This window comes from Rana temporaria, chromosome 5 (assembly GCF_905171775.1).
Source record: "Rana temporaria chromosome 5, aRanTem1.1, whole genome shotgun sequence".
In the NCBI taxonomy this organism is placed as follows: domain Eukaryota; kingdom Metazoa; phylum Chordata; class Amphibia; order Anura; family Ranidae; genus Rana; species Rana temporaria.
The window spans coordinates 8590296-8662384 of record NC_053493.1 but is presented as its reverse complement, the minus strand read 5'-3'; the positions used below and the strand labels follow the sequence as shown (position 1 = coordinate 8662384).

Genomic DNA, 72089 nt, shown 5'->3' with positions numbered 1-72089 from the left:
CAGAAGTGGGGGGGGGGGGGGCGCTGGAGAGCCTCAGAAATACAGTAGAACCTCTGATTACGAGTATAATCCCCATAGAAGTCAATGAAAACAAAGATAATTTGTTCTGCATTGACTTCAATGGCATGCAATACCGCATGTAGCCAGAGGTGGGGGGGCGCTGGAGAGCCTCAGAAATACAGTGGAACCTCGGATTACGAGCATAATCCGTTCCAGGAGAAAGCACAGCAAAGCACTCGCATATCAAAGCGAATTTCCCCATAGAAGTCAATGGAAAGTAAAATAATTTGTTCCGCATTGACTTCAATGGCATGCAATACCGCATGTAGCCAGAGGTGGGGGCGCTGGAGAGCCTCAGAAATACAGTGGAACCTCTGATTACAAGCATAATTCTCCTAGAAGTCAATAGAAACAAAGATAATTTGTTCCGCATTGACTTCAATGGCATGCAATACCGTATGTAGCCAGAGAATGGGGGGGGGCACTGGAGAGCCTCAGAAATAGAGTGGAACCTCAGATTACGAGCATAATCCCCATAGAAGTCAATGGAAACGAAGATAATTTCTTCTGCATTGACTTCAATGGCATGCAATACCGCATGTAGCCAGAGGTGGGGGGGGGGGGCGCTGGAGAGCCTCAGAAATAGAGTGGAACCCCTGATTACGAGCATAATCCCCAATAGAAGTCAATGGCCTAGATTCAGGTAGGACTGCGCACTCTTACGGAGGCGCAGCGTACCGTTTTAACGCTACGCCTCCGTAAATTACCTGCGCTACGCTTCATTCACGAAGCAGTAGCTCCGTAATTTGCGCGGGCGCTCCGTACAAAAATGGCCGGCGTAAGGGCGCGTAATTTAAATGATCCCGTGGATCATTTAAATTAGGCGCGTTCCCGCGGCCGAACGTAGTGCGCATGCTCCGTCGGGAAACTTTCCCGACGTGCATTGCGGTAAATGACGTCGTAAGGACGTCATTTGCTTCAACGTGAACGTAAATGGCGTCCAGCGCCATTCACGATTCACTTACGCAAACGACGTAATTTTTAAAAATCGCGACGCGGGAACGACGGGTATACTTAGCATTGGCTGCCCCTGCTAATAGCAGGAGCAGCCTTACGCAGAAACCGACCAACGCAAACAACGTAAAATGCGAACGCAGGGCGCGCGTACGGTTGTGAATCGGCGTGAGTATGCAATTTGCATACTCTACGCTGACCACTACGGGAACGCCACCTAGCGGCCATCGTAAGAATGCAGCCTACGATACGACTGGCACAAGAGCCTTATACCAGTCGTATCTTAGGCTGCCGTCGGCGTATCGAGCTTTCTGAATACATTAAGTCGATACGCCGGCGCTACTTAGCAATTACGCTGCGTATCTATGGATACGCAGACGCAATTGCTTACTGAATCCACCCCAATGTAAACAAAGACAATTTGTTCCGCATTGACTTCAATGGTATGCAATACCGCATGTAGCCAGAGGTGGGGGGGCGCTGGAGAGCCTCAGAAATACAGTGGAACCTCGGATTACGAGTATAATCCGTTCCAGGAGAACGCTCGTAATCCAAAGCGCTCTCATATCAAAGCAAATTTCCCCATAGAAGTCAATGGAAACTTAAATAATTTGTTCCGCATTGACTTCAATGGCATGCAATACCGCATTTGGCCAGAGGTGTGGGGGGGGGGTGCCAGAGAGCATTGGTAAAGCTCGGGGACAGCTCTGCTGACCTCCGAAACCCTCAGAAAGGCTCAAAAACACCCAGGAACTGAGTATTTCCGAGTATTTTTGAGTGATTTCCGAGGATTTCCGAACGGCTTTGAACCGTTCCGAGTGTCACCGGCGCCCCCGCACTTATGGCCAAATGCGGTACTGCACACCCCATTTGCATTTGCAGAGGTTTTTTTTTTTTAAAGTTGCTCGTCTTTCAAAATGCTCGTTAACCGCGTCACTCGTAAACCGAGGTTCCACTTTAGTGTGATTTTGGCTTCTTCCTCTGTCCTCCCCTCTTGTTTCGTGCTAGTTGGTTTAGTCCTAGCTAATCAGAGAGACAGGGCTCAGGAAAGTCATGGGGCCCCATACCCTCTACCTTTGGGGGGGCCCCCTTTGACCCACCCTTGACCCCCACTCCTGGCCCCTACATGGCCTTCTGGCTTTGAACATGTAAAAGCATGGGCCATGACAGGTACTCTTTATCGAGAGATCTCCGTGACCGCGGGACCCGCAGACCCGATCGCCACTGGAGTCCCGCGATCGGTCCCGGAGCTGAAGAACGGGGAGAGGTGAGTGTAAACACAGCTTCCCAGTTCTTCACTGTGGCGCCGTCATTGATCGCGTGTTCCCCTAATATTGGGAAACACGATCAATGATGTCACACGTCCAGCCCCGCCCCCCGACAGTTAGAAACAGATGATGTCACACTTAACCCCTTCAGCGCCTCCCTGTGGTTAACTCCTAAACTGCAATTGTCATTTTCACAGAAAACAATGCATTTTTAATGCATTTTTTACTGCGAAAATTACAATGGTCCCAAAAATGTGTCAAAATTGTCCGAAGTGTCCGCCATAATGTCGCAGTCACGAAAAAAATCGCTGATCGCCGCCATTAGTAGTAAAAATATAAATAATTAATAAAAATGCAATAAAACTACCCCCTATTTTGTAGATGCTATAAATTTTGCGCAAACCAACCGATAAACGCTTATTGCAATTTTTTTTTACCAAAAATAGGTAGAAGAATACGTATCGGCCTAAACTGAGGAAAAAAACGTTTTTATAAATTTTTGGAGGATATTTATTATAGCAAAAAGTAAAAAATATTGAATTTATTCAAAATTGTCGCTCTATTTTTGTTTACGGCGCAAAAAATAAAAACCGCAGAGGTGATCAAATACCACTAAAAAAGAAAGCTCTATTTGTGGGGAAAAAGGACGCCAATTTTGTTTGGGAGCCACGTCGCACGACCACGCAATTGTCAGTTAAAGCGACGCAGTGCCGAATCGCAAAAACTGGCCGGGTCCTTTACCTGCCTAAAGGTCCGGGGCTTAAGTGGTTAAATGTAACCATATTGCTACACTTAGAGGCTCCTCTCTTCTCTTTTATACTCAGTGGTGACATGACGCTACTCTTATATCAAGACATCGCTTGTATATCAAGGAAAAATGTATTAAAACATTTTGCTTGTCTTACAAAACGCTCTCAAACCAAGTTACTCTCAAACCAAGGTTTTACTGTAATAGGAATAAAAGTGTAAAAAAAAAAAAAAAAAAAACGTAAAAAAAAAGTGTAAAAAAAAAAAGTTAAATAAAAAACATAATAATAAAAAAAAAGAATTTAAAACGCCCCTGTCCCCGGTAGCTCACGCTCAGATGCGAACACACACGTAAGTCCCACCCACATATGTACACACCGTTCAAACCACACATGTGAGGTATCGCCGCGTGCGTAAGAGCAACAATTCCAGCACAAGACCTCCTCTGTAACTCTAAACTGGTAATCTCTAAAAAAATTAAAGCGTCGCCTATGGAGATTTTTAAGTACCAAAGTTTGGCGCCATTCCGTGAGTGTGCGCAATTTTAAAGCGTGACGTGTTAGGTATCTATTTACTCGGCGTAATGTCATCTTTTACATTATACAAAAAAATTGGGCTAACTTTACTGTTTTTTGTTCATTTTTTTAATTCATGAAACTTTTTTTTTTCCCCCCAAAAAAGGCATTTGAAAAATTATTGCGCAAATACCGTACAAGATAAAAAGTTGCAATGACCGCCATTTTATTCCCTAAAAAAAATTGGGCTAACTTTACTGTTTTGTTAATTTTTAATTCATTAAACTGTTTTCCAAAAAATAAATAAAAAAAGGCATTTGAAAAATTAAAACGTCACCTATGGGGATTTTTTTTAAGTACCACAGTTTGGCGACATTCCACGAGCGTGCACAATTTTAAAGCGTGACATGTTGGGTATCTATTTACTCGGCGTAACGTCATCCTTCACATTATGCAAAAAAAATTGGGTTAACTTTACTGTTTTTTGTTAATTTTTTAATTCATGGAACAGTTTTTTGTTTTTTTTCAAAAAAAGGCATTTGAAAAATGATTGCGCAAATACTGTACAAGATAAAAAGTTGCAATGACCGCCATTTTATTTCCTAGGGTGTCTGCTAAAAAAAAACATATATAATGTTTGAGGGTTCTGAGTAATTTTCTAGCAAAAAAAAAAAAAAGAAGTGCCGAAATAGGCGCGGTATGGAAGAGGTTAAAGCCGCACTGGTATAAAGCGACATTCGATTTGCAGAGATTTCCACACAATGGATACTTTGTATTTCTATTCCTTTCCCAGCTCAGTAAACGTATCGTTATGTTTCACTTGTATTTGTATCGTTTAGGTTTTCATTTGTAAATCTTTTTGTTGCAAAACATTGTTCTTTTTTTTTTTTTTTTATAATATTACATATTCTAATGCCGCGTACACACGATTCGGAAATTCCGACAAGAAAAGTCTGATGGGAGCTTTTGGTCGGAAACTCCCAACGTTTGTAAGCTCCGTCGGACTTCGTCACTGGTCCCCGCTCTCTCCTGGGAACAGTGTTTCCCAGAAGACAGCGGGTGGAGTGACGTCACAGGCTGGATTCCCCGCGGGGATCCGAACCCGGAAGTGGTGCAAATAACTGTCTCAGACAGGTATCTGCACCCCCTCTCCTCCCTGAAAGGTGCCAAATGTGTCACCGGAGGGGGGGGGGGGCAGGGCCGATCCTAGGGTCACAGACGACTGGGTGTCGAAATATTGCTGGCACCCCTACATGGGCATGGTCATCTTACTAACTCCTCCCCTTTACAAACGTGTCCCCCATCAGAGCCACCCCACAGCAGGTGTCCCCCATCAGAGCCACCCCCCAAGCAGGTGTCCCCCATCAGAGCCACCCCCCAGCAGGTGTCCCCCATCAGAGCCACCCCCCAGCAGGTGTCCCCCATCAGAGCCACCCCCCAGCAGGTGTCCCCCATCAGAGCCACCCCCCAGCAGGTGTCCCCCATCAGAGCCCCCCCCCACAGCAGGTGTCGACCATCAGAGCCCCCCCTACAGCAGGTGTCCACCATCAGAGCCACCCCCCAGCAGGTGTCCCCCATCAGAGCCACCCCACAGCAGGTGTCCCCCATCAGAGCCCCCCCACAGCAGGTGTCCCCCATCAGAGCCACCCCCCAGCCGGTGTCCCCCATCAGAGCCACCCCACAGCAGGTGTCCCCCATCAGAGCCACCCCACAGCAGGTGTCCCCCATCAGAGCCACCCCCCAGCAGGTTTCGACCATCAGAGCCCCCCCACAGCAGGTTTCGAACCATCAGAGCCCCCTCACAGCAGGTGCCCTCATAGATCAGTACCTGTACAATAGATCCCTGTAGCTCGGGCACGCTGGGAGTAGAAGCACATTACAGGGGGTAAGGCATACATGGCATCTTTGGTTGCTTGGAGGTTGGCACTCGGAGAGCATTTCTGGGAGTGCACGGGATGATTGGCAGCAGCTCCGGCCAACCCAGAAGACTCTCATCACACCGCCTATGGGAGAAGAGCCGACACACGCAGAGGGGGCGGGGCAGACAGGAGACTACTCCACGCACACCGGACAGAATTAATTAGTGGAGCCTAGTACCGGAACGTGTTCCGGTACTAGGCTCTGCTGCGGTACCCAACCCAGATTCCGGGGACAGCGGGAGGTATGCGCTCTTGTCAGTTGCCATTGGAGAGAGCAAGCGGGATGGGGAACCGCAGCACCCGCTACATGCGCTCCGCCTCTGGACACAGACACGGGGGAGGGGAGCACTTTGAAGCTTCGGCGCCTGGGTGCAGAGCACCCCACGCACCCTGCCTAGGATCGGCCCTGGGGGGAGGGATCCACAAAGCAGAGGTTCACTTTTTGTGTGAACCTCCGCTTTAAGTACGAGGACGGGAGCGCACGGTCTGGTAAGACTAGCGTTCGTAACGGAGATGGCACATTCGTCACGCTGTAACGGACTGAAAAGCGCGAGGCTAAAAAGCGCAAAACGTCTCTCACCAAACTTCTACTAACACGACTGGTAGTGAACTTCCCTTGGCGTTTCGGAATTTCCGACAACATTTATGTGACCGTTTGTACGCAAGACAAGTTTGAGCCGACATTCCGTCGGAAAAAAAATCCACGGTTTAGTTGTCGGAAAGTCCGATCGTCTGTACGCGGCATAAGTGTATTGTTGTCCCATCAGAGAGATCCCATAACGATAATATTTTCTGGACTTACCTGAACCCACGCAGAGTGCGATGACGAGGAGGAGACCTGTGGTGGACGTCATTGTGAGTCGGAGATGAGTGTGTCCTCCAGGTTGTCCCCGTCCTCTTATATATACTAAGGTCTGTGTGTGTATGGGGTGGTGAAGCAGTTTCCATGAAAACTAACAACGGTCACTCCTCGTTCTCTGACATCCAGACCTGTAATTTGGAGTCATTGTTCTGTCCAGCATGGAAGGACAGACAGTTAGTTGTCGTAGAAACTGTCACCTCTGAGAACAATGGCGGCGACTCCTCCACAATCTGGAAATCAGGATGACATCAGACCAGCTGATAAGTGAAATTGTACGTCGGGTGACACGAATAAAGCCGGCCATACACAAAGGGCTACATTCAGAAAGCCCGCCGTAAGTTTGTGCGGGCGTAGCGTATCTCAGATACGCTACGCCGCCGTAACTTAGTGAGGCTGGGGCTGGATTCACAAAGAACCTGCGCCCTAAGTTACGGCGGCGTAGCGTACATCTGCCGGCGTAAGCGCGCCGAATTCAAATTCTGAAGAGGTGGGCGTGTTTTATGTAAATAAAACATGACCCCACGTAAATGACGTTTCTCGCGAACGGCGCATGCACCGTCCGTGAACGTATCCCAGTGCGCATGCTCCTAATCACGTCGCAAATAGTCAATGCTTTCGACAGGGATGGAATTTACGCAAAGCCCTATTCGCGAACGACTTACGCAAACAACGAAAAATTACGCAAAATTTGACGCTGGCCCGACGTCCATACTTAACATTGGCTATGCCTCATATAGCAGGAGCAACGTTACGCCGGAAAAAGCCTTACGTAAAAAAAATCCGCCGGGCACACGTACGTTTCTGTATTGGCGTATCCAGCTCATTTGCATATTCTACGCTGAAAGCGACGGAAGCGCCACCTAGCGGCCAGCGTAAATATACACCCTAAGATACGACGGCGTAAGAGACTTACGCCAGTCGGATCTTAGCCTAATTTCGGCGTATCTTGCTTTCTGAATACAGAAAGAAGATACGCCGGCGCAGCTTTGAATTTACGCGGCGTATCAATAGATACGCCGGCGTAAATCATTGCTGAATCTAGCCCAAATGTTGTAAAAAAAAAAATAGTTTTTGATAAGTTCATGCAATTTTGGGAACAAATGGGCTGACCGTTCTTGACCAAAGCGCAGAAAAAAATTTAAGGCGAAAGATGGAAATTTTTTTTTTTAGAAGTTTCCAAATAAAAAAAACAATCCTCATTTTTTTTTTTTAACTGAATGAATGAAATTAAAGCTGACCATACACTGGCCCGGATTCACGTAGAATGGCGTATCTTTGTGCGGGCGTAACGTATCCTATTTACGTTACGCCTCCGCAACTTTTACAGGCAAGTGCCGTATTCTCAAACCAAAGTTGCGGCGTAGCGTAAATAGGCCGGCGTAAGCCCGCCTAATTCAAATGTGGTAGATGTGGGCGTGTGTTATTTAAATTTAATGTGACCCCACGTAAGTGACGCTTTTTTACGAACGGCGCATGCCTCGTCCGTAAAAGTATCCCAGTGCGCATGCTCCAAATTAACCCGCAAGAAGCCAATGCTTTCAACGTGAACGTAAATGACGCACAGCCCTATTCGCGAACGACTTACGCAAACGATGTAACATTTTCAAAATTCGACGCGGGAGCGACGTCCATACTTAACATTGGTACGCCGCATGTACGCCTCATATAGCAGGGGTAACTTTACGCCGGGAAAAGCCTAACGTAAACGGCGTATCTGTACTGCGTCGGCCGGGCGTACGTTCATGAATTTGCGTATCTAGCTGATTTACATATTCTAGGCGTAAATCAGCGTACACGCCCCTAGCGGCCAGCGTAAATATGCAGTTAAGATCCGACGGCGTAAGACTTATGCCGGTCGGAACTAATACAAATCTATGCAAATCTATGGAAACCAGATACGCTTAAATTAGGCTAAGATACGAGCGGCGTAAGTCCCCTACGCCGTCGTATCTTAGGGTGCATATTTACGCTGGCCGCTAGGTGACGCTTCCGTTGAGTTCGGCGTAGAATATGCAAATGACTAGATACGCCAATTCAGAAACGTACGTGCGCCCGTCGCAATTAGTTACGCCGTTTACGTAAGAGATACGCCGGCGTAAAGCTGCTCCCTAGTTGGCGCAGCCCATGCAAGGTATGGACGTCGGAACAGGCCTATCTTTTTACGTCGTTTGCGTAAGTCGTACGCGAATCGGGCTGGACGTAATTTACGTTCACGTCGAAGCGGCGTACTTTGGAGCATAGCACACTGGGATATGTCCACGGACGCCGCATGCGCCGTTCGTTAAAAACGTCAATCACGTCGGCTCACCAGTCATTAACATAAAACACGCCCCCCTGTTCCACATTTGAATTAGGCGCGCTTAGGCCGGCCCCATTTACGCTAACTTAGGAGGCAAGTGCTTTGTGAATACAGCACTTGCCTCTCTGACTTACGCCGGCGTAGCGTATATCCCATACGCTACGCCTGCCTAACGTTGCGCCCGCCTACGTGAATCTGGCTATAAGACTGGGATGCCATTAAAGTTCATGTGCGTGTAAAGGCAGGCGTCCCAATACTTTTGGTAATATAGTGTATCTGTCTAGGATTGATGGGGGAAAACCTTCACCTGCTCTGTGCCTATGGGAGAAACCAATACTGGAGACGGGGGTCAGACTTGTTCTTCTGCCCGGACCTGTTATGTGACAAAGTGGAAATCTGAAAAGAAGGAATGACGTATTAGAAACTGAGAGGAGAAATCTGTTCAGATTTTCCAGGATTTTGGGCCATCGGGTTTCACATTTATTTTTCTGTAACCTTTTAACCACTTCAGCCCCGGACCATTTTGCTGGTCAATGACCGGGCCCCTTTTTGCGATTCGGCACTGTGTCACTTTAACTGACAATTGCGCGGTCGTGCGACGTGGCTCCCAAACAAAATTGGCGTCCTTTTTTTCCCACAACTAGAGCTTTCTTTTGGTGGTATTTGATCACCTCTGCGGTTTTTATTTTTTGCGCTATAAACAAAAATAGAGCGACAATTTTGAAAAAAAAAAATATATATTTTTTACTTTTTGCTATAATAAATATCCCCTCAAAATGTGTAAAAAAAACTATTTTTTTCCTCAGTTTAGGCCGATACGTATTCTTCTACATATTTTTCGTAAAAAAAATCGCAATAAGCGTTTATTGATTGGTTTGTGCAAAAGTTATAGGCCCAGATTCACAAAGCACTTACGCCGAGGTATCTTGAGATACGCCGCGTAAGTGTAACTATGGGCCGTCGTATCTATGCGCCGTGCCCACAATCTGAGATACACCTAAAAATAGGCTTCCTACGACCGACGTAACTTGCCTACGCCGTCGTATCGTGGGCGCATATTTACGCTGGGCGCATTTGCCGCTCCCATTGATTTTCCATGCACATATGCAAATGAGGGAGATCCGCCGATTCACAAACCTAGTTGCGCCCGGCGCATAATATACGCAGTTTGCGTAAGTCGTACGTCCGGCGTAAAGTTATTCCCCATATAGGAGGCGCAACTCATGCAAAGGTATGGACCAGGGAACACAGCCGTCGTATCTTTTGTATCTTTTGTCGTTTACGTTGTACGTGAATAGGGCTCGGCGTAGGTTACGTTCGCGTCGTAGGCAGTGATTCGACGTATCTTAGGCAGTTGTCTCGATGTGATTCTGAGCATGCGCACTGGGATGCGGCCACGGGACGACGCATGTGCCGTTCATTTTAAGTACTTCTATGGTGCTTGGCCCATCATTTGCATGGGGTCACGCCTCATTAGCATGGCTCACGCCCACTTCCACCTACGCCGGCTTACGCCGAGGAAACCCAGCGTATCTTTAACAGCGAGTGGGAGCGAGTGCTTTGTGAATCCAGTGCTTGCCTCTGTGCACTGCGCCGGCGTAGCGTAAAAGAGATACGCTACGGCAGCATAAATATGCGCCAATGTCTGTGAATCCGGGCCATAGCGTCTACAAAATAGGGGGTCTTTTATGCCATTTTTATTAATATTTTTTTTTACTACTAATGGCGGCGATCAGCGATTTTTATCGGTACTGCAATATTATGGCGGACACATCGGACAATTTTGACAAATTTTTGGAACCATTGTCATTTTTATAGCGATCAGTGCTATAAAAATGCACTGATTACTGTAAAAATGTCCCTGGCAGGGAAGGGGTTAACACTAGGGGGCGAGGAAGGGGTTAATCATGTTCCCTGGGTGTGTTCTAACTGAAGTGGGGGTGGGACTGACGAGGGGAAATGACAGATCGCTGTTCATACATTGTATGAACAACGATCTGTCATTTCTCCCCCTGACAGGACCGGGAGCTGTGTTTTTACACACACAGCTCCCGTTTCTCGCTCTGTAACGAGCGATCGCGGGTGTCCGGCGGTGATCGCGCCCGCTGGCACTTGCCCGGCACCAGGGGCGAGTAGGAGGCGCGTGCACTGCTCTGGCGGCGTGCGCCCCCCTAGTGGCTGAAATGCGAAATCACGTAATATTACACGATTTTGCGCAGCTGGGCCGACCTGCCGCCGTAAAACTTTTGGTTATATAGGCCCGGATTCACAGACAGCGGCGCATATTTATGCCTCCGTAGCGTATCTCCTGTACGCTACGCCGACGCAGCGCAGAGAGGCAAGCACTGAATTCACAAAGCACTTCCTCCCAAATCTGCGCTGGGTTTCCAAGGCGTAAGTCGGCGTAAGTGGAAGTGGGCGTGAGCCATGCTAATGAGGCGTGACCCCATGCAAATGATGGGCCGAGCGCCAGACAGATACGTATCGCCAACTGCGCATGCGCCGTCCCGTGGGCGCATCTCAGTGCACATGCTCACAATCACGTCGGAACAACTGCCTAAGATACGTCAGATCACTGCCTACGGCGTGAACGTAACCTACGCCTAGTCATATTCACGTCCTACGTAAACTACGTAAAATACATCGGCTTGTGTTCCCTTTGCATGGATGCTGCTGAGTTACACCTCCTTTATGGGGCATAACTTTACGCCGGACGTACGACTTTACGCGCACTGCGTCGGACGGACGTACGTTCGTGAATCGGCGTATCTCCCTCATTTGCATATGTGAATAGAAAATCCATGGGTGCGCCAAATACGTCCAGCGTAAATATGCGCCCCCTCTACGCCGGCGTAGGCAAGTTACGTCGGTCGGATGAAGCCTATTTTCAGGCGTATCTTAGTTTTGTGGGCACGGCGCACAGATACGACGGCGCATATTTGCACTTACGCGGCGTATCTCGAGATACGTTGGCGCAAGTGCTTTGTGAATCCGGGCCATATAGGTGGATTAAGAGAGAGTTAGGCCGGCGTATCAGTAGATACGCCGACCTAACTCGGAATCTGCGCCATCATAAGTTTAAGTGTATGCTCAAACAGAGATACACTTAAACCTATCTAAGATACGTCAGCCTGCGCCGTCGTATCTTAGGGTGCAATATTTAGGCTGGCCGCTAGGTGGCGCTTCCATTGAGTTCGGCGTAGAATATGTAAATCACTAAATACGCCTATTCACGAACGTACGTGCGCCCGTCGCAGTAAAGATACGCCGTTTCCGTACGAGATACGCCGCCTAAAGATAAAGATGCCCCCTAGGTGGCGTAGCCAATGTTAAGTATGGCCGTCGTTCCCGCGTCGAAATTTGAACATTTTACGTTGTTTGCGTAAGTCGTCCGTGAATAGGGCTGGACGTAATTTACATCCACGTTGAAACCAATACGTCCTTGCGGCGTACTTTGCCGCAATGCACACTGGGATATGTACACGGACGGCGCATGCGCCGTTCGTAAAAAACGTCAATCACGTTGGGTCACAGTTAATATGCATAAAACACGCCCCCCACATCCTCATTTGAATTAGGCGCGCTTACGCCGGTTCACGCTATGCCGCCGTAACTTAGGAGGCAAGTACTTTGTGAATACAGTACTTGCCTCTCAGACTTACGGCGGCGTAGTGTAAATACGCTACGCTACGCCGCCGCAAAGATGCGCGCCCCTACCTGAATCCAGCTAATAGTGTATATATTTATTGTGGATTTGTTGAAATTCGTTACTATTGTGAGTCGGTGATTCGGATCTCCGAATTTTAATTTGTGATGAAACGAATAGCACATGTCTAACGTTCACATCAGTCCCTACCCTTAAGGAGCTTACAATAGGTCTCACAGGCAGGGCCGGACTGGCCTACCAGGATGCCAGGACATTTCCCGGTAGGCTGCCTGCCCTGGGGCCGCTTTGAGTTGAGCTGTGGCTGCAGCACTCTGGGCGGGGCGGCCCATCCATTAAGAGCTCACAGGCTCTGCCCCCTCTATACACGCCACCCCCTATATGGTTGAGGTATAGATTCATGCATAGCATGAATCTATCTATGGCCGCCGCGGCCACCCCTTATTCATGCTTTCCGGTCCCTTTTCAGTATGCCGGGCGCATGAATTACAGCGGTGAGGGTGTTTATTTTTGAAGCACCTGATCAAAACCATAGGCTCTAATAGGCTTCAAAATAGGGTGGACCCGTGGCGCAAAGCATTGCGCTTGGAGCCCACCCAGGTGAGTTGGAAAAGCCAATCAATATTTGCTTTTCTAACACTCGATCGCCTCTAGGGGAAAGAGACCGCCGCTCCAGATGAGTGCACCTCGGTGGTAAGTGTGGGTGCAGGCAATGCACAAAGCATAAATGGAAGCAAAAAGGTATGGACAGCCGCACTCCGGTAAATGTAAAAAACAATAAAAGCCTTTAATCCAGTAAAAAAACACTGCAGAAACAGAAAAACAGCAAACGGTGGGATGATATATCTGACGCGTTTCACATTGTTATACCATGCTTAGTCATAGTAAATGCCAATCAGGAAGCACAGGTATGTTACCCATTTCCCGACTGGGTGAAAGGTCAGGCGATCCTATTGGATGCCTAGGAGGAGGAGGAGGGGGATGCATGGCAGAAGCTGGTGTGATCTCAGAAGAGAAGAGGACACAGGAGACGCTGCCAGATCCCCTGCCCGATGTGCCCACCGATCCCCGATGTGCCGACAGACCCCGATGTGCCCACAGATCCCCGATGTGTCCACCGATCCCCGATGTGCCCACAGATCCCCGATGTGCCCACCGATCCCCGATGTGCCCACCGATCCCCGATGTGCCCACCGATCCCCGATGTGCCCACCGATCCCCGATGTGCCCACCATTCCCCGATGTGCCCACGATCTCCGATGTGCCCACCGATCCCCGATGTGCCCACCGATCTCTGTTGTGCCCACAGATCCCCGATGTGCCCACAGATCTCCGATGTGCCCACAGATCTCCGATGTGCCCACCGATCCCCGATGTGCCCACCGATCCCCGATGTGCCCATAGATCCCTGATGTGCCCACCGATCCCCACCTTTGCCTTTACATCAATATGTGGGTTTCTGGTAAGCGGAATCCTGTACATTCTTATCTGGGAATGTATTCAGCAGATCTTTCAATGAAAGTAAACCATGTGTTCTTCTGTTCTTTGGTTCTCTTTGACCCGAAGATAAGTCAGGTGCGGCCTCATGGAGCCGGTTCTTGTGTCTTGGAGGTGACGGCACCTCTAAAAGGTGGGAAAAGCTCTGCAAAAATTGTTGAAGAATTGTGTTTGTTTAGGCTGGAGACACACAATGACACAATGAAGCCTGGAGATCAATCAACACTCGGGGAGGGAGACTCGGGGAGGGACACTCGGGGAGGGACACTCGGGGAGGGACACTCGGGGAGGGACACTCGGGGAGGGACACTCGGGGAAGCACACCTGGGGAGGGAGACTCGGGGAGGGACACTCGGGGAGGGACACTCGGGGAGGGAGACTCGGGGAAGCACACCTGGGGAGGGAGACTCGGGGAGGGACACTCGGGGAAGCACACCCGGGGAGGGAGACTCGGGGAGGGACACCTGGGGAGGGTGACTCGGGGAGGGACACTCGGGGAAGCACACCTGGGAAGGGAGACTCGGGGAAGCACACTCAGGGAGGGAGACTCGGGGAAGCACACTCGGGGAGGGAGACTCGGGGAAGCACACCTGGGAGGGAGACTCAGGGAGGGACACTCTGGGAGGGAGACTCAGGGAGGGACACTCGGGGAAGCACACCTGGGGAGGGAGACTCGGGGAGGGACACTCTGGGAGTGGCACTCGGGGAGGGACACTCGGGGAAGCACACCTGGGGAGGGAGACTCGGGGAGGGAGACTCGGGGAGGGACACTCGGGGAGGCACACACGGGGAAGCACACCTGGGAGGGACACTCGGGGAGGGACACTCTGGGAGGGAGACTCGGGGAGGGACACTCGGGGAAGCACACCTGGGGAGGGAGACTCAGGGAGGGACACTCGGGGAGGGACACTCGGGGAAGCACACCTGGGGAGGGACACTCGGGGAGGGAAACTCGGGGAGGGAGACTCGGGGAGGGACACCTGGGGAGGGAGACTCGGGGAGGGACACACAGGGAAGCACACCTGGGGAGGGACACTCGGGGAGGGACACTCTGGGTCTCCAAAACAGGTTCCACCAGGGGAGTGACTGCGCTAGCCACAACTATCAATAACTCGGCTATTCTTCCAACACAACTACCTGCCATGTCTGGGTTATCAGATGACCCCCAAGCCATATCCGCCCCCAAACATAAAACATTGTTATCTGGAAGAGTAATGCACAGGTTGCTAAGCCAAGCCTGGTCACTACAAATACAAATCATATAAGGACATAAAAGTCCATGGACAAAGCCAATTCTAGTGTGGAGGACAAACACATGATAATGATCATTCCAACGGGACGTCAAGTGTAACCGCCACATATCTATCTAGTTATCATTTGTTCCATCTGTTAGGGATGAGCTACTGGTTCAAAACACATTTTTTAATGAACTCTTTATATTGGTCAACCAATCTTGTTTGGAGGTTTGGCGAACAATTGAACCAAAATCGGTGCTCAGCCAAGTCGAACCCCTGGAAGGTAGCAGGGGCAAGCAGGGCTGGACTGGACCGGCCCACTTTATTTTGCAAACAGGGGTGGAGGACACAGTTGGACACCGTGGGGGGTGGAGGACACAGTGGGACACAGTGTGGGGTGGAGGACACATGGGAACACGGTGGGGTGTGTACTGTCCGTGTCCTCTGCAGTTTGCACCTAAAGCTACGTAGTGTGTACTGCCTGTGTCCTCTGCAGTTTGCACCTAAAGCTACATGGTGTGTACTGCCCGTGTCCTCTATAGTTTGCACCTAAAGCTACTTGGTGTGTACTCCCTTGTCCTCTGCAGTTTTCACCTAAAGCTACTTGGTGTGTACTGCCCATGTCCTCTGCAGTTTGCACCTAAAGCTACTTGATGTGTACTGCCCGTGTCCTCTGCAGTTTGCACCTAAAGCTATGTAGTGTGTACCGCCTGTGTCCTCTGCAGTTTGCACCTAAAGCTACGTGGTGTGTACTGCCCGTGTCCTCTGCAGATTGCACCTAAAGCTACGAGGTGTGTGTACTGCCTTTGTCCTCTACAGGCCATTAGTATGTCTGGAAGGACAACAAGGAGAGGCAGAGAGTCACGAGGGCAAGCAGGCTGTGGGTCTAGAGGCAACAGTGCTGGTCGTGGACACGGTGCATCCTCATAAGCACGTGGCCGTGGGACACGCTCGTCCTTGTTTTCAGCAGCCGTTGAGCCACAACATGCCGAAGTCTTGGTAGAGTGGATGACCAAGCCCTCCTCATCCTCTCTCACCCAGGCTCAGGGTACTTTGTCTGGCAAAGCAGCTGCCAAGGTGTCCTCTTCCCTCTGCTTAATGGCATCAGTCACTCCTTCCCTAGCCCCACCATGTCCTCCCGAGGAGTCCCCCGAACTGTTTGAACACAGTGTTGGGTAAATGCTGCATGAGGATGCGCAGCGTTTTGAAGGCTCCGATCATGGTACACAGCTAGAGGAAGGCAGTAACGTGAGCCCAGAGAGAGGGGGTGCCCAAGAAGGACAGCAATCTGGCAGTCATGTTCCCCCAGCTGCAGCATACTGCCAGGTTTTCTACAGTGATGAGGAGGGAGGGGATGATGAGGTCACTGACTCTACGTGGGTGCCTGATAGGAGAGAGGAGGAGGAGGAGGAGAAGGCACAGGCACATCTCCAACGAGGCAGGATGCCCTCCAGGGGTCAGCTTATGGGCAGCACACCGACTGCATCACAACGCAGAGCTACACATGTGCAGGGCGCTGCTGTGTCTCAGCGTTATTCCAAAAGTTCTTTGGTGTGGGCTTTTTTTGAGACAAGTGCATCAGATCACACCGCTGCTATTTGCAACATATGTCTCAAGCGTGTCTCGCGTGGCCAAAACATCACCCGCTTGGGCACCACATGCTTGACCAGACATATGTCGACCTGCCATGCAGTTCGTTGGCAAGCGTACCTCAAAGGCCCACACCAAAGAACAAAGCGGACCTCCCCTTGTCCCTCAACAGCTGGGATCTCCAACCCCACTATACCCTCAGTCCTCTCTGAAGCCTGCACTGATAGGACTGAAGGTCTAGAATTAGGTGTGTCACAGCCTAGTACATGCGGGCAATCTACTATCAGTACACCGATGGCAGATTGTACCAGGCAAATTTCCCTGCCCCAGCTGCTGCAGCGCCAAAAGAAGTTCTCTCCCAGCCATCCACATGCTCAGCGGTTGAATGCTAGCTTAGCTAAATTGCTAGCACTTCAACTGCTGCCTTTTCAGTTGGTAAATTCTGCCCCCTTCCGTGAGTTTGTGGAATGTGCGGTACCTCAGTGGAAAGTTCCCAAACGCCACTTTTTCTCACGGAAGGCGATTCCGGCTCTCTACCACCATGTGGAGGCAATGTCCATGCCTCGCTGGACAGGGCGGTTAGTGGTAAGGTGCATATTACCGCTGACTCATGGTCCAGCAGGCATGGACAGGGACGTTACCTATCTTTCACGGCGCATTGGGTGACTCTGCTGGCAGCTGGGAAGGACGCAGGCCAAGGTACAGTAGTGTTGGAGGTTGTTCTGCCACCACGCCTCCAAAATGCTACTACTGGTTGTGACACACCTCTCTCCTCCACCCCCTCCTCTTCTTCTTCCTCTGTGGCCTCTTCCTGTGCTGATGTGTCCTCGGAACCAGCGGTGCTCCATAGGCGTTCAAGGGGCTACGCAGGCAAAGAGATGCCATGCGGTGCTTGAGCTGGTGTGCTTGGGGGACAGGAGCCACAATGGGGCAGAGGTTCTGTCAGCTCTGCAGGGGCAGGCTCAGAGGGGGTTGACGCCATGCCAGCTTAAGCCAGGAATGGTGGTTTGCGACAATGGCACCAACCTCCTCTCCGCCCTGCAACAGGGACAACTGACTTATGTGCCCTGTTTTGCTCATGTCCTTAATTTGGTGGTGCAGCGGTTCTTGGGCAGGTACCCGGGCTTACAGGATGTCCTGAAGCAGGCCAGGACCGATGCGTTCAGACAATTTTTTAGTCCGCAGCCCCAAGGTATGACCGGTTCCAGCAACCATCGCCAGCGTCTGTTTTACATGGTGCGGGAATACCTAGGGGCAAGATCAGACTTGGACCCCTTTCCCACCGAAAATCTTCTGGCTTATTGGGTCTTGAGGATGGATCACTGGCCAGAGCTTCCACAGTACGCAATTGAGCTACTGGCTTGTCCTGCATCCAGCGTTCTTTCAGAATGCACATTCAGTGCTGCTGGAGGCTTTGTAACTGATCACAGTGTGCACCTCTCCACCGACTCAGTCGATCGACTGACCTTCATAAAAATGAATCAGGCTTGGATCACCACCAGCTACCAAGCACCTGATGCTGATGTAACTGAGTAATTTTTTTTTAAATGTCAGATCCCTTCAAGACTGCCTATGCTGATGCTGAGTGACTATCTTGTTATGCTGAGTGACTATCCTTTTTCTCCTCAATGATCATGCTGATACCTTGTAAGAACATTTTTGGTTCTTGGCACTGCCACCAGTGGCTAAGGCCCAATTTTTCTGCCCCTGTTTAACAGGGGGGTGTAATTACAATTTTTGATACAATACTTTGCAGAGGGCTTATTCCTGCGCTCCAACTAGAGTATCTGTGAGGGGTTGCAGTGTTGTGGCACCAGCACCACCACCAACAAAGGCCCAATTTTTCTGCCCCTGTCCAACAGGGGCATATAATTACAATTCTTGATCTAATATTTCACAGCAGGGCCCATTCCTGTTCCCACCAAGAGTAACTGTGAGGGCTTACAGAGTTGTGGCACCAGCGCCACCACCAAAGGCCCAATTTTTCTACCACTGTTCAACAGGGGCGTGTAATTAAAATTCTTGATATAATAGGGCGTTCCAGCGCCCACCAAGACTAACTGGGCTTACATGACTCAGGTAGCCTGGATACCCTAAATTGGACCATTACGACACCAACCCATACCACCCCCTCTTAAGCTAAATTAAAGAACTGAGGCAACACCTGAGATTGGAGAATAATTGGCCATAGCAGCCGTAACTTTTATTAACACATTTTTACATAATAAGAATTTTGTTAACTTTTACATTATTTTAAAATTATAAATATAATACATTTTCCAAACAGCCATATAAAAAATGGCAACCATACACAGACATGTGGTCCAAGGAAGTAACACACCTAACATTTTACACCATTATCCTGCGGGACATAAACAAACCCCAGCCGCCAGCCTTAAAGGCATAGCAACACCCCCTATCCCGCAGTACACCAATTCCCGTGTTCCAGCGGACACCATTCCGGTGGAATACGGAGAGGGTCCATAACCGCTGGACCCCCAACTTCCGTCTTAACTGTTCCTTTCTTTGACCTCCTGGACCACCTGACACCGCCACCACTACTGCTGCCATGACGACCCACATCCGTGACCTGTAAAAGAAGAACACACACGCACAACACACAAAAGGAGGCAAAAAACAGGGGAGGGTGGGTGGGAAAATCTGCCTCCTTCTACTGTCTCCCTCCACGCTGCTAAGCTCCGTAGCTCCGCCCCTCCCTTAAATAAACTCCCAGAGCCCGGGAAACTACTCTAGCACCGCCTACCCCCCTCTCCTCACCGCCTAGTTAACCCCCTGTGTCCCAAGCACGCTGGTCATGCCCGCCCTCTGCCTATTTCACTTCTTTCCATGCTCCGGGCTTCTCTTGACTCAGGTAGCCTGGATACCCTAAATTGGACCATTACGACACCAACCCATACCACCCCCTCTTAAGCTAAATTAAAGAACTGAGGCAACACCTGAGATTGGAGAATAATTGGCCATAGCAGCCGTAACTTTTATTAACACATTTTTACATAATAAGAATTTTGTTAACTTTTACATTATTTTAAAATTATAAATATAATACATTTTTCAAACAGCCATATAAAAAATGGCAACCATACACAGACATGTGGTCCAAGGAAGTAACACACCTAACATTTTACACCATTATCCTGCGGGACATAAACAAACCCCAGCCGCCAGCCTTAAAGGCATAGCAACACCCCCTATCCCGCAGTACACCAATTCCCGTGTTCCAGCGGACACCATTCCGGTGGAATACGGAGAGGGTCCATAACCGCTGGACCCCCAACTTCCGTCTTAACTGTTCCTTTCTTTGACCTCCTGGACCACCTGACACCGCCACAGCCTGAGAGGTTAACCCCTTATCCTCGAGGGCCACCCCACACCCGCAGGGCCCTACGGATTCCATCCTCCAACCCCAAGGTCCATAGATCAATCCCTATATCAGATAGGTGAACTCCGTCCCTCCTGTGAAACAAACCCACATCCCTCTCCAACTCAGAGTGCCGTATGACTATTCCCCCGTTACGTGCCACAAACCTCCCCACCACTTGATTGACTTTTATCCTAGCCTTGTTCAGCCTATGCACTGATCTAGCCGTCCGCCATGCCGTCCTAACCACCATATCTGACCATACTATGATCAACCCTGGGAATGACATTCGCAGGGACATAAAGTCCGCCTTAATTGCCAGTATCAGCTCACCCATCGGCCGGACACCCAAATCGTTTCCCCCCACATGTAAAACCAGCACATCTGGGGGGCGATCGAGCCGGGCATAATGGCCGACTTCAGGAACCACCCTGCTCCATTCCATCCCCCGAAAACCCAGCCAGCGAACACATGCCTCCCGCCTAGAAATGCCCAGTTGCCTGCCATCCGGTCGGGCGTCGGCTCTCCTGGCACCCCAGAACACGTAAGAGTGCCCTACAATCCATACGAGGCACGGGAAGATGTCATCTGCAATAAAAACAATTTTTTGTAGCTATATAACACCAAACCTTCGTCTTAACCTTACCACTCCAGCCATAACACATCCCCTTTTGTCCCGTTGTCCCCACGCATCACCCTTAATCATTCAGCAAATGTGGACGCACATAGGAGCGGAATCTCCTAGATTCCCACCTGCCTATTTTCCTAACGGCCGCCTCATCCAACCCGCACCGTGCAGCCTCTGTGGCCGCCCCGATGCGGAAGGAGTGCAAAGCATACCGTTTTCCGTCATACCCCGCTGCACACAAGCATTTTCTGAACACCTGTACAAACTGAAATTTAGACAAAAACGTCCCATCCCTGTGTGTAAAAAATGCCCCCAGCCCTATCGGGCGAACGCACACAAACTCCCCAACCGCTCTAACCGGACACACCTCTGAAACCGGTAATGCATAAAGCACCACCCGTGTTCCCCTCCCCACCTGGTCCGTCTTTGACCGGCGCAACATGATCACCACCCTGTCCCCCTCCACTCGCACATCTTGAAAACCGAATCCACCCTCCACCGATTTTGACGGGCTAACCAATTCACCCAACCGAAAAGCCCCAAAAAACGCCACCGCAAAAACCGCCCGAAAAAGGATCCCCTCATATCCTGACGAACACACCTCCCCCAGCTTGCCGCAGATCGCTTGAAGCACTGCGAACGACACCGGTCTACGCAAATCCCTCCGCACCTTACCCCGCCGGTATCCCTTCACCGTTTGTTTAACCCAAAAATTCTTTGTAAAATCTTGCAACCCCTGTAATTTAAAAAGGAATGCTAGCCCCGCCAGCTTGCGTTCAATGGCGGAAACAGACCCCCCATCTTCCATGTGCCTAGAAACGAAATACAGCACTAACCAAACGCCTTCCTTACCCCCACCCCCCAAATCAACCCCAACCTGTCGCAGGAACTCGAACCATTCCACCCAGACTCTGGAGTACGCCGTCCACGTCGCCCCACTCACCGACCGTTGGATCCAACGCGCGGCAAGTCCAAAGCAGTGTCCCAAAGCCACGCCGGGCAAGGCACCCCGGTCCGCTCTGCCGTAGGAGCCAACTCCCTGAACCTGCCCCACTGAAAACGAGACAGAGAGTCAGCGAGCGTGTTGTCTACCCCCGGTATGTGCACCGCATATAGAAAGACATTAAACTGCAGACACCGTAGTACCAAATGTCTCAGCAACCGGACCACCGGCAGTGAGGAAGCGGAGATCCGGTTGATGACCTGCACTACCCCCATATTGTCGCAATTTAGCCTCACCTTCAAATTTTTCCACTCTTCCCCCCACAATTCCATTGCCAGAACCACTGGAAACAACTCCAGCAGTACCAAGTTCTTGAGGAAACCCGCCTCCTTCCATGAATCAGGCCAAGGTTCCGCACTCCAACGGCCCCGAAAAAAGGCCCCGTACCCCGTCGACCCAGCCGCGTCCGTGACTAAGTCCAAGTCGAAGTTACTAACAGGCCCCTCCATCCAAACCGACCGCCCATTAAATGTTTCCAGAAACGTGTGCCATACTCTCAGGTCCTCCTTCAGTTCCCTGGTCAATCTTATGAAATGCCTAGGCGATTTCGCCCCTGCGGTGGCTGCCGACAGCCGTTGGCAAAACACCCTCCCCATGGGTATGATCCGACACGCAAAATTGAATTTTCCCAGTAATGATTGCAATTCCCTTAGTGTGACCTTGTTGCGCCCCAGAAAATCCCGAATCACCAGCCTAAGATTCTCCACCTTGTCCGGCGGCAACCGGCACTCCATTGCCTGGGAATCGATCACAATCCCCAGAAAACTGAGCTCCGTAGTAGGGCCTTCCGTCTTGTCCGCCGCCAAGGGGACCCCAAATCTTCCCGCAATGTGCTGCAATGTTGCCAATAGAATCGCACACACTCTGGAGGAAGGGGGTCCCACGCACAAGAAGTCATCCAAATAGTGGACCACAGAGTCCACCCTAGCCACATCCCGGACCACCCATTCCAAGAAGGAACTGAACGTTTCAAAAAACGCACATGAAATGGAGCAACCCATGGGCAGACACCGATCCACATAAAATTCCTCCTGCCACCGGCAGCCCAACAGGCGAAAACTGTCTGGGTGTACCGGCAACAATCGGAAAGCGGCTTCGATGTCCGATTTTGCCATAAGTGCCCCTTTTCCATACCTCCGCACCCAGCTCACCGCCGCATCAAATGACGTGTAAGACACCGTACATGCTTCCGGGTCAATGGCATCGTTCACCGACCCCCCTTTTGGAAAAGAGAGGTGGTGAATGAGGCGGAATTTGTTGGGTTCCTTCTTGGGTACCACCCCCAGCGGAGAAACCACCAAATCCCGTATCGGTTGTTCCTTAAATGGCCCCCCCATCCGCCCCAGCAACACCTCCTTTCTCAATTTTTCCGTAACTACCTCCGGGTGTTCCAAAGCGGATCGCAAATTCCTTGCCAGCGGAGGCGCTGTTGACAATGTACACGGTATGCGAAACCCCTCCGTAAAACCCGAAGTTAGCAATTGCGCGGCCGCGATGTCTGGATACCTACCTAGAAAAGGAAGCATCCTTTCCACTTTCACCGGCGTCACCCCCCTTTCCCGCAGACTCGCCACCCCGCTTGCTACGCTTAAAGCACTTGGACAGAGGGTGGTTACCCCCGCAACCCGAGCACTCGTGTTTGAAACGACAAGATCCTCCAAACTTGCAGGACCCCTCGTTAAACTGCCAGCAAACTCCCCACTTTTTTCCGGCCGACGGTCCCGAGGCTGCGGCCCCCCCGGCCCCCCCCTGAAAAAACTGACCCGGTGCCCGCGGCGCAGACATAAGTCGCATCCACAAGGTGATGTCCTTGTGGTCCCACCTGATGGACGGCCGTACCGCCATACGCTGCCGAAATTGCTCGTCGTAACGCAGCCACCCCGTACCCCCATAAACCCGGTGCGCTTCCCCGATCGCATCCATGTAACAAAACAATGCTGCACAGTGTTCTGGCTTCTTATCGCCAATAACACTGGCCAGTATTGCATAGGCCTGCAGCCAATTTCCAAAGGTGCGAGGGATGAGGCGGTAACGCCTCTTCTCCTCGTCCTCTTTTTTTGAATCATCGGGCTTAACCCTATCTAAATTAAATTTCTCAAGAGGAAGCAAGGAAAAAATCTCCACATACTCACCCTTCACGATTTTCTCCCTCAATTCCGGCTTCAGATGCGAACCTAGGGGACCCTCAAAACACACATATACCTCACATTTTGCTGCATCTGCAATCCTAACTATATCTGCTCTGGTAGCCGCTGTTTTATCTTTTGTGGTGTCCCCCGCCTCACTGCCTGCCGGAACAGCCGCTGCCGCGCTGACGAGGGGGCCGACCACCACCGCCGCAGGAGCAGCCGCTGCCCCCCCATTTTCCCCAGCCCCCCCCCACCCATGGTGCGACCTGCGGCGGCACCGCAGGACCCCCAGCAAAACGCTGTAACAGGTCCCGCAGACCCCCCAGCAGGTCCTGCATCTGGTCCGGGACCCCCGGAGCGGCGGGAACCGCCCCCGCAGCCCCAGGCGCCACCGGTCCCCGTGCAACCGCACCAGCAGCCCCCGGGTTAACCCCCCCCACCCCCAATAAGGTACACAAAGCATTAGTGAAATCAAGAGTAGGTAAGGAGGTAGTCTTACCTGGCTGCCTGGGAACCGCACCACCAGCCGCTGCCGCTACATCCACCGGTGGTTGTCTCACGTCCTCCTCCTCGTCTTCGGACACCTCGCCCTCCGATCGGTCTTCTGCTGCACCGCACGGCACTTGTGGCCCCCCAGGCGAAGCTGATCTGGGAGCCGCAGACCCCAGGGGACCCCTGGATCGCACTTCTGCAGTCTTCTTTTTGGCTTGGCCCCCCCTCCCCCCCGTGTTCTGCGGCCTAGCCGCCTGCTGTTCCTCCACACTGTCCTGGGCTTGCTGCCCCCGACCCCCTGATGCAGCTGCCGTGTGGCTGGACGGCCCGCTGTTCCTGGCCCCACTATTCCCTCGCCGGGCCTCTCCACTGGAACCCACACTAGCGCTGGGTGTTGCTGGCCTCTGCTCCTGTCTCCCTCTTCCCGGTGAGGACCGGGCGCCATCCCGGCTGTAGGCCCCGCCTCCCGAGCTCCTCCGCGTGCGAGGGTACCGTCCGGACTCCCCCCCCGGCCGCCAGCTGCGACCGCTTAGCCGGCGGGGGCGACGGGTCATCTGCTGGGCTCCTGGCTGCTCTCCTCAATCGCCCCGATATCTCGGGCGAGTAGCGCACCGGCGGCCGCGATTGCCGCGCGCGAGACGACGGTTCCTGCGACCCCCCCGCTTGGTCTTCAATGAGCCCCCCTATCTGGCACTCCAGCCACTCCGGACCTCTCTCTGCCGCCCTGGCCCTAAGCCTCGCTAATAAAAGATCCACCTGTGCCATTGCTGCTAATTGAAGGCGCAGAGTAAAAAATCTGCCTCCTTCTACTGTCTCCCTCCACGCTGCTAAGCTCCGTAGCTCCGCCCCTCCCTTAAATAAACTCCCAGAGCCCGGGAAACTACTCTAGCACCGCCTACCCCCCTCTCCTCACCGCCTAGTTAACCCCCTGTGTCCCAAGCACGCTGGTCATGCCCGCCCTCTGCCTATTTCACTTCTTTCCATGCTCCGGGCTTCTCTGTGTTGTGGCAACACCAACACCTAGGTCCCAAATTTCTTCAGAGTATATACGGCAGGCCCCTACTTTTAAACATCCAAATTACAAACGACTCCTACTTGCAAACGGAAGGAGACAACAGGAAGTGAGAGGAAATCTCCCCCTAGGAAGGGAAATTCTCTTCTGTAAGAGGTGTCTCCTGTCCACTGATGCTTTATCACAATCCCACAATTTCACTAAAAAAAACAAATTTTCAAAACCTCATTTGTCATTGGGACAGAAAGTGAGGTGCAATCTTCTGAACAGATGCACACAGACAGCAAAACAAATGTTACAGGGGTGATAACCCTTCTCTATGTTTTCAGAAAAGCTTAAAAATAGATTTTATGGCTGCAGCTACATTTAAAAAAAGTACCAGTTCAAAATTACAAACAGATTCTACTTAACAAAAAACCTACAGTCCCTGGCCCAGATTCAAGTAGAATTGCGCGATATTTGCGGGGGAGCAGGGCAAGATTTTTCCCTGCGCCCCCGCAAATATTTTGCGCTTCCCCCTGATTCACGGAGCAGTAGCTCCGTGAATTGCGAGGGCGCGCCGGCAAATTTGCCCGGCGTAAGCGCGCGCAAGTTAAATGATCCCGCCGGGGGCGGGAATCATTTAAATTAGGCGCGCTCCCGCGCCGAGCGTGCAGCGCATGCTCCGTCGGGAAACTTTCCCGACATGCATTGCGGCAAATGACGTCGCAAGGACGTCATTTGCTTCTAAGTGAACGTGAATGGCGTCCAGCGCCATTCACGTTTCACTTACGCAAACGCCGTGAAATTCAAATTTCACGGCGCAGGAAGGCCGGCTATACTTTAGCATTGGCTGCCCCTACTATTAGAAGGGGCAGCCTTTCGCTAAAAGTAGCCGTACGGAAACTCCGTACCTGGCTTGTGCGGGGCCCGCGCAAGCTTGTGAATCAGTGGTAGTATGCAATTTGCATACTACACGCTGATACACAATGGGAGCGCCCCCTAGCGGCCCCCGCAAGAATGCAGCCTAAAATCTGCGAGGAATAAGAGCCTTATGCCGCGCAGATTTTAGCCTGCAGTCGGTGTAACGAGGTTCCTGAATCAGGAGCACTCGTTACACCGGAGCAAGTAAGCAATTGTGCTGCGTAACCTATGGTTGCGCGGGCGCAAGTGCTTCTTGAATCTGGGCCCCTGTCTTGTTTGCACCGCCTGTATACTGCTGTTCAAAGTATATAGGGCCAAAGGGGCTTGTAATGACCTGGGGGGAGGGGGGGAAACCCATGCTATTTTTCTCAATGATTTCGATCCATATTGCAGGGACCAGACATTACATTAAAGCCGCAAGCAGTTTTAACCACTTGACCACTGGGCACTTAAACCCCCTTAATAACCAGACCAATTTTCAGCTTTCGGTGCTCTCACAATTTGAATGACAATTACTCAGTCATACAACATTATACCCAAATGAAATTTCCGTCCTTTTTTTCACACAAATAGAGCTTTCTTTTGGTGGTATTTAATCACCGTTGGGTTTTTTTATTTTTTTGCGCTATAAAAGAAAAAAAGACTGAAAATTCTGTAAAAAAAATGAATTTTTCTTTGTTTCTGTTTTTTTCTTCATTCTTTTGCATAATGTGAAAGATGAAGTTACGCCAAGTAAATAGATACCCAACATGTCACCCTTCAAAATTGCACACGCTCGTGCAATGGCACCAAACTTGGCTACTTAAAAATCCCCATAGGCGACGTTTTAAATATTTTTACTGGTTATATGTTTTTAGTTACAGAGAAGGTCTAGGGCCAAAATTATTGCTCTTGCTCTAACGTTTGCAGCGATACCTCACATGTGTGGCTTGAACACCATTTTCATATGTGGGCGGGACTTACGTGTGTGTTCGCTTCTGCATGCAAGCACACGGGGACAGGGGCGGTTTAAAAAAGATATATATTTTATTGTTCACTTTACTTTACTTTATTTTAGTTTGACACATTTTTCCGCAAAAAATAAAAATGTTTGATCACTTTTATTCCTATTACAAGGAATGTAAACATCCCTTGTAATAGGAATATGGCATGACAGGTCCTCTTTACAGTGAGATATGGGGTCAATAAGACCCCATATCTCACCTCTAGGCTGGGAAGCCTGACAAAAAAAAAACAATCTTGGCTTTGATCGTAGCGTTGAGTCAGTAGAAGCAGGAGGGGGCTGGGTATTGCAGAGTATTGCTGGGTATTGCAGAGTATTGCGGGGTATTGCAGAGTATTGTGGGGATTGCACAGTATGGTGCAGGGATGGCTGAGCAGGGAGGGATGGATGGATCTGTGACTACATTTGTCACAGATCCAGCCCACAGCACTGCTGCTGCCTCCGCTCTCTCCCCCTCTCCTCTCACACTGTACCGATCGGTACAGAGAGGGGAGGGAGAAACCGGCGTCATCACATGACGCCGGTTTGTTTACAAGTGATCTATCCGTCATTGGACGAAACGATCACGTGGTAAACCGCCGCCATCAGCGGTGATTTACCGTGATCCGTGTGTTCCAGAGGACCCGGCGGTCACGGACATTCCCTTGTGCGCGCCCCAGGGGGCGCTCGGGAGCGCGATTCTGGGAGGACGTCCATGGACATCCTCCCAGAGTTAAGGAACCGCCTTGTAGACGTATTTCGTCTATAAGGCGGTGATTAAGTGGTTAAATTACCTTTTTCTTATAGTAATCTCATGTTGTGCAGGGACAGTTCTAAACACGTGCCACCTCACAGGCATACTATAGACACCCAGCAGGTGTGATATTTAAAGGAATTTTTAATTTATTTTTTTCACTTTAAGCATCATTAAAATCACTGCTCCAGAAAAAACGACCGTTTTTAAAACTTTTTTTCCATTGATACATGTTCCCTGGGGCAAGACCCGGATCCCCAAACCCGTTTTCCATCAATAACTTGCATATTAGGCTTTAAAATGAGCACTTTTGAATTCTAACGTTCGAGTCCCATTGACGTCAATGGGGTTCTAAATGTTCGGTCCGTTCGAAGGTTCTGGTGCAAACTTAACAGGGGGGTGTTCGGCTCATCCCTACTCTGTAGCACTCCACCAATCAGGCCTGTATAGGGGAGTGGCCAAAAGGCACCTCAAGGACTATTCGATCATGAGAAACTAAATTCTCTGGTCTGAGGAAACAGAGATTGAACTCTTTTGCATGAATGGCAAGCGTCATGTCTGGAGAAAACCAGGCGTCGCTTATCACCTGGCCAACATCATCCCTACAGTGAAGCATGGTGGTGGCAGCATCATGCTGTGGGGATGTTTTTCAGTGGTAAATATTGTGAGACTAGTCAGGATCGAGGGGAAGATGAATGCAGCAATGTACAGAGACATCCTTGTAGAAAACCTTCTCCAGAGCGCTCTGGACCTCAGACTGGGGTGAAGGTTCATCTTCCATCAGGACAACAAAGCACACAGCCAAGATAACAAAGGAGTGGCTACGGGACAACTCTGTGAATGTCCTTGAGTGGCCCAGCCAGAGTCCAGACTTGAACCCGATTGGACATCTCTGGAGAGATCTGAAAATGGCTGTGCACCGACACTCCCCATCCAACCTGATGGAGCTTGAGAGGTCCTACAAAGAAGAATGGGAGAAACTGCCCAGAAATAGGAGTGCCGAGCTTGTAGCATCATACTCAGAAAGACTGGAGGGTGTAATTGGGGCCAAAGGAGCTTCACCAAAGTATTGAGCAAAGGCTGTGATACTTATGTACATGGGAGGAGCCTGTGATACTTATGTACATGGGAGGAGCCTGTGATACTTATGTACATGGGAGGAGTCTGTGATACTTATGTACATGGGAGGAGTCTGTGATACTTATGTACATGGAAGGAGCCTGTGATACTTATGTACATGGAAGGAGCCTGTGATACTTATGTACATGGAAGGAGCCTGTGATACTTATGTACATGGGAGGAGTCTGTGATACTTATGTACATGGGAGGAGCCTGTGATACTTATGTACATGGGGAGGAGCCTGGGATACTTATGTACATGGGAGGAGTCTGTGATACTTATCTACATGGGAGGAGCCTGTGATACTTATGCACATGGGAGGAGTCTGTGATACTTATGTACATGGGGAGGAGCCTGTGATACTTATGTACATGGGAGGAGCCTGTGATATGTGATACTTATGTACACAGGATTTGTATTTGTTTTTTTATTTTTAATAAATTTGCAAAGATTTCAAACAAACTTCTCTCACGTTGTCATTATGGGGGATTGTTTGTAGAATTTTGAGGAAAATAATTAATTGAATCCATTTTGGAATAAGGCTGTAACATAACAAAATGTGGATAAAGGGAAGCGCTGTGAATACTTTCCGGATGCACTCTATGTAGGAGGATTGGTTTGATCTCTGTGTATCACCTGAGGCCGGTCACTGTGGACATGTGAGTGTTTATGTTTACAACCACTTTAAAAGTATTGAGTAATATTATTGACATGGCCCCGGGCGAGCGACTTTGCTTTTCTGGATTCTTCTTTTTTTCTTTAAATCTCTTTTCAGTGCTGTCTAGGCACCTGGCCCTTTCAGGGGGTGCTCACCCCACTTCTTTATCCTTTCTTTTTGTCCTTCCCTCTTTTTTGCCACACCCTCTTCCCCCCTTACTTCCCCCTTTCCGTTATGAGAAACTTTATTTCCAGCTCTATGCTGTTACCTTGCCAGTATACTTTGCCTATTGGTGATTTACTGTCCCTAGGCTTTTTTGGCTCTCCCTAGGCTGTGTTCAAGGGCACAGTGAGTCTGAGTTCAGGGGCACAGTGAGACTGTGTTCAAGGGCACAGTGAGGCTGTGTTTAGGGGCACAGTGAGGCTGTGTTTAGGGGCACAGTGAGGCTACATTCATGACCACAGTGTTGTCACAGAGCTGGGTCTGTGTTCGGCAGTGCGGTGTAACAAGGTCCCACCCCCCTAGACCAGCTTGTGTGATAGGGGCACTGTGAGGCTGTGTTTAGGGGCACAGTGAGGCTGTGTTCAAGGGCACAGTGAGTCTGAGTTCAGGTAGGACTTACGCCAACGTATCTTCTCATACGCCGTGTAAGTACATGGATGCGCCGTCGTATCTATGCGCCGTATTCTTGAAACCAGATATGCCTGAATTCTGACTCCATCCCACCGACGTAAGTCTCCTACGCCGTCGTATCTTGGGTGCATATTTACGCTGGCCGCTAGGGGAGCTTCCATTGATTTATGCGTCGAATATGTAAATGACCTGATATGCCGATTCACGAACGTACTTGTGTCCGTCGCAGTAAGCTATGCCGTTTACGTAAGGCGTACGTCCGGCGTAAAGTTATCTCTCATAAAGCAGGGGTAAGTCATGTGAGGCCCCGTACACACGACTGGATCTGTCCGTTGGGATTTATCCGCGGATCAGTTCCAGCAGACAAATTCGGTCGTGTGTACGGCCTAGTGGACATTTTTCGGCGGACATTTGTCCAGCCGACGGATTTCCAGTGGATAAAAATGTCTTAGCATGCTAAGAAATCTATCCACTGGAAACCTGTCCTTCGGACTTATCCGGTCGTCTGTAAAGACTCACCGGATAAGTCCAAGCGATCCCCATCCCTCGCATGCGTCAAAGTGATTCGACGCATGCGTGGAAGTATTTACCTTCCAGGGTCTCGCACATCGCCGCGTCATCGTCGCGGCGACGGCGCGGCCACGTCACCGCGTATGTTTTCCGCGGGGATTTTGATCTGATGGTGTGTACAGCCATCAGATCAAAATCCGGAGCAGAAATGTCCGATGGAAACGGTCCAGCGGACCGTTTTCATCGGATATCCACTCGTGTGTACAGGGCCTTAGGGTATGGACGTCGGAACAGCCGTCGTATTTTACGTCGTTTACGTAAGTCGTACGTGAATGGGGCTGGGCGTAGGTTACGTTCACGTCGTAGGCATTGAGCCATCGTATCTTAGGGAGTATATGCGACGTGATTCTGAGCATGCGCGCGCATGCGCCGTTCGTTCGGCCATTCATTTACATGGGGTCACGGTTCATTTTAATACAACACGCCCACTACCTTCCTAATTTGAATTAGGCAGGCTTACACCAGTCCATTTACGCTACGCCGCCGTAACTTAGGGAGCAAGTGCTTTGAGAATACTGGCCTTGCCTCTCTATGTTACGCCCGCTAAAAAGTTACACCGCTGTACCTGAATCTGGCCCCATGTCTTTATGATATAAAATAAATAAATGATTCATCAAAAGAAAGTTTAGTCTTCCCTGACTCTATAAAAAATATATCATTTGCCCAGAGATACATTTCATCTGAGACATTAAAGCGGAGTCCCACCCACGAGTAGAACTTCAGCTTTAAGGACTCCGACCCCCTGACATGCCACATTCGGTATGTAATTTTTTGGGGGGGTACCCAGCTCCCACTCCTTCTCCACTCCCCCCCTCACTCCCTGTGATTTTCTGCATCATCACAGGTCTCAGAAGGTTGCTCTGCCATTCAGAACGCACAGCGCGACTCTCGCGCATGCGCAGTACACACCCAGCGGTGAAGCCGCAAGCTGTCACAGACGGGTGCCCACACTTGCAATGCCGGGGCACCAAAGAAAGGAGAAGGAGAGGAGCGAGGTTTCAGGGGCGGCCACATCGCTGGATCCTAAGACAAGTGAGTATCTGTTTTTTTAAAAGTCTTCAGATACACTTTTTGTAGCGGCTGACTTTTAATAAACACAGAAATGGGTGGGCGCTAACGATAGAGTATCACATAATTATTAGGCACCACATTTCACACGCTGTGATAAAGTCGCATGCAATACAGGCAGAAGCATCCTTATAATGAGGACCAGACTGTGCTGCCCTCTAGTGATAATAAATCAGATTGCGCACACACCACACAAACTCAAACAAACAAGATACAATTATCACAAAAAGGTTGAACAAAATGATCATAAAGTGCAATAGAGATCTTCAGTATTTCATACACTAGAATGGGGACCTTTAAGTCCATGAAGAGTCCATCCAGAGGTTGCTAGAGGTTCTCTGAGTCATGAGAAATTTCTGCCTCTCGGATAAGTTCCCACTGACACCAATGATGGGACACTATTCCTCCCACTGACACCAATGATGGGACACTATTCCTCCCACTGACACCAATGATGGGACACTATTCCTCCCACTGACACCAATGATGGGACACTATTCCTCCCACTGATACCAATGATGGGACACTATTCCTCCCACTGACACCAATGATGGGACACTATTCCTCCCACTGACACCAATGATGGGACACTATTCCTCCCACTGACACCAATGATGGGACACTATTCCTCCCACTGACACCAATGATGGGACACTATTCCTCCCACTGATACCAATGATGGGACACTATTCCTCCCACTGACACCAATGATGGGACACTATTCCTCCCACTGACACCAATGATGGGACACTATTCCTCCCACTGACACCAATGATGGGACACTATTCCTCCTACTGACACCAATGATGGGACACTATTCCTCCCACTGACACCAATGGTGGGACACTATTCCTCCCACTGACACCAATGATGGGACACTATTCCTCCCACTGACACCAATGATGGGACACTATTCCTCCCACTGACACCAATGATGGGGCACTATTCCTTCCACTGACACCAATGATGGGACACTATTCCTCCCACTGACACCAACGATGGGGCACTATTCCACCCAAGAGAATGGTGGGGAAAAGAGAAAATATCCAGTGAGCAGCAGTTGTGTGGAGGAAAATGCCTTGTTGAGGTCAGAGGAGAATAGGCAGACTGGTTTCAGATGATGGAAAGACAACAGTGACTCAAATAACCACCCAAGGTATGCAGAATACCATCTCTGAACGCACAACACATCCAACCATGAAGCAGATGGGCTACAGCAGCAGAAGACCACACCGGGTGCCACTCCTGTAACAGGAAACTGAGGCTACAATTGGCACAGGATCACCAACATGGGACAACAGAAGATTGGAAGAACTTTGTATGGTCTGGATTTCAGCTGTGACGTTCAGATGGTGGGGTCAGAATTTGGCGCATGGGTCCATCCTGCCTTCTATCACCGGATCAGGCTGGGGGTGGGGGATGGGCACACTTTGGGCCCCTTAGTACCAATTGAGAATCGTTTACACACCACGACCTTCCTGAGTATTGTTGGTGACCATGTCCATCCCTTTATGACTACAGTGTCCCCATCTTCTGATGGCTCCTCCCAGCAGGATAATGTCACCATGTCACAAAGATCCGATCATCTCACCACTGGACACTGAGGTCCCTGTCCTCCAATCATCTCACCACTGGACACTGAGGTCCCTGTCCTCCAATCATCTCACCACTGGACACTGAGGTCACTGTCCTCCAATCATCTCACCACTGGACACTGAGCTCCCTGTCCTCCGATCATCTCACCACTGGACACAGAGGTCCCTGTCCTCCAATCATCTCACCACTGGACAATGAGGTCCCTGTCCTCCAATCATCTCACCACTGGACAATGAGGTCACTGTCCTCCAATCATCTCACCACTGGACAATGAGGTCACTGTCCTCCAATCATCTCACCACTGGACAATGAGGTCACTGTCCTCCAATCATCTCACCACTGGACACTGAGGTCCCTGTCCTCCAATCATCTCACCACTGGACACTGAGGTCCCTGTCCTCCAATCATCTCACCACTGGACAATGAGGTCCCTGTCCTCCAATCATCTCACCACTGGACACTGAGGTCCCTGTCCTCCAATCATCTCACCTCTGGACAATGAGGTCCCTGTCCTCCAATCATCTCATCACTGGACAATGAGGTCCCTGTCCTCCAATCATCTCACCACTAGACACTGAGGTCCCTGTCCTCCAATCATCTCACCACTGGACAATGAGGTCCCTGTCCTCCAATCATCTCACCACTGGACACTGAGGTCCCTGTCCTCCAATCATCTCACCACTAGACACTGAGGTCCCTGTCCTCCAATCATCTCACCACTGGACACTGAGGTCCCTGTCCTCCAATCATCTCACCACTGGACAATGAGGTCCCTGTCCTCCAATCATCTCACCACTGGACAATGAGGTCCCTGTCCTCCAATCATCTCACCACTGGACACTGAGGTCCCTGTCCTCCAATCATCTCACCACTAGACACTGAGGTCCCTGTCCTCCAATCATCTCACCACTGGACACTGAGGTCCCTGTCCTCCAATCATCTCACCACTGGACAATGAGGGCACTGTCCTCCAATCATCTCACCACTGGACAATGAGGGCACTGTCCTCCAATCATCTCACCACTGGACAATGAGGGCACTGTCCTCCAATCATCTCACCACTGGACAATGAGGTCACTGTCCTCCAATCATCTCACCACTGGACAATGAGGTCGCTGTCCTCCAATCATCTCACCTCTGGACAATGAGGTCCCTGTCCTCCAATCATCTCACCACTGGACACTGAGGTCCCTGTCCTCCAATCATCTCACCTCTGGACAATGAGGTCCCTGTCCTCCAATCATCTCATCACTGGACAATGAGGTCCCTGTCCTCCAATCATCTCACCACTAGACACTGAGGTCCCTGTCCTCCAATCATCTCACCACTGGACAATGAGGTCCCTGTCCTCCAATCATCTCACCACTGGACACTGAGGTCCCTGTCCTCCAATCATCTCACCACTAGACACTGGGGTCCCTGTCCTCCAATCATCTCACCACTGGACACTGAGGTCCCTGTCCTCCAATCATCTCACCACTGGACAATGAGGTCCCTGTCCTCCAATCATCTCACCACTGGACAATGAGGTCCCTGTCCTCCAATCATCTCACCACTGGACAATGAGGTCCCTGTCCTCCAATCATCTCACCACTGGACACTGAGGTCCCTGTCCTCCAATCATCTCACCACTAGACACTGAGGTCCCTGTCCTCCAATCATCTCACCACTGGACACTGAGGTCCCTGTCCTCCAATCATCTCACCACTGGACAATGAGGGCACTGTCCTCCAATCATCTCACCACTGGACAATGAGGGCACTGTCCTCCAATCATCTCACCACTGGACAATGAGGTCACTGTCCTCCAATCATCTCACCACTGGACAATGAGGTCGCTGTCCTCCAATCATCTCACCTCTGGACAATGAGGTCCCTGTCCTCCAATCATCTCACCACTGGACAATCAGGTCCCTGTCCTCCAATCATCTCACCACTGGACAATGAGGGCACTGTCCTCCAATCATCTCACCACTGGACAATGAGGGCACTGTCCTCCAATCATCTCACCACTGGACAATGAGGGCACTGTCCTCCAATCATCTCACCACTGGACAATGAGGTCCCTGTCCTCCAATCATCTCACCACTGGACAATGAGGTCCCTGTCCTCCGATCATCTCACCACCGGACAATGAGGTCCCTGTCCTCCAATCATCTCACCACTGGACACTGAGGTCCCTGTCCTCCAATCATCTCACCACTGGACACTGAGGTCCCTGTCCTCCAATCATCTCACCACTGGACACTGAGGTCCCTGTCCTTCAATCATCTCACCACTGGACAATGAGGTCCCTGTCCTCCAATCATCTCACCACTGGACAATGAGGTCCCTGTCCTCCAATGACCTCCACACTCACCACATCTCTTTTTGTACAACTCTCCTTTAAGGGGGCGTGGCAAGGGGTGTGTCCTATGCCTGCATACTTTTGCTGATAGGTGTCCCTCATTCCCATCTCAGAAAGTTTTGATTTTGGAAGTAAGGAAGGGTTAGAACCTCTGTCAGAATTATTTTTTGTCATCTGTGTCCCATTGGGGAGATTTCCCTTCACTTCCTGTCCCCATATCCAAACAGGAAGTGAGAGGAAATTCCTTCAAATTAAGGGAATTCCTTGGGCACCAGAACTAGTGTCCCCATTGGAAGATTGGGGACAACCCGAAATTCGTGTTTTTTTTTTTACTTTCACTTTCAGTGATAATGGTAAAAAATACAGAGAATGAATGTCCGTAACGGGGGACAGACAGCAATAAAAAAAAAGCAGGCCCCAAGGCCCCCCGCTTCTCAATTCGCATCACCCGTCACCCCCGTCCTCAATTAGTGTCACCCCCGCTTCTCAATTCACGGCACCACATCCCCCCGCTTCTCAATTAGCGGCGCCCCCCTGCTTCTCAATTCGTGTCACCCTCGTTCTCAATTAGCGGCGCCCCCGCTTCTCAATTCGCAGCACCATCCTCCCGCTTCTCAATTCGCGGCACCACCCCCGCTTCTCAATTCACGGCACCACCCCCGCTTCTCAATTCACGGCACCACCCCCGCTTCTCAATTCACGGCACCACCCCCGCTTCTCAATTCGCGGCACCATCCCCCTGCTTCTCAATTAGCGCGCCCCCCTCCTGTTCTCAATTGGCGTCACCCCATCCTCAATTAGTGCGCCCCCTCCTGTTCTCAATTGGCGTCACCCCATCCTCAATTAGTGCGCCCCCCTCCTGTTCTCAATTGGCGTCACCCCGTCCTCAATTAGCGGCACCCCCGTTCTCAATTAGTGCCGCCTATCCGCTTCTCAATTGGCATCACCCCCGTTCTTAATTAGTGCCGTCCCCCCGCTTCTCAATTGGAGTCACCCCCGTTCTCAATTAGCGGTGCCCCCCACTTCTCAATTGGCGGCACCCCCCCCCCCGTTCTCAATTCGCATCACCCCCATTCCCAATTAGAACCGCCCCCCCGCTTCTCAATTAGCGTCACCCCCGTTCTCAATTAGCGGCGGCCCCCGCCTCTCAATTCGTGTAACCCCTATTCTCATTTAGAACCGCCCCCCCCGCTTCTCAATTGGTGTCACCCCCGTTCTCAATTAGTGCCGCCCCCCGCTTCTCAATTGACGTCACCCCCGTTCTCAATTAGTGCCGCCCCTCGCTTCTCAATTGGCGTCATCCCCCTTCTCAATCAGCGGCGCCCCCCCCGATTCTCAATTAGCGCCGCCCCCCCCCCCCTGGCTTCTCAATTGGCGTCACCCCCGTCCTCAATTGGCGGCGCCCCACCGCTTCTCAATTCACGTGTGGCACCCCCCCGATTCTCTGCTCCAGGGGGCCCATGCCTGAAGCTGTGTAAGGGGCCCCAAAATTCCTGATGGCGGCCCTGACGGCCAATTAAGCAAATCTGCCCCCAGTCTCCAGTATTGGTTTCTCCCATAGGCACGGAGCAGTTGAAGGTTTTCCCCCATCAATCCTAGACTGATACACTATATTGGGACGCCTGCCTTTACTCACACACATGAACCTATATAAGGAAGGAGCAGGGTGGAGGAAACACTCACTCTACTTCCCAGAGAACAATGGCAGCCTACACAAGTCTCCTGGTCCTGATGGTCCTCTGCATTGCTTCAGGTACGTCCATTCAATGTCTTCTTTATTATTGTGGGATTTCCATCATCTGGAATAATCAATTCTTCTGTAATAATAAGAAAAAAACACTAAGCTATTGCTAAATGGTTAGACGATTCCCCCCCCCTCACTGACACCACCAATGGGGCATGATTCCCCCCCCCCCCCTGACTGACACCACCAATGGGGCATGATTTCCCCCCCCCCTGACTGACACCACCAATGGGGCATGATTTCCCCCCCCCCCTGACTGACACCACCAATGGGGCATGATTTCCCCCCCCCCCTGACTGACACCACCAATGGGGCATGATCCCCCCCCCCCCTCCTCACTGACACCACCAATGGGGCATGATTCCCCCCCCCTCCTCACTGACACCACCAATGGGGCATGATTCCCCCCCCTCCTCACTGACACCACCAATGGGGCATGATTCCCCCCCCTCCTCACTGACACCACCAATGGGGCATGATTCCCCCCCCTCCTCACTGACACCACCAATGGGGCATGATTCCCCCCCCTCCTCACTGACACCACCAATGGGGCATGATTCCCCCCCCCTCCTCACTGACACCACCAATGGGGCATGATTCCCCCCCCCCCTCACTGACACGACCAATGGGGCATGATCCCCCCCCCTCACTGACACGACCAATGGGGCATGATCCCCCCCCCTCACTGACACAACCAATGGGGCATGATCCCCCCCCCCCTCACTGACATGACCAATGGGGCATGATTCCCCCCCCCACTGACATGACCAATGGGGCATGATTCCCCCCCCCCCCTCACTGACACCACCAATGGGGCATGATTCCCCCCCCTCACTGACATGACCAATGGGGCATGATTCCCCCCCCCCACTGACATGACCAATGGGGCATGATTCCCCCCCCTCACTGACACCACCAATGGGGCATGATTCCCCCCCCCCTCACTGACACCACCAATGGGGCATGATCCCCCCCCCCCCTCACTGACACCACCAATGGGGCTTACTACTAAACCTGCAGAGTACTTATCTGGTGCAGCTGTGCAGGGCAGGCAATCGACTAGTAACTTCAGCTTGTGCAATTAAGTTTTTACAATAAAACCTGGAAGCTGATTGGTTTCAATGCAGAAACATTTCCATTTTGTTTCTTTCTCGGGGGGGGGGGATTGTCAACCTGGTCAAAACCTCTCAATTTGACTCCACTAATGACTAAGAAAATTGAATGAGCATTCCTAAAGCAGAAAATTTTGAATGGCATTCTACTGATGTATAGCCGGCTTTTAAGCTAGCCCTCCACCCTGGGATTTCTTCATCTACGGACCGTAGACCATGTGGATGGAGGAATTGGCACTGCTGGCTTTTGTATACAACTGTAGCAGCTTGAATGACCTGAACGCAGTGGTTGCCTCTAATTTGAGTTGCCCCCTCATCCCTCTAAATTTTTCAAATTTGCAAGTCATTTAAATTGCATAGTTTAACCACTTGCTTACTGGGCACATAAACCCCCTTCGTGCCCAGGCGAAATTTCAGCTTCCGGCACTGCGTCGCTTTAACTGACATTTGCGCGGTGGTGCGACGTGGCTCCCAAACAAAATTGACGTCCTTTTTTCCCCACAAATAGAGCTTTCTTTTGGTGGTATTTGATCACCTCTGCGGTTTTTATTTTTTGCACTATAAACAAAAAAAGAGCGACAATTTAAAAAAATATATATATATATTTTTTACTTGTTGCTATAATAAATATCCCAATTTTTTTTTTTAAACAATTTTTTTCCTCAGTTAAGGCCGATACGTATTTTTCGACGTATTTTTGTAATAAAAAAAAAAATCGCAGTAAGCAACTGGTTTGCGCAAAAGTTATCGCGCCTGCAAAATGGGGTATAGATTTATGGATTTATTTATTTTTTTGTCAGGCCTGCGATATTGCGGCAGACGTATCGGACACTTTTGACACAATTTTGGGACCATTCACATTTATACAGCGATCAGTGCTATAAAAATGCACTACTTACTGTATAAATGTGACTGGCAGTGAAGGGGTTAACACTAGGGGGTGAAGAAGGGGTTAAATGTGTATCCTGGGTGTGTTCTAACTGTGTGGGGGGAGGGGGGGGTGACTGGGGGAGGTGACCGATGCTGTGTCCCTATGTAAAGGGCCACAGATCGGTCTCCTCTCCTCTGACAGCACGTGGAGCTCTGTGTTTACACCCCATCATTACACACAGAGCTCCACGTCCTGCTGTGTCACTGCCGATCGTGGGTGTCTGGCGGACATCACGGCCGCCAGGCACTCGCATCGGCTCCCGAACGATGCACCGGGCACGTTGTTTCCCCGCTGCGCACCCCCAGCGGCGCACACAGGGAACATGACGTCCAGGGACGTCCACCCGGCACTTGAGAGCCGTGCTGTGGACGTCTTTCGACCATAGCGTGGATCTCAAGTGGTTAAGCTAGCCCTCCACCCTGGGATTCCTTCTTCTACACTAGACCATGTGGATGGAGGAATTGGCACTGCTGGCTTTTGTATTCAACTGTAGCAGCTTGAATAACCTGAACGCAGTGGTTGCCTCTAATTTGAGTTGCCCCCTCATGCCTTTAAGGCTAGGTTCACACTGCTGCAAATTTTGAGACGTTGCGATTTCTCAAATTCGCAAGTCATTTAAATTGCATAGTTTAACATTAGTGCCGGTCACATGAATGCGTTGCGAATATAAGCTGGGGGGGGGAGGGTCTTGTGCGAGTTTGATCCGCGTGCGATGCGAATTCAGCTCTATAGGCTGGCATTCCCTGAAATCGCGGCCGCAAATCGTGGCAAAAACGCAGCCGTAACGAATTTGAATTCGCAGCAGTGTGAACCTAGTCTTAAACCTGAACACATATGAATTGGACGGGTTCTGAGGCAAATTTAATGAAGATGAGACACAGTTAGCCAGATTCAGTAAGACTGGCAAAACTTTGAGGCGGCGTAGCGTATCGCATATACGCTACGCCGCCGTAAGTCAGAGAGGCAAGTGCTGTATTCACAAAGCACTTGCCTCCTAAGTTACGGCGGCGTAGCGTAAATGGGCCGGCCTAAGCGCGCCTAATTCAAATGTGGAACAGGGGGCGTGTTTTATGTAAATGATTTGTGATTGACGTTTTTTACGAACGGTGCATGCGCCGTCCGTGGACATATCCCAGTGTGCATTGCTCCAAAGTACGCCGCAAGGACGTATTGGTTTTGACGTGAACGTAAATTACGTCCAGCCCCATTCACGGACGACTTACGCAAACGACATAAAATTTTCACATTTCGACGCGGGAACGACGGCCATACTTAACATTGGCTAGTCCAGCTGTTTGTTCGACTAACTTTACGCCGGAAAAAGCCTTGCGTAAAAAAAAATGCGACAGGCGCACGTACGTTTCTAAATCGGCGTATCTAGTCATTTGCATATTCTACGCCGAACTCAACTGAAGCGCCACCTAGCGGCCAGCGTAAATATGCACCCTAAGATACGACGGCGTAGGAGACTTACGCCACTCCTAATTTAAGCGTATCTGGTTTCCAGAATACGCTTAAATTTGCGACGGCGTAGATTCAGAGTTACGACGGCGTATCTACTGTTACGCCGGCGTAACTGTCTCTGAATCTGGCCCAGTGAGTTTTATTATCATTTTAACCACTTAAGCCCCGGACCAATATGCTGGCTAAAGACCCAAGGTGTTTTTACAGTTCGGGACTGCGTCGCTTTAACAGACAATTGCGCGGTCGTGCGACGTGGCTCCCAAACAAAATTGACGTCCTTTTTTCCCCACAAATAGAGCTTTCTTTTGGTGGTATTTGATCACCTCGGCGGTTTTTATTTTTTTGCGCTATAAACAAAAATAGAGCGACAATTTTGAAAAAAATGCAATATTTTTTTACTTTTTGCTCTAATAAATATCCCCCAAAAACATATATAACATTTTTTTTTCCTCAGTTTAGGCCGATACGTATTCTTCTACCTATTTTTGGTAAAAATCGCAATAATCGTTTATCGGTTGGTTTGCGCAAAATTTATAGCGTTTACAAAATAGGGGATAGTTTTATTGCTTTTTTTTTTTTTTTTTTACTACTAATGGCGGCGATCAGCGATTTTTATTTTTTTTTATTTTTCGTGACTGCGACATTATGGCGGACACTTCGGACAATTTTGACACATTTTTGGGACCATTGTCATTTTCACAGCAAAAAATGCATTTAAATTGCATTCTTTATTGTGAAAATGACAGTTGCAGTTTGGGAGTTAACCACAGGGGGCGCTGAAGGAGTTAGGGTTCACCTAGTGTGTGTTTACAACTGTAGGGGGGTGTGGCTGTAGGTCTGACGTCATCGATCGTGTCTCCCCTATAAAGGGAATGACGCGATCGATACGCCGCCACAGTGAAGCACGGGGAAGCCGTGTTTACACACGGCTCTCCCCGTTCTTCAGCTCCGGGGACCGATCGCCGCACTCTAGCGGCGATCGGGTCCGCGGGACCCGCGGTCCCGGAGCGCGCCCGCGACCCACGGCTGGGTACAAGTACAGGACGTATATCTATGTGCTTGTGCCCAGCCGTGCCATTCTGCCGACGTATATGTGCAGGAGGCGGTCCTTAAGTGGTTAATCGGCCACAGAACCTGTGTGATTTGTATGTGTTTGGTTTTAAAGGGATGAGGTGGCAACCCTACATTTAATTGGTCGGGTTTGGCCAACAACCCCTCCCCCCCCCCCCCATTTTATTTTATTTATTTTATTTTTTTTCACACCTGACTCCATCAAATATAATTTTTGTGGAGCTGGGTGGTCACCCACAACTTTCAATTTTGGACTTGTATGGTTTGGCCTCAATCATTAGGAATAACAACCGATCACTCAACAAATGGCTCCCTTATGGCCTGTAGCATGCATGTAGAGCAGGGTTCCATGTAGCGTTGCCACCTCATCCTTTTAAAATCAAAGTTGTTGGGGGGGGGGGGGGCCGCGGATAAAAGTTGTTGGGGGGGGGGGGGGGCACGCGGCTCAAAATTGTTGAGCGGGGGGGGGGGCCACGAAATCGCGGGACAATAGCACTGCTCGTGGGAACACAGGAATTACCGCGAATCGCAGGACATTACCGCAAAATCCGGGACGGTTTTGAGGTATGCATATTAACTACACCGGTTCTGTGGCTGAATAACTACTTGAGACCCGAGCCATTGTAGCACTACCCCCGAAGGAGCTGCTGGGTTTGTTTTGGGCGGCACGTTGCCTCTATCTCTGCCGTCTAGGGGTACTTGATGAGAGTTGTAGTAAATGGAATGTCCACACACCAGGTGTCTTTTCTGTGCTTTTTATTACTGTAGCGCTCACCCCCCCGAAGGAGCCGCTGTTAAGTTTGGGATCTACTCTCTCTGGCTCAGCTCCCCCCTATTTAACCACTTCCATACAGGGCACTTATACACCTTCCCGCCCAAGCCAATTTTCAGCTTTCAGCACTGTCGCACTTTGAATGGCAATTGCGCGGTCATGCTACACTGTACCCAAACAAAATTGGCGTCCTTTTTTTCCCACAAATAGAGCATTATTTTGGTGGTATTTGATCACCTCTGCGATTTTTTTTTTTTATTTTTTATTTTTTTTTGCGCAACAACTAAAAAAAGACTGAAAATTTTGAAAAAAAATACGTTTTTATTTTTTTCTGTTAATTTTTTTGTAAATAAGTAAGTTTTCTCTTTCAATTACGGGCACTGATATAGCGGCACTGATGAGATGGCACTGATGGACATCGATGAGGTAGTACTGACGGGCACAGATGAGGTGGCACTGATTGGTGGTGATTTTTATGCGGCACTGATGGGCACACATAGGTGGCACTGATGGGCACACATAGGTGGCACTGATGGGCACACATAGGTGGCACTGATGGGCACACATAGGTGGCACTGATGGGCACACATAGGTGGCACTGATGGGCACACATAGGTGGCACTGATGGGCACTCATAGGCGGCACTGATGGGCATTCATGGGCGGCACTTATGGGTGGCACTGATGGCTACTTATGGGTGGCACAGATGGGCACTGATAGGTGGGCACTGGGCACGGATGGGCACTGTAGGGTGGCACTGATGGACACTGTAGGGTGGCACTGATGGACAATGTGGGGTGGCACTGATGGACACTGGGGTGGCACTGATTAACCTATGTTGCCAGTCAGTGCCCATTTGTGGGCACTGATTGGCATCTTTTTTTTTTTTTTAGCCTTTTTTTTTTTTTTTTTTTGATCTGCCCTTCCCTGGTGGTCCATGTGGCGATCAGAGGGGGGGCTGCGCTGATAAACAATCAGCGCAAACCCCCCCTGTCAGGAGAGCCGCCGATCGGCTCTCCTCTACTCTCGTCTGTCAGACGCGAGTGAGGAAGAGCCGTCAACGGCTCTTCCTGTTTACATCGTGATCAGCCGTGATTGGACACGGCTGATCACGTGGTAAAGAGCCTCTGTGAGAGACTCTTTACCTTGATCGGTGTTGCGGGGTGTCAGACTGACACCCCGCAACAACGATCGCCGCGATGCGTGCCCCCGGGGGCGCGCAGCGGCTCAGAATCCTGAGGACGTCATATGACGTCCGGTCAGGATTCTACAACCACTTTGCCGCCATCAATCTGTCATTGGCGGGCGGCAAGTGGTTAATTACCTCGAACCCGCCCTTGACACATCAGAAAGAGAAAGTACCCTGGGGGTGGGATATTGTGACCCCTGCTGAGCCGAAATCACAATAGCAGGCAGAACCCTCTGCAATGACCATATAACAATAGATTACCCGCTATGAGGAGCGGCTCCTCCAGGCAAGAAAATCTACTCCACACAGTGTATAGAATTGAACATCAAGGTGTGTTTACTTATATAGAAAACTCAGAAGCAGCAGACATAGGGTTTGGCAAAGTCAGCGTCGCTCCAATTGGGACGCTCCTATTGCCTGTAATAGGTGCAGATGTGAATATGGGGGGGGGGGGGGGCTAAAACATGGAAGCTGGCTCCCATATGCACAGCTGCATCAGATTTTGCGCACTTCAGTAAATCCACCGCACGGTTCAACTATCTGATGGCACAGCTGTTCTGGATGCATAATGGGGAGACCTTCCAATGACTGAATGGGACGTTGGCCATCTGTGCATCCAAAATGTGGAATTTTTTTTTTTTTTAAATGATTCTATTTTATTTTTTCTCCCCCCTCAGCTGTTTCACTAAAATGCTACACCTGTGGCTCAGAGTTCAGCAATGCAAACTGCACGACCGTTGCCACCTGCGCTGCCAACCAGAGCTTCTGCATGACCGAAATCACTGGATTTGGTTTTTTTTTTTTTTTTTTTATAACCACCATTATGTAGAATTGAAAACGGATTGGGGTAATCTTGGTTGTGCAGTTGTGTGCTCTGCCAGCAACGGGTTTACATCAATTGTTGGCAGGGATGGACTGGCCATTGGGACTACAGGGAGTTTCCCGGTGGGCCGATGGCTCAGTGGGCCACTTCAGTGACAGCGGACTGCCGCTCCTGTCTCTCCCTTCCCGCAGCGCTCACCTCCTCTCCCTCCCCGCAGCGCTCAACTGGGGGGGACAGAGAAGCAGGGGGAGGACCAGAGGAGCAGGGGGGACGACAGGAGCATGGGGGAGGGGACAGACAGTTGACTCAACAGCTATGGCGTGGGAGTTTCTCACTTCTGCCTAATCTTGTCCCATAAGGGGGGGCACCATTCTTTGCCCCGGGTGAAATAATGTCTAGCTTCCCCACTGGTACTGCCTATAAGAGTACCAGCACCAGCCGTTCTACTCTAATAAAGTAGAACGGCTAGTGGCTAGTGAAGGGGGAGAGGGGGCTTGGGTGGCCGGGGGAGGTGCAGGAGTTGTCCGGCTGCTGTGGGAGAGACCTGTCAAAGTGGGCCAGTCTGGATGAAGTCCAGGGCCAAATTTTTGTCCCAGTCCAGCCCTGCTTGTTGGCACTGGTTTCTAATTGTCGTCTCCCATAATGGCCAATCATGGTGGGTTTTGCTTATGTAGCCCCACCCCCAAAGGAGCTGCTGGTTTGTTTTTTAGGTGGCACGTTGCCTCCATCTCCGTCTAGTGCACTACAGGCCGGGGATGGAGTGGAGTCCCAGCGAGGAAACACTCTGATCCTACAGGGAGCCCCCACACACAGTTGGACCTCAAACAATGCAGGATGAGGGAGGAGAGGGGGGCAAAACACTCGGGAGTGCCAGAGATTTCTTGCATTTTTTATTTTTTTCCTGTTCCATTACTCCAACTGATTCATGCTGTATTGGTTACAAATGGCCAGGGCTGCCATCAGGGGGGTACAGGCAGTACACCTGTAAGGGGCCCAGATGGCAACCCCCTTTTTTATCTATCTCTTTTCTTTTAACTAATTTTTTTTTTTTTTAAAGGGCCCAGAGGTCCCCAGGGCCCCGGATGGCAACCCCACCCCCCTTTTTGTTTTCTTTTCTTTTTATAAAAAAAAAACATTTTTAATAGAAAAAAAACTTTTATATATTTTTTTTTTCTTAAAGGGCCCAGAGGTCCCCAGGGCCCCGGATGGCAACCCCACCCCCCTTTTTGTTTTCTTTTCTTTTTATAAAAAAAAAAACATTTTTAATAGAAAAAAAACTTTTATATATTTTTTTTTTCTTAAAGGGCCCAGAGGTCCCCAGGGCCCCGGATGGCAACCCCACCCCCCTTTTTGTTTTCTTTTCTTTTTATAAAAAAAAAAACATTTTTAATAGAAAAAAAACTTTTATATATTTTTTTTTTCTTAAAGGGCCCAGAGGTCCCCAGGGACCCGGATGGCTTTTTTTTTTTTTTCATGTATATTTTTTCATTTTTTATTTTTTTTTGTAAGGTCCCCAGGGCAAACCCCCTATTTTGCCGAGCAGTACCCCCCCCCCCCCACTTCTCAATTCACGCCCCCCACTGCTTCTCAATTCATCCCCCCCACTTCTCAATTTGAGGCGGCAGCACCCCCCACCCCCCCAGTTCTCTGCTCCTGAAGCTGTGTAAGGGGCCCCAGAATTCCTTATGGCAGCCCTGCAAATGGCTCAAAGGATTGTACAACAACCCCCAACGTCTCTTGGCTGTACAACTCTTAATGGTGTATTGGAGATGCAGCCAGAAAGAGCAGCTATTCCTGGGTTGCTTTATCGGAAAACTCGGAATGCTCGGGGGGGGGGGGGGGGGGTATACAGTGTAATAGAAGAACAGGAAATAAGAACTGTCATTGCTGGCTTCATTACATAGCGAGCCTTTGACCAGGAACGAGCATGCAGGATAAGCGTTCACTTTCAACGTTTAGGCTGCGTTCACATATATGTGAGTTGGTTGGGGTTTTTTTTTTTTTTAACTGCATCCAATTCGCATAACATGTGAATGTGACCGGTCCTCAACTGGAGCCAGTTCACACATGACCCAGACAGCCGCAGTGCGGTCTTTACTAGAGATCTTGTGCTCTTTCGGGGTTCGGTTCAGGTGCAAATTCAGGCAAAAATTCACACCTCAACTGGTGAATGGAAACCCTCTGGACTGCAAACCGCAGCCAGACATGTGTAAACCTGGCCTTACTGCAGGGCTCGACAAATCCAGGTCGCCATGGCGACTAGAAATAGGGTCCTGGCGACTTGGCTTGGAAGGGGGGGCAAAAAACAAAGCTGGCGCCATCTGGTGGTGAGCCGTTGGTATTACAAGTTATTACCACCAGATGTTAAGCTGGCGCCATCTGGTGGTGGCCGTTGGTATTACAAGTTAAGCATTACAAGTTAAACAGCAATTCTAATGTCATTTTTCACTATTTTCACTGCCATCTTCTTCCCTCTAATTAGAACCCCCAAACATTATTTATTTATTTATATATATATATATATATATATATATATATATATATACACACACACCCTAGAGAATAAAATGGCGATCGTTGCAAGACTTTCTGTCACGCCGTATTTGCGCAGCGGTCTTACAAGCGCACTTTTTTGGGAAAAAATTACACTTTTTTTTTTATTAAAAAATAAGACAACAGTAAAGTTATCCCTTTTTTTTTTTTTTTTTTTTTTTTTTTTTATATTATGAAAGATAATGTTACGCTGAGTAAATTGATACCCAATATGTCACGCTTCAAAATTACGTCTGCTCGTGGAATGGCGACAAACTTTTACCCTTTAAAATCTCCATAGGCGTTGTTTATAAAATTCTACAGGTTGCATGTTTTGAGTTAGAGGAGGTCTAGGGCTAGAATTATTGCTCTCGCTCTACCAATCGCGGCGATGCCTCACATGTGTGGTTTGAACACCGTTTACATATGCGGGCACTGCTCACGTATGTGTTTGCTTCTGCGCGCAAGCTTGTCAGGACAGGGCGCGTTTTCTGGCTCCTAACTTTTTTAGCTGGCTCCTAGATTCCAAGCAAATTTGTCAACCCCTGCCTTACTGGCTACTTGTATGTAGCGGCCGGCGCTGCTTTAAATTTAGAGGGTAGTCTGAGAGTTAGTTGACTCAGACTGTATGATTTTTCCAAATTTTGGCCTTCTGTTCCAGTCATGGCTGTACTGTGAGTGACCACTATTGTTGTCTGGGGTGCCGTTACCACCCCAGACCAAGGGTGGCAGCAGTCGGGTCAAGGTGTTTTGGGTGTTCCCTTCGGCAGCCAATCGGTGGAGTTGATCGTCCCTGTAGAATGTGGAAGAGGGGGGACACGTGTTATGTCAATAGTCTCTTTCTTCCAGGTGATTCGTTCCCAATATATAACACTTAGGCATCATTCCAATAATGTGAAGTTTATTCTTTAAGATGGACAAGCAAAACGACAGTGCTTACATAATTACAGCTGGTAACACATGGCAAGATGGTAATTCAGAAGAAGGAATTGGATGGTAATCTTTCTGCTGGATAGGGTCCCTTCCCCCGATACTTCCATAGTGAAGGCTTTCCGCAGGGTGGGCTTCCTACCCCCATCTCCCTGTAGGGTTGGATGACCCCAGCGTTCCTTGCTAGCTACTCCAACCACATGGATTCTTATACTGTTCTAAAAGCCAAGCTAAGCATATTTACTTTTAGAATAGCTCCAAGAAAGGTTATGCTACTGTCATAAACGTAACACCCACTTGTGTATATGAAGTTAACACATCTCCACTCATTGTCTTGACGTAGAACTTCAAGAATAGATGTTACATACACAGCAACTGACCTTCATCTGTCCTCAACAAACCTCAAAATGACCATGTTTAAATATTGATTCTCGGAAACTTTTATCACATAGAATAGTAATAAATTCATAATCTAACAGTCCCGCTGTGCATGCTGGGGAGAAGTATTTAAGGGACAGACGCCATTGGACCGGGGTCGTCGATCGCTGGTCTGTCGTCCCACCACCCCCCCGTGTGTGGCCCTCCTGGCTGGGGGTGCATGTTCAAGTGTTCCTGGCTCCAAGACCACGTTGGTCCGGGGTTGTGATCTACTAAGTAGGCCGGGTGGTCAGACTGTGTCTGTTTGCAGAGTGGTCCTGTGCTGTCCGTCCTGGGGGAGGAAGCCACTCGATGAACCTGTCTTGGAGAGCACCGAGCGCAAGGCTTGTATCTCGGAGGCCTTGAACTTCATCGAAGGAGGCACCATTACTGAAAGGCTAAATGATGGTCGCCTGTCAGTTCTAAGTTTACAAGAAGCCAATCGGGAGAGATCTGGGTGCTGAATCCTGTGCTGAGGATTTTGGACCGAATATACCTCCACCTGTGGGAAGGTCTGTGGCAGAGACTTTACCAATTTCTCTTACCACCTTCCAGGACGGCACCAGAGAGATGATGGCTCCTCCTGCAGGAAACACAATCACATGACAGTTTAAAAGGCCCCGCCCTTCCCCTTGCTCCTCAGTATTGATTGTGTTTCTCCAACACAGCGACACGTTTGTTTTGTTTATGGAAACCTAGAGACCGGGGAGGGTCGAAGGTACCCCTGTGAGACAGGTCTAAGGGAGGCCGGGGAGGGCTGAACTTACCTGTAGACTTCGGTCCAAACTCACAGGTCGCCCTATGTAAGCACCAGTGCTCTGAGCTGCGGGGAGGTGAGCCATCACTGCGTGCTATCGAATCCACCACCATTCGAATCGCCGTTTTCCCGGGTCTCCAGACGTAAAAACGCCACGCTCCAGGCCTCGTTCTGAGACAGGAACTGCATCACAGGAAGTGGGCGGTTCCGGACGGCGTAACCCGGAAGTTCCCAGTGGAAGCGTGGAGACAGCATGGGTGGTGGACGGGTCGGCTTGCGGTGACCAGTACAGGAGTACCGACAGCCAGGACCGAGTCACCCTCCTCATGGAAGAGGACGGAAAGACCGACACGACCGCTGGCAGATCCAGGTCGGGGGGCGGTAAGTACCAATCCCCCTGGAAAGGGAGGGGGGAAGCGGTGAGAGTTCCCAAACTTTTAGGGAACGACCGGAGCAGGATCTGGTCCCTTCTCGTCCACTTCCTCCCCTCCCCAGTACAGCCAGCAGTCTTGGGGGAAAAAAGACAATTAAAATGTATATTTCATGTCTTTCAGAAACCCCCAGCGGACCCCAGGAGGCCTCAGCTCAGTCTCCCTCCGCTACAGGGCATAGTTCCTCCTAAAAAGTGTGGGAATTGTAGAGAGAAGCTCCCCAAGTCCTACACAAAACCTTTCTGCTATAAATGTATTAATATACTGGCGGGAAAGGAGGCTGCTGCCATGATGAAGAGTTTTCTCTCATCCATGCAAACAGAAATGTTAGCAACAGTTAAGGCCTTCCGGGAGGCAGTCGGCACAGACTGAAACGGAGGAACTTACCCCTAAGGAAGGCACTTCCTCTCAGGAGACCCCCTTTTCGAGGGGCCCAAGCGTTTTCTTTACACCTTCACAAATTTCCCCTCTGGGGGAAGCAGACGGTGAAGAAAGTGAGGTAGTCAGTCTACCTAGGTCTAGGCACAGCTCAGGAGAGGTAGATGGAGACTCCATTAGTCAGTCTCAGGAGGACACACGTCCAAGAAAACACCTCTTTGCTGTAGAAGATCTAGAGAGTCTCCTCCAGGCAATCTACGCCACAGAGGAAATTCCTGAGACCCCTAAACCTACCTCAGCACAGGATAAAGTTTATAGGGGCCTGAGTGACGCTCAATCTAAAGTATTCCCCCTGCACAAATCCCTCAAGGAGTTAGTCCTTCAGGAGTGGAGAGACCCTGAAAGGAGAATAATCAAACAAAAAACCTGGAAAAGAAGGTTCCCCTTCTCCCAGGAAGATGAGGAAGTCTTTTTTAAGCTTCCTAGACTTGATGCGGCTTTGTCGCAAGTCACTAAATTATCTGATCTCTCCTTTGAGGATGCGGGTAACATCAAGGATGTGATGGACCGTAGAGCAGAGTCTCTCCTTAGAAAAGCCTGGGAGGCCAATGCGGCAGCACTAAGCCCAGCCTTAGCAGCAGCATGTGTAGCTAGGAATACAGATGTTTGGGTAGAGACACTCACCGACCACCTCGCCCAGAATTCGGAGGCGGAGGAGGTAGTTGAGTCACTTACAGTGGTAAGGAAGGCGATTGCTTACCTAGCAGATGCAGCTACGGAATCTGCAAGGGCAGCAGCCAAGACAGCAGCCCTCATTAACTCTACTAGGAGGGCAGTTTGGATCAAGGCCTGGGAGGGAGATGCTACATCCAAAGGAAAACTCTGTGGCATCCCCTTCCAAGGTTCCCTGTTGTTTGGGAAAGACCTGGATGATGTCCTTGCTAGGTCATCAGAAAAAGGTAAGAAATTCCCAGTTAAACCCAAGAAAGAAGGTTTCAAGAAAACTTTTCGAGGCCCCCAGGGGCAGGGTAGACAGAAAGCCAAAAAGGAACCTTTTAGGCGTTGGAACTTTGGCAAAGGGAACAGGAAGAACAACCTCCTTTTCCCTCCTCCAAAACCCAGCGACAAACCGTCCAAGTGACGACGAAGTCAGAGTGGGGGGTCGACTATCTCAATTCCTCCCTCTATGGGAGAGAATTTCGAACAGTCATTACATCTGCCAAATAATTCAAAAAGGCTATCGCCTAGAATTTCTGGCTACACCCCCCCACCATGATCGCCATTACTCACCTTCCCAGGGATTCCCTGAAAAGGTCTGCCCTTTTGGAGGGCATACAGGAGTTAGCCAAACAACTAGTGGTAGTACCAGTACCAAAAGCTCAGCAGTACCAGGGATTTTATTCCCATATTTTCGTAGTACGAAAACCCTCCGGGAAATACCGTCTAATAGTAAACTTGAGAAACCTGAACAAGTTTCTGGAATACAAAAAGTTTACTATGGAAAGTATTTATTCGGTAAGAAAGAACCTCATGAAGGAGGCCTTCTTAGTGACCCTAGATCTCAAAGATGCCTATCTCCACGTGCCAATCCACGTGGATCACCAGGTATATCTAAGGTTTGCGGTCGTGGTGGAAGGAGAAACCTTCCACTGGCAGTTCAGAGCACTACCATTCGGGCTAACCTCCAGCCCAAGGATTTTTACAAAAATCCTAGCAGAAGCGGTGGCATACCTGCACCTTCAGGGCATATCCCTTATACCCTATTTAGACGACTTGCTGATTTCAGGAAAATCAGCCGCCCAAGTCACGCTGGATGCCAACAAAGCAATGGCACTCCTAGAGAGCCTAGGGTGGATAATCAACATAGAAAAATCCTCCCTCAAACCAGAACAGGTCAAGACCTTCCTGGGATACGTAGTGGACACCAGGCAGCAGAGACTCTTCTTACCAGAAGAAAAAGTTTTAAAACTAGCCTCAGCAGTTGGGAACCTTATCAAAAACCCCAAACTCTCCAGACGGAATGTTCTGAGTTCTAGGCCTGATGTCAGCAAGCATCCCAGCGGTGGTTTGGGCTCAGCTTCATGCCAGGGCATTACACTTCTTCTTCCTGTCCTCATGGGACAAAAGGAAAGAGTCCTTAGATCAGGATATACTACTCACCCCCCAGGTTCTGTCCTCCCTGGAGTGGTGGACATCTCCCCAAAACCTGAGGGGAGGGCGACCGTGGGCTCAGTGGAACCCAGTGAAGGTTACCACGGATGCCAGTTCCTGGGGGTGGGGCGCCCACCTGGAGGGGAAAAAAGCGCAGGGGCAATGGGACAGCTCACTAGCTCGCAGGTCATCCAACTACAGAGAACTCAGAGCAGTGGGGGAAGCCTTAATAGCCTTCCAGGAAGACATCAGAGGCAGAGAAGTCCAAGTAAGCTCAGACAACTCTACAGTAGTAGCGTACCTAGGTCACCAGGGAGGGACCAGGTCCAGTCCCCTACTAGAACTTTCCAGGGAAATCCCAATCTGGGCAGAAGAAAGAGTACTCTCTATCTCAGCCATATACATAAAGGGGACGAGCAATATAGAAGCAGACTTCCTCAGCCGTCACAAGTTGAGGGAGGAGAAATGGGAACTGAACCCAGAGGTGTTTCAACACCTGGTCCAGCATTTCGGGGAACCGGAAATAGACTTGTTTGCCAACAGACAAAACAGGAAGGTAGAAAGGTATTTCTCGATTTCCTGGGAACTACAGTCGGAAGGTCTGGATGCGCTATCCCAGACCTGGCGCTTCGGGCTGGCCTATGCCTTCCCGCCGGTAGCGCTCATTCCGCGAGTTCTTCAGAAACTCAGCAGGTCTCCAGGCCAGATTCTTCTGATAGCACCATGGTGGCCAAAAAGAACTTGGTTCGCAAACCTAAGAGCCATGGCGATGGTGGAGCCTCTGAAGCTCCCGTACAGGGCAGATCTCCTCAGGCAGGGCCCAGTACTCCATCCAAAGCCGGAATTCTTCCAGCTAATGGCCTGGTTAGTGAGCGCCAGATTCTAGAACGCAAAGGCTGCTCAGAGAAGGTCATAGATACCCTTCTCATGAGCAGAAAACCAGTAACTCAAAAGATTTACCAAAAAGTATGGAAGACCTTCTGTTCCTGGCGTAAGGAAAGACAGGTAGCTTCAACTTCTATCCCGGTTATCCTGGACTTCCTCCAGGATGGGGTAGATTTAGGATTAAAAGTTAGTACCCTTCGGGTCCAAATAACGGCTCTCTCAGTCTATCTTGATAAAAGATTGGCGAAAGAGGACCTTATAAAACGTTTTTTGTTAGCTAGAGAAAGAGTTTCTCCAGTCCAAAAATATAGTTGTCCGCCTTGGGACTTAACTAGGGTGTTAGAGGCGTTATCTATACACCCATTCGAACCTCTGGAAGAGGTTCCCCTTAAGTTTCTAACATTAAAGTTGACCTTTTTGTTAGCCATTACTTCGGCCAGGAGGGTAGGGGATTTGCAGGCGCTATCCATGAAAGAACCCTTCCTGAGGGTACAGCCAGATAGGATCACCCTCAGAGCAGACCCCTGCCGAAGGTGGCATCCCTATTTCATAGGACGCAAGACATAATATTGCCGTCCTTCTGTTCTGAACCAAAGAACGAAAAAGAAAAGAAATTTCATTTGTTAGACGTGAGAAGGTGTCTTCTCATTTATCTAGAGAGAACTAAGAGTTTTAGAAGATCTAACCACCTACTAGTTCTACACGCTGGGCCCAGGAAGGGACTGCAGGCATCAAAAGCCTCAGTCTCAAGATGGATTAGAGAAGCAATATCCAAAGCCTATGTATGTACTGGAGCAACAGCTCCCAAAAAAATCAAGGCTCACTCTACCAGAGCCATAGCAACTTCCTGGGCTGAGAAAGCAGGGGCCTCCTGGGAACAAATCCGCAGTGCGGCCACCTGGTCCAGCCATCATACATTCCTGAAGCACTATCGTGTGGAAATGTTGTCACAGCAAGACTTAGCCTTTGGTCGAAAGGTGCTACAAGCTGTGGTCCCACCCTGAAGGTAGGCCTGTGTTTATTACTCAATTATCCTCTCGGGTGCCGTCCTGGAAGGTGGTAAGAGAAAACCGACGTTAGACCTACCGGTAACGGTATTTCTATGAACCTTCCAGGACGGCAGGCCTACTTCCCACCCTATGGGAAAAGGGAAAAAAGGTAAGTACCGATAAGGACTACGTCCCTTGTGAACCAGTTCAGGATTACTCTATTGCATACTGAGGAGCAAGGGGAAGGGCGGGGCCTTTTAAACTGTCATGTGATTCCTGCAGGAGGAGCCATCATCTCTCGGGTGCCGTCCTGGAAGGTTCATAGAAATACCGTTACCGGTAGGTCTAACGTCGGTTTTCCGTGTGTTATTCTAGCTGCTAGGTTAGTGAGAGAGTCCTATCCGGGTGAGCAATACCCACTCTGGCTAGAGTGGCGACGAAAGCTGTGTTGCTGGAAGCAGGAGCGTTTCTGGACAGAAATTGTGCACCTGTACCTGTTACCTATTACCCTTCCACCTCTTCAACTACTTCTTTTTATTCTTTTATCAAGTTCAGCAAATAAAGCAAAAAAAGTCTAGTGTGGACATTGAACTTTTTCTCAACTCTCATCTAATACCCTAGGCGGCAAGGAAATAGAGGTAACATGCCACCCAAAACAATCCAGCAGCTCCTTCGGGGGTAGTGCTACATATAGAAGTACAAACCTGCACCGCTCCAGGTTGGTACCTCACCGCTCCTTGCTGGTTGTACAAACCGCCAGTACGTCTGGGCGCCGGCAGTGTGTCACCACACGTTCATCTACAAGTGGCCATTGGCTCCTCAACATACTATATCTTCCCTAGACCTGCTAATACCTTGTATTTAACCACTTAAGCCCCGGACCAATATGCTGGCTAAAGACCCAAGGGGTTTTTACAGTTCGGGACTGCGTCGCTTTAACAGACAATTGCGCGGTCGTGCGACGTGGCTCCCAAACAAAATTGGCGTCCTTTTTTCCCCACAAATAGAGCTTTCTTTTGGTGGTATTTGATCACCTCTGCGTTTTTTATTTTTTGCGCTATAAACAAAAATAGAGCGACAATTTAAAAAAAAATGCAATATTTTTTACTTTTTGCTGTAATAAATATCCCCCAAAAACATATATATTTTTTTTTTCCCTCAGTTTAGGCCGTTACGTATTCTTCTACCTATTTTTGATAAAAAAAATCGCAATAATCGTTTATCGGTTGGTTTGTGCAAAATTTATAGCGTTTACAAAATAGGGGATAGTTTTTTTGCATTTTTATTTTTTTTATTTTTTTTACTAGTAATGGCAGCGATCAGCGATTTTTTTTTTTTTTTAGTGACTGCGACATTATGGCGGACACTTTGACACATTTTTGGGACCATTGTCATTTTCACAGCAAAAAATGCATTTAAATTGCATTCTTTATTGTGAAAATGACAGTTGCAGTTTGGGAGTTAAACACAGGGGGCGCTGTAACATTTAGGGATCACTGTGTATGTGTTTACTAGTGTAGCACTGGTATTTTTGTCATGTAATGCTAAAGATTGCATACCACTAGAGGGAGCCAAATGCCAATGTGAGAGAGATATATTAACTTACACAGGCAGAGCAGAAAATGTTTATTGACTGTGAAGTGACTCACTTACCCATAATGCTCACTCACTTACCCATGAACACTAAATGGCTGAACTGCATGCTGGGTGGGTAATAAAAGGCAGAGTGCAGCCATTTTCTGTCTCTTCTGGATGCATGGTCTGCCTGCAAGGATCTGTGAAGGAGTGTTCAGAAGAGGGCCTACATCGTGCAGAGCAGAACAACATCCATTGACTCTGCCTTACCACAGTGTGCTGGAGAGGCAGTGTGATTGGGTCTGAAGATCCAGGACCCTTGAAGGAGCAAAGTGGATGTCCGGTTTGCTTGCGGAGCGGAGCAGTGTGACAGTGCTGACTGGCAGCAGGACTGAGACAGCCGGAGCGGAGGTTCACAACTTTCCAGACCTGGAGTGGTGAGAGGGCTGTCGCCCAGAAGTTATTTAACACCCGTAACACACTTAGACTCATTTCACAGTGTTGCTGGGACCTGTAGTCCTACGGGGAGGTCTCATTCAAATAGACTGAGTTCAATCAGGTTTAAAAGCCTATGCTTCATTGAGGGCTGACTGATGATTAAGTTATACCTACACCAAAGGCATCTACAAGTGTGCTGTACAGCAGGAATTGTTATCACTCTTCAGTTATGTTACTTCATTACTTGTTAAACCATTGGATTACAAACACTGCAGTATAATCGCTAGCCGAAGACAAAGAAGACCAGAGACTACACTTCTCATTGGAGGGTTTGTGCTGTGGATACAGTAAGACAAAAGGCTGCCTTATACCTCAGGGGAAGCTCTTGAGAAACTGTATTGTGCTGTGTTGATATCTTTGCATTGGTATGTTTGGTGCGGCCGTACTGGAAGTGGGAAGGTGACCAGTGTCAAGGCATTGTCACTCTGAGCACTAGTCCCACTTGGAGACGCGCCACAGTAGAGGCTCAAGGGACCTTTAAGTGTTAATAATTTGTGTACACTCATTGCACTATTATAGTAAGTTGTATGTTGATGCAGTTATTATAACTACTGTCTTTATACTAGTTCCAGTAAACTTACATTTTGGTTGATCACAATTGGTGTGAGGCTTGTTCATTATTCTAACAGGTGGAACAACGGATGCCCAGATAACGATAAAGGTACACTATATACACACTGTTATGTGGGGTTGTTCCGTTTAGTGAAGGTTTCACATCCACACTGTTGCACAGCTGTGTCAAGCGGGTTGAGACAAATTATTTGGGGTAGAAAAGCAGAGTACAGGCCCAATCAATTACCAGCAGCTCCTTCGGGGGTAAGTGCTACAAGTGGGGGCTCGTCCGGGATCCTGTTACTCTGAAATTAAGCCCACCCTCTTGGCACCAGTATGGACCCAGTCACAGTGGAGCGGTGGTGTGAAGCAGAAGGCGCTCGCTCAGAAGCGAGCGTGGCAATCGCACTCCCAGGAGAAGCTTGGGAGGAAGAACAGGTCAGCCAGATTGTAAAGGCATTGTCCCCAGATAGAAAGGCCTGGGTGATTGCCATCAGACCAGATTGTGGGACCTCTCACACTTATGCCCTGTTGGAATGGAGAAAGGGAATTCCGGAGAACTTTAGAGGCTCGAGTGTGCAGCTAGCTGGCAATACCAAGTTTTACCTGACGCACCCAGAGGGGCTCGGAGGGAGCTCTGCCAACTCTAGACATGTTAAGCCGACAATGCTGGGAGTTAGTTTTGGGTCAACTCCAACCAAAATCAGTACAAGGCCTCCTTTGGAGAAGGAAGAGGCCGTGGTTGACACGCACAGGAGAGGTTCCCAGTCGGAACGACAACTAGCTGACCTAAAACGGCAGTACCGCAATATACAAGAAAGGTTCAAGGAGACCTCCGGCATGATCGCAGGACACATTGAAGAGTTAAGTGTCCCGTGCAAGGACTCGAGCGGTGGTAAGCAAAGGCAAAGACCTGCTTCAGTCATCCAGAACTGCACTCATAGCCACTTGCCAGAGGTGACGATCCGGAAAGATTTCAAGATTGAAGGTCAGATAGGAGAGAAGGAACAGAAAGGCAACCTGTCCTATACAAATCTTCTGCATCAGATTGAACTGGGACTCCAAAGAGGATATCTTGAATCCGAAATTGTAGAGGCTGTAGTCAACGCCATTAGCCCAGGTCTGAGTATCAGAGGCATGCTGGAAATGAAAAATGGACTGACTTTAGTACAACTCAGGAGAATACTAAAGAGCTACTACAAAGAGGAAGATGCTGCTGAGCTATATCATCAACTGATAAATATGGCACAGAGCAGTCAGGAGACTCCCCAGAATTTCTTATTCAGGGCCATTGAATTGAAAGACCGCCTGTTGTCTGTCTCGAAAGGAGAAGATTCAGATGAACACTTTGGGGCTGAACTGATCCAAAAGAAATTCCTGAGGTCTGTGGCTACAGGACTGAGAAGTGACTATATCAAGTTCCAGTTAAGGCAGTACTTGGACGATCCTTTCACTACAGATGAGGTGCTCATTGAAGAGACTAATGAAGCAGCCAAGATGGAGATGGAAAGGGAGAAGAAACAAAGGAAAATTCAGTCCAGCACCACAGTAAGAACCAAAGGGCATCAATCTGAAATTCTACAGGGCTCCCAGGAACCCAGTGTCCTGACAGTGAACACTGATCAAATGCCCTGGTCCTTACCTGTACAACATCTGCCCCAGTCTGAATTAGGAAAACTGTTTCAAATGCAGAAAGATGTTGGAAATGATGGCCCTGTTGACTGCTAAGCTGGTTGGACCACAGAGGGAGGAAGTCCCGGCACCTAAGACCCCGATGGATCCTACAGCCGCTCAGACTGAGAAACCGGCGAAGCCAAAGACCTGTTTCAACTGCGGGGGAGTTGGACACTACCGTCAAGTATGCCCAAGCCCGGCAAATCCTGAAACAAAACGTCAAAAGACGGCGGAAAACTTCAGAGGGCCCCAGTGAAGGAGCCAGCTGGGCGCCCTGTTACAACCGCCAGCTCCAAACAACCTCATACATACCAGGTCCCTGGGGACACACTTAGGCCGAATCCGGTCAAGAGCCCACAGAAGCGAGGCGTAAAAGTGCAAACTACCAAACAGGCTAAACCTGCCACTCCCCATGGATTCCCTCCTGAGCTAGTGGGACCTTCTCCAATTGTCCCCATCCAAGTGGAAGGGATTTATACTAAAGCCCTGTTGGATACTGGAGCCCAAGTGACTTTACTTTACAGTGACTTTTATGAAAAACATCTCAGACACTTGCCACTGCAGAAGCTGGAGGAATTGGAAATATGGGGCCTAGGGACCCAGAATTTCCCTTATGACGGCTACCTACCCATTAAGCTCACCTTCGACCCGAGTGTGGCAGGAAAGGCCGAAACCTTCGATACCCTGGCAGTGGTGTGTCCCCGCCCCCCAGGGGCTGATAGAAGTTCTCTCATCATTGGGACAAATACCGACCTGGTCCGAAGACTTTTGACACCGCTTGTCCAAGTACAGAGCACTCCAGCCACGAAGGTACACCCAATGCTAGCACAAGTGTACCAGAATCTATTGCATGAGCAGAAAGCCCCGGCGGAAGGAGTGGGAAAAATCTGGCGCCTAGACAGAAGTGAGAAGATTGTGCAACCAGGTGAAGTAGTCTGTTTGAAAGCTTCTATCAAACTGACTTGGAGACAACCTGGACCTTTCATCGTCCTTGAGACGGACAGAGAGAAGGAAGATAAGGAGTTGGAAATAATCCCAGAATTGTTATCGACCAAGGCGCTGAAGCGGAGCGGAGGGAAGGTCTCAGTCAGTGTCCGGAACACCACAACCTCACCTGTGAAGATGCCAGCTAGAGTGTTGCTGGGGCAGGTGAATCAAGCAACCCCAGTCTTATCGTATGGTATTGTGGGTGGACAAGAGGGAGAGATTCCTATGGAAGAGTTCTACCCGAAAAACACCCCCCGAAAAACACCCCCCTAACACCTGATTGGATGGAGAGAGCAAAAACTCAGCTCCTGAGATGGAGAACTGCGTTTTCAAAAAGTGAGTTTGATGTGGGGCTTGCAAAAAGTGCTGAACACAAGATTAGATTGGAGGAAGATAAACCCTTCAGAGAGAGGGTCAGGCGGATTCCATTGGGAGACTTGGAAGATCTGCGGGAACAGCTGGCTGAGTTGAAGAAGACAGGAATCATCCGAGTCTCGGAGTCCGTATGCTTCCCCAATAGTGGTAGTGAGGAAGAAGAATGGGTCTTTACGACTGTGCATTGACTATAGGACACTGAACCGAAGGACCATTCCCGACCAATACACCACACCCCGAATAGAAGATGCTTTACAGAGCCTGTCGGGGGCAAAGTGGTTCAGTGTGCTGGATTTAAAAAGTGGGTACTACCAGATCCCCATGCACCCCGAAGATAGGGAGAAGACCGCTTTCATTACTCCTGTAGGATTCTTTGAATTCAATCGCATGCCACAAGGTCTGTCTGGAGCCCCAGCCACTTTCCAGAGGTTGATGGAGAAGACTGTAGGTGACATGAACCTGATTGAAGTGCTGGTATATTTGGATGACGTCATAGTGTTTGGCAGAACATTGGAGGAGCACGAAGAGCGCCTGGAGAAAGTCTTGAGGAGACTCCATGATGAAGGCCTGAAGATCTCCATGGAGAAGTGCCAATTCTATCAACCTTCAGTGAGTTACCTGGGCCACATTGTGTCCGCCGAAGGAGTGGCCACAGACCCTCAGAAGCTGGAAGCTGTCACCTCTTGGCCCAGACCCACGAATGTGACCGAGCTTAGGTCATTTTTAGGGTTCTGTTCATACTACCGTAGGTTCGTAGAAGGGTTTGCCAAGATAGCTCATCCACTCACTGAGCTGTTGAAGAACCAAGAGGAAGCTGGTTTTGACTCGGACAAACCTGGAAAACCAAAAGAGGGACCTAGGAAGAAGAAAGAGTCCATCGAAGACCAGTGGACTCCGCAATGCGAAGAGACCTTTAGACAGCTGAAGTGGAGCCTTACCACTGCCCCGGTCTTGGCCTATGCAGACCCTACCAGACCCTACGAACTGCACGTGGATGCCAGCCGAGATGGACTAGGTGGAGTGCTTTATCAGGAGTATGACAGACATTTACGACCTATTGCTTATGTGAGCCGGAGTCTGACACCTGCTGAGAGGAATTACCCAACTCACAAGCTTGAGTTTCTGGCCTTGAAGTGGGCAGTAGTAGACAAATTAAAAGACTATCTATATGGCGCCGAGTTCGTGATTAAGACGGACAACAATCCTCTCACATACTTGCTCACTATAGCAAAATTGGATGCCACAGGCCATAGATGGTTGGCTGCCCTCTCTGCATTTACTTTCAGCCTGAAATATCGACCAGGAGTTGGGAATCGAGATGCTGATGCACTGTCCAGAAGGCCCCACTGTTCCCAGGACCACTCAGGAGGATGGACCCAGCTTACCCCTGAGAGTGTGAGAGCCCTTTGTGAGGGGGCGGAACAACAAGTGAAAGGTGGAGCCAGGGCTGAAGAAGTCGGAGTGTCCGCTGCGGGGGTGCCTAAGTGCTATTGTAATGTCACTCAAATTGTGGAGGAGGGTCTACCTAAGCTATCTAGGAAGGACCTCCGGAGAGACCAACAGGAAGATCCACTTTGTGGCCTGGTATTGAAGGCTTTGGAGAGCCAACACCCTGATCTACTTCTCCAGAGCGCTCAGAAGGAAGCTTGCCTGCTTCCCAAAGAGTGGGATCGGTTGCAGCTGCAGCAAGGGGTGGTCTACAGAAGGGGCCCCTCTGAAGATTCTGAAGAGAAGTGGCAGTTGTTTTTGCCAGAGAAGCATAGAGAGAAAGTATTAATTGCCCTGCATGATCACCATGGCCACCTGGGATCAGAAAGGACTCTCCAACTGGTGAGGGACAGGTTCTATTGGCCATACTTGAGGACTGAAGTGGAGAGCTACTGTCATTCCTGTCTCGGGTGCATACAAAGGAAGACCTTACCACAAAGAGCCGCCCCAATGGGCCATTTAGAGAGTCAAGGGCCAATGGATCTAGTATGCATAGATTTCCTATGTTTGGAATCTGACCTGAGTGGGCAAGGAAACATCCTGGTAGTCACTGATCACTTCACCCGATACGCTCAGGCATTTCCCACCAGGGATCAGCAGGCATCTACAGTGGCGAAGACCTTAGTGGAAAAATTCTTCATTCACTATGGCTTGCCTCAACGGATCCACTCAGATCAGGGAAGAGACTTCGAGAGTACCCTTATTAGACGACTGTTGGATCTACTAGGCATAAAAAAATCCAGGACTACTCCCTACCATCCACAAGGGGACCCTCAACCAGAGAGGTTTAACCGAACCCTTCTCAACATGTTGGGGACTCTGGCCTCTGAACAAAAACAACAGTGGAGTAAACACATCACAGCCATGGTACATGCCTACAATAGCACCGTAAGTGATGCTACAGGGTATTCGCCTTATCGTCTGATGTTTGGACGAGAAGCCAGACTACCGGTGGATTTGGCTTTTGGCACTTCTCTGGACCACACCTCAGAGACTTCTCACCGAGGGTATGTAGACAGATTGCGGAGAAGTTTGAAGGCCGCATATGAAAAAGCCCAAGCCACATCGGACACAAGAGGAAGTAGAAACAAGAGGAACTTTGACCTCAAGGTACGGATTCAAGATCTACAACCTGGTGACCGAGTCTTGTTGAGAAACCTGGGCATACCAGGGAAACACAAGCTGGCTGATCGCTGGAAGTCACAGCCGTACATTGTATGCAAACGACTCCCAGGACTGCCGGTATATCAGATCAAACCGGAAGGGAGTACAGGACCATTAAAAATGTGGCACCGGAATCACCTCCTACCTCTAACAGAAGCAGTCCGAATAACTTCACGACAGGAACTACCGTCCACGTCTACTGCTGTACCTCGACCTGTAACTAGGTCTCAATCTGGATCCCTTGCCACAGAAGGTAGTGAGGAGGAGGAGATGGAAATAAGCTGGTTGTGGTCACCTGAAATGCCAGGAGTTGATGCAAACTGTTCACCCCACAGAAGAAGAAAGGACAATGGAATTCTTAGACCAGAAGCCCCAGAATTTGTGCCACAAAATGGACATTCTGAGGATCACTCGTCCTTTAATGACATTGAAGTACAAGAGTCTGAAGTGGGAGAGGATAGTACCTGCTCGAAGATAGTGCCTACACCCAAGAGACAAAGAGTTAAAAGAGAGATTCATGCACCCAAAAGATTAACTTATGATGTGCTGGGTGAATGCTCCAACCAGACTCGCTTTACTGCCAAAAGAAATTCTGAAATGCCTGGTCTCTCTACTGTCAATTCAGAAAGAGAGAACCCCAACCCACCCCTTGACACATCTGTACCAGACACTACAGTGTCAGCTGTGAGTGCACAGAACAGTCTCCCATCACATGAGAACTGGTGGGAGGCTCCTCTGTCAGTATTGTGCAATCGCCTAGAGGCAAAAATGTGTAATAGAGCTAAGCGTTTGAATATCTTTGGGGACCAAAGACTTAAAGCAGGGGGAGTATGTAGCACTGGTATTTTTGTCATGTAATGCTAAAGATTGCATACCACTAGAGGGAGCCAAATGCCAATGTGAGAGAGATATATTAACTTACACAGGCAGAGCAGAAAATGTTTATTGACTGAAGATACTCACTTACCCATAATGCTCACTCACTTACCCATGAACACTAAATGGCTGAACTGCATGCTGGGTGGGTAATAAAAGGCAGAGTGCAGCCATTTTCTGTCTCTTCTGGATGCATGGTCTGCCTGCAAGGATCTGTGAAGGAGTGTTCAGAAGAGGGCCTACATCGTGCAGAGCAGAACATCCATTGACTCTGCCTTACCACAGTGTGCTGGAGAGGCAGTGTGATTGGGTCTGAAGATCCAGGACCCTTGAAGGAGCAAAGTGGATGTCTGGTTTGCTTGCGGAGCGGAGCAGTGTGACAGTGCTGACTGGCAGCAGGACTGAGACAGCCGGAGCGGAGGTTCACAACTTTCCAGACCTGGAGTGGTGAGAGGGCTGTCGCCCAGAAGTTATTTAACACCCGTAACACACTTAGACTCATTTCACAGTGTTGCTGGGACCTGTAGTCCTACGGGGAGGTCTCATTCAAATAGACTGAGTTCAATCAGGTTTAAAAGCCTATGCTTCATTGAGGGCTGACTGATGATTAAGTTATACCTACACCAAAGGCATCTACAAGTGTGTTGTATAGCAGGAATTGTTATCACTCTTCAGATATGTTACTTCATTACTTGTTAAACCATTGGATTACAAACACTGCAGTATAATCGCTAGCCGAAGAAAAAGAAGACCAGAGACTACACTTCTCATTGGGAGGGTTTGTGCTTTGGATACAGTAAGACAAAAGGCTGCCTTATACCTCAGGGGAAGCTCTTGAGAAACTGTATTGTGCTGTGTTGATATCCTTGCATTGGTATGTTTGGTGCGGCCGTACTGGAAGTGGGAAGGTGACCAGTGTCAAGGCATTGTCACTCTGAGCACTAGTCCCACTTGGAGACGCGCCACAGTAGAGGCTCAAGGGACCTTTAAGTGTTAATAATTTGTGTACACTCATTGCACTATTATAGTAAGTTGTATGTTGATGCAGTTATTATAACTACTGTCTTTATACTAGTTCCAGTAAACTTACATTTTGGTTGATCACAATTGGTGTGAGGCTTGTTCATTATTCTAACAGGTGGAACAACGGATGCCCAGATAGCGATAAAGGTACACTATATACACACTGTTATGTGGGGTTGTTCCGTTTAGTGAAGGTTTCACATCCACACTGTTACACAGCTGTGTCAAGCGGGTTGAGACAAATTATTTGGGGTAGAAAAGCAGAGTACAGGCCCAATCAATTACCAGCAGCTCCTTCGGGGGTAAGTGCTACACTAGTGTAGGGGGGTGTGGCTGTAGGAATGACGTCATCGATCGAGTCTCCCCTATAAAAGGGATCACACGATCGATGCGCCGCCACAGTGAAGCACGGGAAGCTGTATTTACACACGGCTCTCCCCGTTCTTCAGCTCCGGGGAGCGATCGCGACGGAGCGGCTATAAACAAATAGCTGCGCCGTCTACCCGGATCGCTCCCCGAGCGGACCCGACCTCCGCATGTACCGGGGGGGTCCCGATCGGACCCCCCCACCCACGTCTAGGCAGGCACGTACAGGTACGTTGATGTGCCTGTCCGTGCCATTCTGCCGGCGTAAATGTACATGAGGAGGTCGGCAAGTGGTTAAGGGTTCTGTACATCTTTGGCTTCGGTATTACTGGGTGGCAACCCTGTCCCAGCCCGCTCAGGCCACATTAATGACCAGCTGTAGATTACCGTAGACCAGCATATCAGGACACGGCTGTCCGGTTTTTGTTTTTGTTATGCATAAACGAGTTTCAGTAAACATATACTTGACCGATTTCTTCTATATACCCCTGAAGGAGACTTGACTCTCCGACACGTTGGGTGGTTTACCAAGAAATTGTGGTTATTGTTTGACTCAAACTCAAATGTAATATTGTGTACATTCCATTCATGTGCTAATTTTATTCTTTAAACACTTTACAATTGACGGCGGCACGATGATGCTCTAGTTTTGGGAGGATGTCATATGACGTCCTTTGCTGAGCCACTAGGGGGGCGCACCCGCCGTGTTACTGGGAACCCGATACGCGTGCCCGGCGGCCGCGATGTCCACCGGGCACCCGCGATTGCCCAGTAACTGAGCAGGACCTCTGTGTAAACACAGAGATCCGCGTCCTGTCAAAGAGGAGACCGATGTGTCCCTTGTACATAGGGACACCGATCAGTCAGTCCCCTCCCCCCACCCACAGTAAGAATCACTCCTAGGGAACACATTTAACCCCTTGATCGCCCCCTAGTGGTTAACCCCTTCCCTGCCAGTCACATAATCGGTGCATATTTATAGCACTATTCGCTGTATAAATGTGAGTGGTCCCAAAATGGTGTCAAAAGTGTCCGCTATGTCCGCCGCAATATCGCAGTCACAATAAAAATCACTGTTCGCCGCCAGTACTAGTAATAAATAAGTAATATCGCTTATTGCGTTTTTTTTTTTTTGTGTTGTACAAACCACGGTCACTGGTCAGGGTGCCGGTTCACAGCCAAAAAAAAAATCAAGTAAATGGACGCAGGCGACCGCACTCTGGGATGTGAAGGATCCCAAATCCTTTATTGTAAATCCAAATGCACAGTTCAACAGGTAAGGGATCGCATTGACTAGTTTAATGCGTTTGGTCATAAATGCATAAAACGTAACAGCGCCACCCCCCCCCCCCCCTTACCTGTTGGATTTTGGATTTTATAGGTTTACGCACCATTACTGAAAGGCTAAATGATGGTCGCCTGTCAGTTCTGAGTTTACAAGAAGTCAATCGGGAGAGATCCAGTGTGTGTGGTTGTTTTTTATTTCACATCTTGTGAGTGTGGTCACCTGCTTCCATTAAAGGGGTTTTCCAGCCATTTTTTTTTAGTTTATTAAAAGTCAGCAGCTACAAAAAGTGTAGCTGCTGGCTTTTAATAAACACACTTACCTGCTCCACGGCTCCAGCGACGCGCTGGCCGGGGCTCCGCTCCTCGCCCCCCCCTTCATTCTTACTGTGGGCAGTGACAGCTTTCGGCTTCACGGCCGGGCACCCACTGCACATGCGCACGGCGCCGTCCGATTGGACAGGCGCTCACCTACAGGGAGGGGCTGTGAAAAGGCGATTAAGCTAATCGCCTTTCCAGCCCCTCGGCGGAAGGATGTCCCCTTCTACTGAAGCCCCCACTCCCCCCCCCCCCAAAAAAAATTACATGCCAAATGTGGCATGTAAGGGGGCGAGGAGTGGGTTAAGCGGAGGTCCATTTTTAGGGTGGAACTCCTCTTTAACTAGACGTCCTTTACTGGATACATGCCTGTTCTTAGATCTTCGCAAATGGTCAAATATTTTATTCTCCCCCCCCCCCCCCCCCCACATCTCTAACTTGTGTGTTTGTTTTTTTCCTTTTTTCTTTCAGCTGCCTATAAAGTCATCATCAAGAACTGCAATGCCGATTGTCAGCCGATAAACTTCAGCTTCATCGCCGCTGTCAAAACTTCCTGCTGTTCCACCGATCTCTGCAACGTCAGCGGTGCCTCCAGTATCAAGTCCAAATATAACGTCCTTGCTGTGGCCCTGGGGTTCCTGGGGGCCCTCATGAGACGATCAATATAAAGTGTTTGGGAGTTTTTAGTATACAAACCAAGTTTTGTGTTTTTATTCAATAAATGTTTTATGATGAAGTTGTGACTTTTTGGAAAGGAATAATTTTTTTTTTTCATGTAAATGGAAGGCGACTTGCCAAAGCGCTCTGATTGGTGGTCTTAATGAGCGCCTACAAGAGGGCTTTGGGATAACGCACCATTTTTTGTAGTTGTATTTCCAAAAGTCACATTTATTGTCTTAATTCAGGGGTGCCCAACACACGGCTATGCATGTGGCCCAACACACACAATTGTAAACTTGACAACATTTTTAACCCAAACAAAAATCTCTCACTCTTCACAATCACGCCAGTTTTCCTCGGCACCGTTATTTGTGAGCGACTATTTTCAGGAAATGAAGAGCACTTTTATCATCAAATATCTGATGAGCACCATGAGAATTCACTGAGAATTGTGTAAAATGTGTTAATCAAAAATTGTGTCAAATATTGCACCTCGTTTTTGTCCTTTTACCTTTTTTTATAATAAAAGATTACAAAAAAGTGAAGTCTGATTACTCGACTGCATTATCTATAGCGGTATTTATTACCGTATTTATCGGGGTATTGCGCGCTCCGGCGTATAGCGTGGACCCGCATTCCTGTAAAAAAAAAAACATTTTAGTACTTACAGTTTTGGTGTCTTGCGCGGCGGCTTCGTCGGGTTCGGCGTCCATCTGCGGCTTCGGGTGTCCTCTTGGTCGGGTCCGTCTGCAGCTTCGGGTGTCCTCTTCGTCGGGTCCAGCGTCCTTCTGCGGTGTCCTCCCCGCTTTCCCGCGCCGAGTTTGAACACTGCGCCGGCACATACCGAGCGCAGTACATTCGGGTATAGTCGGGCAGGCTCGGCTACTCTCGCGCTCACGTCCAGGACGTGAGCACGAGAGGAGCCGAGCCTGCCCGACTATACACAAGTGTACTGCGCACGGTATATGCTGGCGCATGTGTTCAAACTCGGCGCGGGTATTGGCGTATATCGCGCACCCACGATTCTGCCCTGATTTTCAGGGCAAAAAAGTGCGCGGTATACGCCGATAAATACGGTAACGGTTTTTCAGTCAAGGCACCCTTCATCCTCCTCCCCGTTCTACAGCCAAAAGACGGCTACAGCGCAGGCTCACATTTCTGGTTGGGGGCGGGGTATCTATGGACGTCCTTTCTGTGATCGCTATGTCCTTGGTACTCAGCTGATCACAGATCGGGGTAAGGAGCAATCATAGTTGCCCTTTACCACATGATCAGCTGTGTCCAATGACAGCTGGTCACGATGCAAACGCAAGCCAGTTATTGGCATTCCTCTCCTCGTGCTTAAAGCTGATAACCGGGTTTCTGTGAAAGGAAGGGATGTGTACAATGATCAGTGCAGGAGAAAAATCACCTATTTTGTAACAAACTATGAAAAGTGTGTGTGTGTGTGTGACTTTCAAGTAAGGTGTTCGGTAGACATGTGCACTGCCGAAAAATGTGTTTCGTTTTTATTTTATTTTTTTTGCTTTTTTCGGAATTCTGAATTTTTGAAAAGACCTAAAACGAAAAAAACGAATTTTTCTAATTTCCTGAATTTTTGAAAGGCAAAAAACGAATGGAACAAACTAATTTTCAGAAAGTCTAAAGATTTCGAAAATTTCCCATTTTCGAATCTCACATTTTTATAATTTTAAAATTTTCGAAATTTTTGACATTTCGGAAATTTGGAAATACAATTTGGAATTCACGAATTTCTCAAAATTCGTTTAAACTAATTACACATGTCTAGTTTTCTTTTTTCACGTTTAGTGAAAAAATAACCCATTCTAAAAATGATACACTAATGCAGCCGTCACTAAATGGCGGCCCGCGGTCCGAGTCCGGCCCGGGTGGCGCTTCTGCCCGGACCGCCATTATCATTTTAAATTTCAGCGTTGGTTTGCTGGGGCCGCGGGTTTCCCCAGCAACCAGTGACGCTGAGAGCGGAGAAGACAAGCAGTCACGGGCCGCGAGGTAGGGGCGTGACGTCACGTGCGTGCCCCGCCCCCTGCTGCATGCGGGTCCACTCCTGGCTCTCCTTGCGAGATTGGGGCGTGACGTCACGCGCGCGCCCCGCCCCCCTGCTGCTCGCATTTCCCGGGCTCTCCTTATCGCGCAGCAGGCAAGGTATGTGACAAGATAATTAGTTGTCACGAATGGGCAGATTTGTGCTGTCATTAATGGTCACGCTGATGGGCACCTTTTTTTATGTTAAGGGGCACTCTGATGGACGAATTTTATTTTAAGGGGCATGCTGATGGGTATATTTTTAATGTGCACACTGATGAGCATATTTTGTTAAGGAGCACACTGATGGACACATTTTGTTGTGCCCATCAGAGTGCCCCTTAACATAAAATATACCCATCAGCGTACCCCTTAAAATAAAATGTGCCCATCAGAGTGCCCACTAACAAAAAATGTTCCCATCAGCATTTCCCTTAACATAAAATAAGGGTCACGCTGATGGGCACCTTTTATGTTAATGGGCACATTTTATTTTAAGGGGTATGCTGATGGGTATATTTTATGTTAAGGGGCTCTCTGATGGGCACAACAAAATGTGTCCATCAGTGTGCCCCTTAACAAAATATGCTCATCAGTGTGCACATTAAAAATATACCCATCAGCATGCCCCTTAAAATAAAATGTGCCCCTCAGAGTACCCCTTAACATAAAAGGTGCCCATCAGCGTGACCCTTATTTTATGTTAAGGGGCATGCTGATGGGAACATTTATTGTTAAGGAGCACTCTGATGGGCATATTTTATTTTAAGAGCAACACTGATGGGCCCTTTTTGTATTAAGGAGCACTCTGATGGGCAGATTTTATGTTAAGGGGCACATTTTCTTGTGCCCATCAGAGTGCCCCTTCATATAAAATGTGCCCATCAGGATGTCCCTTAACATAAAACTTGTCCATTAGAGTGTCCCTTAACATAAAATGTGCCCATCAGTATGACCCTTATTTTATGTTAAGGGGCATGCTGATGGGCACATTTTATGTTAAGGGGGACTCTGATGGGGACAGCTGATGTAAAGAGGGACTCTGATGGGAATGCCTGATGTAAATGAGCGCTGTGATGGGGACCCCTAATGTAAAGGGGTGCTGTGATGGGGACCTCTGATTTAAAGGGGTGCTGTGATAGGGACACCTGATGTAAATGAGCGCTGTGATGGGGACCCCTGATGTAAAGGAGTGCTGTGATAGGGACACCTAATGTAAAGGGGCACTGTGATGGGGACACCTGATGTAAAGGGGCACTGTGATGGGGACACCTGATGTAAAGGGGTGCTGTGATGGGGACACCTGATGTAAAGGGGTGCTGTGATGGGGACACCTGATGTAAAGGGGCACTGTGATGGGGACACCTGATGTAAAGGGGTGCTGTGATGGGGACACCTGATGTAAAGGGGCACTGTGATGGGGACACCTGATGTAAAGGAGCACTGTGATGGGGACACCTGATGTAAAGGGGTGCTGTGATGGGGACACCTGATGTAAAGGGGCACTGTGATGGGGACACCTGATGTAAAGGGGTGCTGTGATGGGGACACCTGATGTAAAGGGGTGCTGTGATGGAGACACCTGATGTAAAGGGGTGCTGTGATGGGGACACCTGATGTAAAGGGGCACTGTGATGGGGACACCTGATGTAAAGGGGTGCTGTGATGGGGACACCTGATGTAAAGGGGTGCTGTGATGGGGACACCTGATGTAAAGGGGCACTGTGATGGGGACACCTGATGTAAAGGAGCGCTGTGATGGGGACACCTGATGTAAAGGGGCGCTGTGATGGGGACACCTGATGTAAAGGAGCACTGTGATGGGGACACCTGATGTAAAGGGGTGCTGTGATGGGGACACCTGATGTAAAGGGGCACTGTGATGGGGACACCTGATGTAAAGGGGTGCTGTGATGGGGACACCTGATGTAAAGGGGTGCTGTGATGGGGACACCTGGTGTAAAGGGGCACTGTGATGGGGACACCTGATGTAAAGGGGCGCTGTGATGGGGACACCTGATGTAAAGGGGCACTGTGATGGGGACACCTAATGTAAAGGGGCACTGTGATGGGGACACCTAATGTAAAGGGGCACTGTGATGGGGACACCTGATGTAAAGGGGTGCTGTGATGGGGACACCTGATGTAAAGGGGTGCTGTGATGGGGACCCCTGATTTAAAGGAGTGCTGTGATAGGGACACCTGATGTAAAGAGGTGCTGTGATGGGGACCCCTGATGTAAAGGGGCACTGTGATGGGGTCCCCTGATTTAAAGGGATGCTGTGATGGGGAAAAATGGGGACTTGAGATTCGGACCTCGGCCCAAAGAAAATTTTAGTGACCGGACCTCCTTGAATTTTAATTCAAGACCCCTGCACTAATGGTTTACAAAACACGGCAACCTCTGTGCATGGGACACTCCACTTTAGACGTGATTTATTCTTCCAAAGCAATATTACACCTTTTGCATGGTCAGGTCTGAATTAGGTCCGAATTTTTGCCTGAAACTGAGCCAAAGACGCAAAGGACCCTTCTGCTGTGCTCTTCACGGCCGCCCCCGAGATGTGTGAACCGCCTCCCTTGAGAGCCAGTCACACTCCTGTCATTGGAAATGGATTTTAAGGGGAACCCCATGCCACAAAGGTCTATTCCCCCCCCCCCCCCCACAACCCTGGGTCGTGGGCTTATTGGAATCTGGAAGCCCCCTTTTAAGAAGGGGGGGGGGGGGTCCCAGCCTTACCACG

At 49.5% G+C, this 72089-nt stretch overlaps 3 protein-coding genes across 3 annotated transcripts in view; 1 reads left to right on the top strand and 2 right to left on the bottom strand.

Moving 5' to 3' along the window:
* The window catches only part of LOC120939787 (lymphocyte antigen 6E-like), a 9787-nt gene extending 3466 nt beyond the window's left edge, over window positions 1–6321 (bottom strand). Inside the window, exon 1 of the mRNA XM_040352143.1 lies at window positions 6266–6321. Within this exon, the coding sequence (XP_040208077.1) occupies window positions 6266–6317 (52 nt within the window). The 5' untranslated portion in view covers window positions 6318–6321. The remainder of the gene's footprint in view (window positions 1–6265) is intronic.
* Window positions 6322–18690: 12369 nt separating this feature from the next.
* Window positions 18691–23837, bottom strand: LOC120939777. Its single transcript, XM_040352131.1, has 2 exons — window positions 19947–23837; window positions 18691–19153 (listed from the first exon to the last, which is right to left on the bottom strand). The coding sequence occupies exon 1, from the start codon at window positions 23684–23686 to the stop codon at window positions 21557–21559; it is 2130 nt and encodes a 709-aa protein (XP_040208065.1). The 5' UTR covers window positions 23687–23837; the 3' UTR covers window positions 18691–19153; window positions 19947–21556.
* Window positions 23838–37524: 13687 nt separating this feature from the next.
* On the top strand, window positions 37525–67531 carry LOC120939792 (lymphocyte antigen 6E-like). The gene is made up of 3 exons (XM_040352148.1): window positions 37525–37636; window positions 44844–44957; window positions 67111–67531. Exons 1-3 carry the CDS (start codon window positions 37585–37587, stop codon window positions 67305–67307), a joined length of 363 nt encoding a protein of 120 aa, XP_040208082.1. The 5' UTR covers window positions 37525–37584; the 3' UTR covers window positions 67308–67531.
* The last annotated feature ends 4558 nt before the right edge of the window (window positions 67532–72089 follow it).

Coding starts and splice junctions, on each gene's coding strand:
- LOC120939777 (XM_040352131.1), bottom strand. CDS start 23,686: ATGATTCAAAAAAAGAGGACGAGGAGAAGAGGCGTTACCGCCTCATCC.
- LOC120939792 (XM_040352148.1), top strand. CDS start 37,585: ATGGCAGCCTACACAAGTCTCCTGGTCCTGATGGTCCTCTGCATTGCT. Junction 37,637..44,843: donor GGTCCTCTGCATTGCTTCAG/GTACGTCCATTC, acceptor CTCCCCCCTCAG/CTGTTTCACTAAAATGCTAC. Junction 44,958..67,110: donor GACCGAAATCACTGGATTTG/GTTTTTTTTTTT, acceptor TTTTTCTTTCAG/CTGCCTATAAAGTCATCATC.